We start from the raw sequence: 72,089 nt of genomic DNA on the forward strand, positions 1-72,089 counted from the left end.
GTCCAGGCGGAACGAGCAGTGCAGATAACCAAACAGGGGATGCTCAGAATCCAAGGGGGTTCCCTACAAAGCCGCTTATCACGCTTCCTGTTGGCCAATAGATCCCGACCACACTCGCTCACAGGGGTTCCAGAGCTGCTAATGAAAAGGACGCTCAAAACCAGGTTATCCCTTATACACCCTACTATGAAAGAAATTGTTGAGAGTAGGCGTCAGTCACAATGTGACTACCATGACAGGAATGCGAGGACATGATGTTTTAATGTCAATGACCCTGTTTTTGTCCTTAATTACGCTGCAAGGCCCAAATGGCTTGCAGGCACTGTGATTGCCAAAGAGGGGAATAGAGTTTTGGTGGTTAAACTTATCAATGGACAAATCTGCCACAAACACGTGGATCAAACTAAAAGGAGGTTCAGCAACCCCATAGAAGAAGCAGAGGAAGGACACGACGTAGAGTTTACTCCACCACAGGTGACCGAACACCGGAACCAAGTGGAGGAGAGCCCAGTCACTGTGGGCAGTCCGGACAGGCCTGAGGCATCGCAAACAGCAGACACTCAGGCCAGCGCCCAACAACCGGAGCCCCAACTCAGGCGCTCTACAAGGGAGCGTAAACCACCAGAGAGACTTAACCTGTGATCCAAATAAGACTTTGGGGGGGAGGTAATGTCATGTATTCAACTGTCATTGTATAAGCTGACCTAAGTTGTATACCGTGAGAAAACTGACCACAGGGGGCAAACTTGTGGTAAGACACTCCTAACCTGGTCTTTCCGGTATAAAAGGGGAAGCTCCACCCACTGTCTGTCTCTTGAGGTCTTGGTAATAAAGGTAACTGGTCACAGAGTGATCTTCTCTCAAGTATGAGCCTCGTGTGCATTTATACTGTACAGTAAGGACATATTAAAGACTACCTACTTCCACCTCCGTAATATCACCAATCTCCACCCCTGCCTCAACTCATCTGTCGCTGAAACCCTCAGCTATGCCTTTGTTACCTCTCGACTTGGCTATTGCAATCCTCTCCTAGCTGGCCTCCCATCTTCCACTCTATATAAGCTCAACCAAAACTCTGCTGCCCATATCTTAACTCATACCAAGTCACATTCGCCCATCACTCATTTGCTTGCTGACACTGGTTCCCGGTCAGACAACGCCGCAATTTTAAAATTCTCATCCTTGTTTTCATTTTGCACATCCCCTATTTTAATCGCTCCTCCATTGGTAGCCTTGTTTTCAGCTGTCTCCGCTGTAATCTCTGGTATTCCCTCCCTAAACCTCTCTGTATCTCTACCTCTGTCTCCTGCTTTAAGACCGACCTCTTTGACCAAGCCTTTGGTCATCTGTCTTTATGTCTTATGTGGATCGGTGTCAAATTTTGTTTGATAACGCTTCTGTGATGCACCTTAAGACATTTTACTATGTTAAAGGTGCTATATAAATGCAAGTTGATGTTGTTTATAAGCAAGCAGGAAGCATAGAATAGACTCAGAATAGTACAGCACAGAAGGAGGAAAAGTCATTGAGTTCCATTTTCTTTCCCTGTCATTCGAGTCTGAGTTTTGGATTTCTCAGACCATTTCCATCTCTCTCCCATGTTGGGCATCAAACCTATGTCCATCTACTTGCTGTTTCAGCAGGAGTTTGTCCATTTCATTTTGGATGTAAATTCCATGATATGAGCCTAAATGTTGCGATGGGAGGTTATCATACATGGATGGCATCACAGCCAAGTTTCTGCCCTCACCCAAAGTTCATTGCCAGCAAGTGGTCAAGAGCAGGAACCACGCCTGATTTAACAATCGTCTACATAACAATCTTTTCCATAAGTTATCAAATCAAACCAAACCAGGAAGTCCCCGGATCAGTTCTTTGCCTTTGCTGAGCCAACTGATCTCAGCCAGGCCAAAGTAAAAAATGCTACAATTGTCCTTAATGCCCCTGGGTTGGTGTGGCCGGTGAAGGGGGTGGCGGCGGAGAGAAATCAGGCATGGTTCCTGTTCTTGACCACTTGCTGGCAATGAACTTTGGGTGAGGGCAGGAACAGGCTTGGCTGTGATGCCATCCATATATGATAACCTCCCATCGCAACATTTAGGTTCATATCACGGAATTTATGGCCTAGAAATTCGATTAGGCCCAAAAACAGGCATGGGGATCACGATGCGTGATCGGCCCGCACCCGTTGAAAGGAGTTCAGGCAACATGTAAAATTCATGCTGCCTGCTACTTTGCATGATTGCACCGCACAGCCCAGTTCTGAGCACACTGCTGACTAGTTGTGTGTTAAGCAGGGGGCCGAAGTTCACTATGTTCGCATGAGGCTAGCTTTAATTAAATTTCTTTAATTAAATTTAATTAAAGCTAGCCTGCACCTCTTAAAGGCAGTCTGCAACTCCTAAAGGTGAGCTGCTTTCTGGTGATCAAAAATGTCAAAACTGTTTCAACCCAAACCAAAATGGCTCAACAGGCCAGGGAAAGGACTGCCAGGGTCTTGGATGCAGCACTCGAGGCCTTTGTGCAGAGGGTGAACTGTCAAAGAGAGGTCCTCTACCCACACGGGGCCAGGAGGCCCTCCAGAAACACTGAAAGAAGGATGTGGGTGCAGATCGCCTCGGCGGTTGCTATCAACAGTGTCGCCTCTAGGACATGGCACCAGTGCCCAAAGAAATTTAATGACCTCAGATGTGAGGTCAAGGTCAGTGAATGCATCTTCAAAAGCCGTCTTCTATCAACTACACCACTTGCCTCACACACTGCTCAATGCACAATCCCCCCATCAGCCAACAATCTCTACCAAACACAAGGCACACCTCACTTTCCTATCTTCACCCCATCTTCACACTCTTACCACTGCTGCAAGACTCACATCCACATCTCACAGCTTGAACACACTGTAAGTTATTCAAAAACCATATCACCCAACACTCACTAACACACTTCCTTTTTTCTGGCAGGAAGAGAGCCAGCAGACCTTAACGGGCTGTGGACTGGCTCGGCTTCATCACCTCACCCCTTTGGAGGAGACAGTGCTGGCCATTCTTGGCAAGGGAATGGCCGAGCTCGTTGCCAGCGGCGGGGATGAAAAAATACAAGGTGCCAGCATCCTCATACATAATCCTTATAGAATCATACAATCATAGAATGCTTACAGCACGGAAAAAGGCCATTCGGCCTGTCGAGCCCGTGCTGACTCTCAGCTAGTCCTACTCCCCTGCCCTTTTCCGTAGCTCTGCAAATTTTTTTCCTTCAGGTACTTATCCAACTTCCTTTTGAAAGATAAAATTGAATCTGCCTCCACCACCCTTTCAGGCAGTGCATTTCAGATCATAACCACTTGCTGTGTGAAAAAGTTTTTTCTTACGTCGCCTTTGGTTCTTAACATAAGAACATAAGAATTAGGAACAGGAGTAGGCCATCTAGCCCCTCGAGCCTGCTCCGCCATTCAATAAGATCATGGCTGATCTGGCCGTGGACTCAGCTCCACTTACCCGCCCTCTTCCTCTTCTTCTGCCAATCACCTTAAATCTGTGTCCTCTGCCTCTCGATCCTTCTGCCAATGGGAATAGTTTCTCTCTATCCACTCTGTCCAGATCCCTCATGATTTTGAACACCTCTATCAAATCTCCTTCTAACATCCCACTTCCTCCTCATCCCACAATCTCTTCTGATTTACAATCTGCATATGGTATAAGCATGCACCTCTTGCTTGTCACGCACCCCCCCCCCCCATCCTCATACCCTCACCACAACGCTGCCCAGGTGACTTTCTCATTTCATACACCCAAGAAATGCAGCCAGTGGGTCAACAAGGAGAGGAGAATGAAGAAGACGAAGTAACACTGACACTCGATTTCACACTCCCAGCCAGCCAGCCCAGAGTGCTGCCACCCATGCCAAGGTGACGCAGTCTGAAGCCGAGCCTGCTAGGCCCAGAGCTCCTCGAGCTTGTCCTGCAAGACCATTTGCAGTCTCCCCACTGAAAGTCAGCAGCCTTCCACCAGCCATGCTGCAGCCACTGGGGTGGCACTGCATAGATAGGCAAAGGCACACGCCAGACAGTCACTAAAGGAATGCACAAGGGTGATTAGTTGAGTTTTTTGATGTAATATTGGCTGCAGATATGGATAAAGTTGGATTGGAAAGTTTGCTTTGTGGTGGCTTTTATTTTAGCATTGTGGCCAAGAGCACGCGGTGATGGTCAATAACATAAGGGAAGGTAAGGTGTGGGATAAATGTTGAGTAGAGAATTGGGGTTGTGTTCACTAGTACCACAGACAATTGATTCAATCCCTAGATATCCCAGTAGAAAGGGAATGTTTGGATGGCCTCATTCCTTCCGTTTCATCCTCCACCTCTTCCTCCTGCACTTCTTCCGCCTCCTCCTCTTCTGCTTCTTCCTCCTCTTCTTCCCGGTGAGCAGCTTGTCCTCTTTGCTGCCTCTGCTCCATCTCCATGTCATGCTGTAGCCCAAGGGACACTGCAACAAGAGCTCCCCTAGGACTGGGAGCAAGTGGTGTTCTCAGAGACCTTCCGTTAAGAGCTAAAGCCTTGTAAATGTCCAGCAGCACTCCCTGCGCAATGTAACAACTTTTTAAATGTCTCACACCAAGCCACTGCTCAAATAAACTGTACTGGAACCAGTACAAAAGCAAAAAGCAACTTACCTCAAAGTTGCATGTGGCCCTTTAAGTAGTGCTGGTAGGGGCTCTGTCGTGCAGCTAATCACAAGTTCAGCTGTGCGTACTCTGGGGAGAGCATGAAGTCGAGTGGCGATGTCTAACATAGCAGGCCATGCGCCAAATCAACATTGCACACTGATTGACGTCACAATCTGCCTTATTACCGTTCTTCTGGCGAATGGAGGCAACGGCCGCACTACTGACCTGTCCAAAATGGTGGCCACCACAGCCCGTGCTAAAAGTGTTCAAAAGCGAGGCGGCTGCCATTTTTTTGCAGAAACCGGCCTTAACTGCCGGCACAACGGTGTCAAATTTCATGGCTATAAAATCATAGAATGATACAGCACAGAAGGAGTCCATACGGCCCATTGTGCCTGTGCCGGCTCTTTGGAAGAGCTGTCCAATTAGTCCCACCACATTGGCCTTTCCCCACAGCCCAGCAGATCAAGTATTTATCCAATCCCCATACGTGAAGCATTGTCACTCAGGTGAGGTACGGGAGGATGGTAGCAGGGGATTTGCAAGAATTTTCTCTCATTTTACTCACTGGAGAGAAAACAAGCAACAACTACAGAGCCAGAGCTGTTCCAACAGTCATAGTGTAATGAAATATCTCTATTACAACTCTACGACCTACTGTTTTAATAAAGAGCCTTCATTACTTCCATGAATGCTGGGATAACACAGCTCCATAATTATTTTGTGTCGTTTCCCTTTCAGTTAAGAATAATGCCAAGAATTACCAGCAATAGTACTTAAGTGTGGGAATGCAGGAGATCGTGAGAAGCTTGCTCTGGTGAATTGTTTCTTTTATAATAGACTTCAGTATTCATCTCCAACTAAATATCAAGCCAGAAAGCCTATAATTCCCAGCCTCACGACTGTGAGCAATTTTCATCCGAGAACGCTGTCTCTTTCTCTCCCTTACACACTACCTGTCATAAAAACAAGAGATTACTTAACCTATCACAAGGCTGATATACACTACTTTTGTACACAGATATAGTTTATCAACTCACAATTGCTAACTCATAATACCAATCTCCCAAAGCAACGTTGTGTCATCAGCAGGAATTCTACCACAATACCATTATTTGAGACAGGTGAATACTATTAATAGCAGGGATTCCATGATTCTTCCTTGAGAGACTCCTTCAACTATTTCAGTTGTGCACGTTAACCAAATGCCCCCTGTAAGGGGGATCACACTCCAAAATATATTTTTTCCCAGTGCCCCTTTTTTTTGGGGGGGTGGGGTTTAGGGCACTAAAAAGAGAAATTATATAAGTGCCCCCTGGCTAAAAGGGGGAGAGACTCCTTCAACTATTTTAGTTGTGCACTTTAAACAAATGCCCCCTGCAAGGGGGGTCACACTCCAAAATAATTTTTTTTCCAGTGCCCTTTTTTTGGGGGGGTGAGAGACTCCTTCAGTCACAGTTGTCCTATTACAGCTGCTACCATTGATTATGATCTTTGGTTTCCTCTTTTCCAATTAAAAAGCCAATTCACAACTTCATCCAGGACCCCATGAGTTTTTGCTTCAGCAATAAATCTTCTTTGAGGTACCTCATTAAATGTTTTTCTAAATACAAAATATCCATCACCTACTCCTTACCCGCCAACTGTTACATCCTTCAAGAATGCTAATAGATTTGTTAATCATAGCCTTCCTACCTTAAACTTGCATTAGCCTGGATCCACTGCCTCTTCTCTCAATCGAAGATCATGAATTATTTCTTGTAGAACAGACTTCAGTATTTTTCTTACTCTAGATAAAAGACTATAATGCCCAAGATTATGCTTGCGAAAGATTGTTTATACTGACAACCCTACCCTTTCCTAGTCCCCAAACACAACTCATTTCAAGAAATTAAGCCTTCTTTAATCTATCAAAATTAAGCTTCGGAGATCTTTCAAAAGATTCTACAAGCATGCTGCAGAATGCAGTTGTATTACTATTGTCAATGCAATCATTCAAACAAATCCACCTCGTCTTACAATGAGGATCAAATAAGGTTACATTACAAAATAAATGCTCCTTCCTGGTCACAATTACTGGGTAGATCATCATAACACATGCACTATGTCACAGGATGGGAACATAAGAGCTCACAGGTTGTGATCCACTCCAGAGCAGTTACAGCTTTTACATTGTGCATTTTGCCTTCCATAACTTTTACTGGCAATTACTGATTCCTTAATGCATCCCAGTTTTAAAGTATTTGACAGAGCCAGTGCTGCGCTTGTACTGGTGAGTCACTCATGAAAAATGTACACAAACAGAACAGGCCAATAAATGTTTCATTCTACTCTGTGACTGTTCACTTCATAAAACAGGGCTAAACTAGATATGGGTAGCAGCACACATCATTATTTTAACTCTCTCAGATCTACGGTAACATTTTTAGAATTGCATTAAGGCCAACAGATTTTTGTGCGGGTGAAGTTCAGTAACTATTTTTATTAATTGCCTGTTTGAGTGAAAATATGCATCCTTAGAAATAGTTACGGGTTAGCATATTCATTTAGGCTTTTCAGACAACGCATTTCTAAAAGAGGATAAAGTGGATACAGTTGGTAGTGCAATAATATTAGTAAAATAAAACAACTGTTAGAAACTAATAGGTGGAGCCCACAGTCCCAAAATGGCAGGCCTATATTCCCAATGTTGTTCCAACAGAAAACTCTGCAATGAAATCTCACAAGAAGGCATGTGGTACACCTACGGTTACACTGGCAATGGAAGGATTTTGTTTCTTCCCTTTGGTTCCTCAGCAAGCAGGTTCTATGGCACCAAGTTTCGCCATGATTTGCTCCTGATTTTTAGGAGCAACTGGTGTAGAACGGAGTATTTTAGAAATCGGAATTCTCGCCATTTAGTTTGCTCCAGTTCTAGTCAGTTAGAGCAGTTTCACGTTGGAACAGAATGTTATTTTCAAAAGGGGGCGTGTCCAGCCACTTACGCCTGTTTTCAAAGTTTCGGCAGTGAAAATTTACTCCAAACTAACTTAGAATGGAGTAAGTGAAGATTTTTGTACGCTCCAAAAAACCTTGTCTACGCTTTAGAAAAATCAGGCGTAGGTTACAAATCAGGCGTAGGGAATGGGGGGGGGGGGGTTTAAAGGGAAGTTTACAAACATTAAACACTTCAGTTTTACAAATAAAGAGCCATCATCAATAATAAATGATAAATACATCAATAAATCAACCAATAAATCAATCAAAAAAAATTAATAAGAAATCATTTTTAAAAAATCAATAAATAAAACATTTTCTACTTACCGACTGCAGCACCGGGAGCCCTCCAACAGCGTGCTGGGATGCCATCCCCCCCCCCCCCCGCCCCCTCACAATATGTCTCTGTCAGTGTCTCTATCTCTCTGTCTGTCTGCTTGTGTGTGTCTCTCATTCTCTGTCTGTCAGTGTCTGTGTTTCTGACAGCGAGGGGAGGGGGACGAGGGGGGTAGAGGGAGAGAGGGGGGGAGCAGAGGGAGGGAAGTGGGAGAGATGGGGGAGAAGGTGGAGAAGGGGGAGGGGGGAGGAGGAGAAGGGGAAGGGGGAGGAGGAGAATGGGGAAGGGGGGGAGGAGGAGAAGGGGGAAGGGGAGAGGAGGAGAAGGGGGAAGGGGGAGAGGAGAACGGGGGTAGGAGGAAAAGGGGGGAAGGAGAGAGGGGAAAGGAGAATGGGGGGAAAGGAGATGCGGGGGGGAAAGGAGATGGGGGGGGGAAAAGGAGAAGGGGGAGGGAGGCTGAACGGGCCGGGCTCAGCCGGGCCCTAGACTTCGGGCAGGGCCCAAGACTTCGGGCAGGGCCCGTCCCCAGCACCAGATTTACAGGTAGGTGGCGTTGGGTCGGGTCAGGGGGAGCGCGGGTCGGGGTCGGGGGGGTGGTGGGAGGGAGGTCAGTTCGGTTCGGGTTGGGGGGAGGGAGGGAGAGGGAGGTCAGGTCGGGGGGAGGGAGGTCAGGTCGGGTCCAGTTGGGGGGGGGGGGGGGAAGCGGGAGTCGGGTCGGTGTCGGGTCGGGTCCGGGGGCGGGAAGCGGGAGTCGAGTCGGGTCCGGAGGAAGCAGGAGCTGGCCGTGGGAGGAGCCTTATTCACGCAGCCCCAATGAGGCCATTCGGCCAGGGCTCGGGGCTGCGTGCTTCGGCCCCTCCCACACAGTTTTGGGCGCCTGGAGCTACTGCACATGCGTGCCCACTGTAGCGCGCATGTGCAGAGGTCCCGGCACTGTTTTCAGCGCAGGGACCTGGCTCCGCCCCCTACAGCTCATGCTGCGCTGCGCCGAGCTGCAAACGACCTGCAGGGAGCCGGAGAATCTGGAGGTTTTTTTTAGGCGCACTGTGTGGCGCGAAAAACGGGCGTCCAGGTCGGGACTGCGCCGTTCTAGGCGCGGCTCGAAACTTGGGCCCTATGTCTCCACTTGGTCGCCTGGGAGATGGTGAATGGACGTGATCTGCTTCCCCTCAGAGAACGGGAATAAAGAATAATCCGAAAGCGAGTCTCATATAAACTTACTGCCTGCAAGTTTAGGAATTGCATCAGGACTGTCCTGAGAAACATTGGTAATCTGGGAATTAAGTATTGCAGAAAAATACTTCAAATGGAAAAGAAGAAAATAATAGATGAGGAAGGGTAAGGTAGAAACATTAAATATATATATTGGAGTATGGTAAGAAAGAGAAAAAGACCACCGTATGTCTCAAAGCGTTTTACAGCCAATGAAGTACTTTTGAAGTGTTGTAGTCACTACTGCAATGTGGAAACGCGGCAGCCAATTTGCTCCCACAAACAGCAATGTGATAATGACCAAATAATCTGTTTTTTAGTTATGTTGAGTGAAGGATAAATATTGGCTAGGATACTGGGGATAACTCCCCTGCTCTTCTGTGAATTAGTGCCATGGGAACTTTTACGTCCACTTGAAAGTGCAGATTTAACGTCTCATCCGAAAGACAGCACCTCCGACAGTGCAGCACTCCCTCAGCACAGCACTGGAGCGACAGTATAGATTTTTTTTGTACTTAAGTTCCTGGAGTGGGACTTGAACTCACAACCATTCTGACGCAGAAGCGAGAGTGTTGCCCAGGGAGCCACAGCTGACACTGATAATGGTAATATTATTGCTGGGATGTCCTGAATATCCAGTAAGATTAATAAATACCTGTTTCTTCATCATGGTTTTATACAGCAACAGCTTCAGGACAGCAAGCTATCAGTTTACTAGTTTCTTCTTTACAGTTACAAACATGTTATTTCTCTTTCATTCTGATGTATTCATTAATTTTCTAAACACATAAACTCCTTCTAAAAAAAAAATCTTCCCTGGTACTTTGGGTTTTATTCTTCTGGACATACAAAGATCTCCTGCTCTTCTTCATTTTACATTTGTGAATTAATGTTAATCCTCTATTGTCAATGCCTTGAAATCCATTACTGAGATGGCCTGGCAGTGCTAATGGCTTTATTCAATGATTCATAGGATTAACTATAAGCCTTATACAGCAGGAAATGAAAAGAAATAGGACTAGATGGATAGCTACACACAATAATGTTTAGCAAATATTAAAGCTCCAATATTATTTTCCAGGCATTTGAAAAAATGATGTTTTAAATTATATTTTGCTCTGCTGATCACTAAAATATCTCAATGTGGATAGCCAATCTCTTCATTTATTATTGTATGTTTAAATCATTAGTATTCTCAATTATAAATATGATATTTTTGTTACTATCTTTTTAAAATGTTCCCCGTCCCCTTCCCTCCTCTCACCTCCAAATGCCTTTAACCCCCTCATGAGGGAATGGTTCCAACTATTTGGTGCAAGTGGCCATTATTTTATGTGAGCCTTGACAGTGAGTGCTGGCAACTATTTGACTATGGAGGACATCACACCTGAGCCTCATCCTGTTTCAGCACAGAAAGAGACCTCTCATCCCATCATGTGTGTGACTACTTTTCTCCACATGAGCCACCTCAGCTAATCCCTGCTCGCTTCCTATACCCGTTAATATTCTTTTTCAAGCAACCACCTAATTCTCACATAAAAGTAGTCTTGAAATGTTTATACAGAATCATAGAATGGTTACAGCACGGAAGAAGGCCATTCGGCCTGTCAAGCCTGTGCCGACTATTTTTACTTGGGCCCTTCCCTTTAATTTAAAGGAGGAGCCCCACCTATGCGGCAGCGCTACACGGCCGAGTGTGTAGTACAGCGCCCCGTTTCCGACACCTCCGCCCCACTACTGCCCCAGAAAGGAAGTGGAGCACGTTATTTTGTGCTCCACTTCTTTTCGGGGGCGGTAACCCCAATTTCGAGAGAGAGAGAGAGGCGAGACTTCTACGCCTGCCGCAAAGTGAGCTTTGCCGCCCCCCGGTACCCAATTTTTCCCCCTTTGTCTTGACAACAATGCCTAAGTCTAATTGTGTCAATCTGGAGTTGGAGCCCCACCTGACTCTTAGAGATGGTGTCCTAGAAATTCGTTGATGGAACTGAATATTAGGCGCTGCGTATAACGGGCGGCTCACCCGATACTGCCCGTTTTGCGCCACCGTCTGAAATGGATTTCTAGCCCAAGTTTCAAAAGGACAATCAGGAGTCGGAACCCTGGTGAATTGTCACTACTCTAAATCCTGGCAGTGTGGCCAACTGTAATAGCTCTACTGTTACCCCAGCAGAATCAGCACAACTCAGTATATACCGGAGAAAGTCGGACAAAACTGGAGTTCTTTGCATTATAACAGAGAATGTCAAAAGGTGATCTGATAAAGGTGTTTAAAATTCGAATTGGTTTTGATAAGGTAAATAGGGAAAACTATTTCCTTTGGTCAATGAGTCAGTCGCCAGAGGGCATGAATTTAAAATAATCACAAAAGGAATGAAGGAAGGGATTGGAAGATTTTTTTTTTTAACCTACATTACAATAGTGGTAAAGTGGTGTCCTGGGATCTTTTACATCTGCCTGACGGGCAGATAAGGCTGCCCATTTCCCATACCTCGGGAGCCTCTTATCAACAAGAGCAGACATTTGACAACAAGATTCAACACCAACTCCAGTGCGCCAGTGCAGCCTTTGGACGCCTGAGGAAAAGAGTGTTTGAAGATCAGGCCTTCAAAACTGCCACCAAGCTCATGGTCTACAGGGCTGTAGTAATACCCACCCCCCTGTATGGCTTAGTGACATGAACCATGTACAGTAGACACCTCAAGTCACTGGAGAAATACCACCAACGATGCCTCCGCAAGATCCTATAAATCCTCTGGGAGGACAGGCACACCAACATTAGCATCCTCGACCAGGCCAACAGCCCCAGCATTGAAGCACTGACCACACTTGAACAGGCCACATCGTTCACATGCCAGACACGAGATTCCCAAAACAAGCGCTCTATTCGGATCTCCTTCATGGCAAACGAGTCAAAGGAAACGTATTACGGTTACCCTCAAAGTCTCCCTGAAAAAGTGCAACATCCCCACTGACATCTGGGAGTCTCTGGCCAAAGACCGCGCTAAGTGGAGGAAGTGCATCCGGGAGGGCGCTGAGCACCTCGCGTCTCATCGCCAAGAGCAAACAGAAATCAAGCGCAGGCAGCGGAAAGAGCATGCGGCAAACCTGTCCCACCCACCCCTTCCCTCAATGACTATCTGTCCCACCTGTGACAGGGACTGTGGCTCTCTTATTGCACTCTTCAGCCACCTAAGGACTCATTTTAAGAGTGGAAACAAGTCTTCCTCGATTCCGAGGGATTGCCTATGATGATGATGATGAGAGGGAGATAAGGCCTTGAACAACTAATCTGAAAAATGGCATTTCTGGTCTGTATGTCTCTGAAATAGAATGAGTAATAACATTGAAAAGCTGCGAAGTTATGACAGTGACTACATTTCAAAAAGTATTTATTTGGCTGCAAAGCGCTTTGGGACGTCCAGTGGTTGTGATAGGCGCTATATAAATGCAAGTCTTTCTTTCTATTGAACTTCTATAGAACCTTGGTTAGACCACACTTAGAGCATTGAGCATAGGTCTGGTCTCCATATTACAAAATGGATATAAAAGCACTGGAGTAGGTGCAAAAAGCATTTGCAAGAATGATACCAGAATTAAGAAGTTATAACTATCAGGAAAGACTCAACTGACTGGTCTTTTCTCTAGGAAAGATAAGGCTGAGGGGTGGCCTAATAGAGATCTTTAAAATTATGAAGGGGTTCAATAGGGTAAATGTAGAGAAGATGTTTCCATTTGTGGAGGAGTTCAAAACTAGGGGCCATAAATATTAGAAAGTCACTTATAAATCCGGTAAGGAATTCAGGGGAAATTTTATTACCCAAAGAGTGGTTAGAATGCGCTTTATCAGGGAGTAATTGAGGCGAATAGCATAGATGCATTTAAGGGAAAGCTAGAAGACACATGAGGGGGAAAGGAATAGAAGGATATGCCGATAGGGTGAGATGAAGTAAGGTGGGAGGAGGCCCGTGTGGAGAATAAACACTAGTTCGAATGGCCTGTTTCTGTAAATACTATGTAATGTAAAACAGAGACTTATATCTCACATCTGGCGACATGAGGGTAAACTTTTTAACACAGCGAGTGGTTAGAATCTGGAATGCAGTTCCTGAAAGAGTAGTGGAGGCAGATTCAATCGTGGGCTTTGAAAAGGGAATTGAATAAGTACCTGAAGGAAAAAAAATTGCAGGGCTATGGGGAAAGGGCGGGAGAGTGGAACTATCTGAAGTGCTCTTGCAGTGAGCCAAATGGCCTCCTTCTGCACTGTAACCATTCTATCAATCTATGATGCCACGTGAAACTTGGCTTTGCAGTAGTTCTCTTGTCTCCAAGTCTGAATTGTCACTGGTTCCAACACAACTTCAGAAATTTGAGTACATATCTAGGCTGACACTTCAGTGCAATACTGACAGAGTGCTACTTACTGGATCTCTTCAGCACCCTCTCCACGACATCTTTCTTAAAGCAGGACGCCCGCAACTGGACATAAAATTCTAACATGTAGATAACCAATGCTTTGTATGGGCCTAGCATTCGCTCTTTGTTTTTGTAAGCTATGGCAACTGCCTGCCTCTCGTTCGCGGCTACATTCATGCCAGGGTGTCCCTGGAGATGGAGCACATTTTGTCCACCGGTACGCTCGCGGCCTTTCATGAGAGGTGGGCACTGGAGGGACTGGAGTGCATCATCACCTCCGGGAACAACATTTTAATTTGATTGGCAATGTTCCCAGTTATTTCTAAATTTATGGGTTCTAGTGCCCTTACCAAAAGGGGGCATTTGATTTAAAGTTTCGTTTAAAATAATTGTAGGGCATGGCTATACATAGAAAGTTCAAGATCTCATATTTATCAACATGTCCTCCCACATCCCTGCTTTGTCACATAGATTGTAATATTTTTTGTCTTCAACTGTTTCTTTGATTCTCTCTCACATGTTGTGATTGATTCGGTTTTAATAGCCACACGTGGCAATACATTCAACTTTCAGGTATCCTCTCAATTCTTTCAACCTCTCCTCTTGTACATTCAGTACTAATCCTAAATTTATGCCACATTGTCACTGACTCACTGGCCGGCAGAAACGGGTGGGATTGGATCAGGTAGGATGTATAAATGTTAAATAATCTGAAACCTAGCCCCAACACGCCCACGTCTGGTATTAACGGAGGTGGGATGGGGGTGGGGGGCCAGCTACCAACCCGCTCACAGCAGCCCGGTTGGTCATTTAAATATTATAATGAGGCTCCTTGCCTCAGAATTAACCACCATTTTAAATTTAAAAGCAAAATATTACGGATGCTGGAATCTGGAATAAAAACAGAAAATGCATCTGTCGATGACCCGAAACGTTAACTCTGCTTCTCCCTCCACAGATGCTGCCTGACCCGCTGAGATTGCCTGCATTTTCTGTTTCTATTTTAAATATAATCCTGGCCAGCCGGGTTTCCCGGGCCTCTGGAAACCCGGCGACTAAAGGGAGGCGAGGGCTGCTGGATCCAGGAAGTAAGTACATTTCCACCTACCTGCTGTATCCAGTTTACCTGCTCCACCTACCTCTCGTGATTGGACTCGCCCCCCGACCCCTGACCCTTCCGATCTCCCCCCCCACCCCCCGAGGCCTCCAATCCCTGCTCCCTCCTCTGCGCTTCGCTCCCCGGCTGTAGGCAAAGGCCTACCCGCCTGACAGCCAGCCAGCCTCTCAATCTAGCTGGATGCGGCTGGGAAATGGAGACGGAAAATGGTTAATCAGATCCTGCTGTTAAATTCAGCAGGATCTGAGGGAAACTCGTTCTTCTGGGTTTCCTGACCTCAAAACAACACCCATGACACCCCTCCTCCCACCCAACCCAGCCGCCCCATGCTCCCTCCTCATCACTGAACTAATAGCAGGGCCTCTGTTCCACTATTTATCCTCTCAAATCCTTTCAGCTTTTTCATTAGATTTCTCCCTTAGCCTATTCTGTTTATATGCTGGAATCTCTGGTGCCATCCTGTTTGAACCTTTTCCATGGCTCCAATATCCTTTCCATATTGTGATGTTCAAAACTGCATGGGCTAGAACCTCCACTTTGAGCTTATCGCCTCAAAATGAACATTATTCCCGGCGTGGGCGGTAAAAAAGGGTTTTCAGATCGCCGGCTTCTCACCCATTCTCAAAACACCTAGTTTACATTTCTGAAAATGGGCGTTACCGCGAGCGATATGAAATGGCAGTAGCGTTAAATTATTTTGACCTTCTGCCGTAAAGTGTGGCCCTCCTTAGCAACGGCATGGCAACGCTCGATTCCCATGATTCAGGAGGTCAAGGGTCACCATGACATGTGCAGAAGAGGAGACAGAGAGAGGGAGCTCCGAGGGAATGAAGGTGATACGTCCTTACTACACAGTATAAATGCGCACGAGGCCCATGCTTGAGAGAAGGTCAGTCTGTGACCTGTCCTTTATTCCTTAGCACTCAAGTGATGAAGGTGGGTGGAGCTTCCCCTTTTATACCTGAAGGTCCAGATTAGGAGTGTCTCCCACCTAGTGGTCAATGTTCTCACGGTGTACAACTTAGGTCAATTTATACATGGGTTACAATGCTGGTTGAATACATGACAGAAGGCATGTCTGGGTGTGATGTGGCTGCTTCACAGAGCTTCACAGCAAGTAGGCAAACAAAAATTAGCTGTTACCAGCTACATATTTGACCGAATTTGCCCTATAATGGAGGGAGAGGAGGAGGCATCACAGCACGTTGTGGAGACGGATGTTGGAGAGAGCAGTAAGGCAGGAGAGGAGCACATTGGAGGCCGCAAAAGAGCCAGGAGGTTCTCGGACGAGGCAAATGCCTCCCTCCTGCAGGAGGTCGAGGTACACTGGGGTGATTTGACACAGGGAGGTCGTGGGAAGCCCACCCCAAAGGCCTACCAGAGGATATGGACCAAGATAGCAGAGGTGGTCTCGTCGGCGACCAACGAGGTGCGTGAGGGCAACCAATGCAGCAAATGATGGAACGACCTTGTGGGATCCGCAAGAGTAAGTATTTACATTGATTTACATGTACTTATGTATTTATATAATTTGATTTGTAACAGTCATGAGTGACTATCAGCAGATATGAGGTCTTGCACTTTTACTGGGAATGTTTTACTCAAAGCCTGCGGTCACGGTGTACGTTTTTAGGTAAAGAATGATAATAATCATAATAATCAGGATTACATCTGTTGGTTATGTGTTGTATCAGTGTCTGTGACAGTAGTTAGCATTGATATCACATAATGATCTTATGCCATATCATCCTGTCACCTTTTACAGAAGAAGCTATCGACAATGAGGTCCGTGCAGAGGCGAACGGATGGAGGTCCCCAGCAACATTACTGAGATGGAGGAGCGAGTGCTCACATTCATGGGGAAGCACCCCCGAACAGCCATGGACGCATCTGCAGACCCTGAAGTGATGCCACATGGGTAAAGCTTACACCATTGCGTGATGTAAAGTCAATAGATGCCACACCAACTCATATCCGAAAAATCATATGTGATAGATAATTTCTCAAAGTCTCATAGAAATAATGCTGGCCTAATGAAAATCATTGCAATGCACAATGTCTTGATGGTCATGAAATGTGATGTCTGCGATGATTTTTGAGAGCGGTGGTGCCTTTGTCGTGCATATGCTGTGTGTAGCGCAGGACTCACCTTGTCACCCTAGCACCCCCTTCTCCTCTAACAACCTCATTTGTGTCTTGCAGCTCAGCCAACAGCACGGCCCCGGGCAAGGCCACAGAGGCCAGAAGGTGGGGGCAGGGGGCAGGAGTCAGCGGACGATCCGACTACATCTGGTGCTGAGGAGCTCCGATTGTCACCCGTCAATCCACTGGGTCTGTTCTCGACGGATGAGAGCGCGGAGTTCAAAGAACCTGCATCACCACGCTCCAGAAGCCATTCCACCCCAAGGCCATCTAGTGGTCCTCCAGTCGTTCCCACCTCCACTCTGGAGGTACCAGCCCCAAGCACCTCTCCACAGGGCACCTCATTTGTCCCCAGGATGGCGACGACCCCGCGGAGGCCTCGTGGACGCGGCAGGTCTGTTCCACAAGCACGACATGACAGCGGAGATATGGTACAGTTGTCCAGCAGGACTGTAGATGTTGGTGACCAGCTCATCGAAGCATTGGGGGCATATCCCGGCAACTGGCCACCATGACCGAGTTCATTCCGCGCATGGCAGAGTCCCTGGATGCGATGGCCAGGAACACTGCTGCCACAGGCCTCCCAGTGGTCCCCGAGCGCGGCACTCCACCCCAAGGTTCCGCACCACCACTGTGAATGACAGATGAGAGCAAGGAATAAGATCCTCCTTCTGCATCAGAGAATGTTTCCCCCTCAGCAACCCCCACTCCCGTACCCATGCAACCACTGCATCTGCCTGTATCCCCCGCAATGAGGCGCCACCTGAGGAGCTCCTTGGCCAGGCGCCATAGAGTGAGGAGGGGAAGGGGTAGAGGTGGGGAGAAGAAGGAGAGGGTGGAAAGAAAGTGAGGTGCATGTGTGCAGGTGATGGCTCTGTTATATCTCCATCTGAGTGTCTGCAATTTGTTGCAATGTATGGGGCCTGGGGACCACGCTCCTACTTTGCCTTTGTATTCTGTGTTGCTGGACATGTTGAACATGATAGAAACATAGAAACATAGAAAATAGATGCAGGAATAGGCCATTCAGCCCTTCGAGCCTGCATCATCATTCAATAAGATCATGGCTGATCATTCACCTCAGTACCCCGTTCCTGCTTTCTCTCCATACCCCTTGATCCCTTTAGCCATAAGGGCCATATCTAACTCCCTCTTGCATATATCTAATGAACTGGCATCAACAACTCTCTGCGGTAGAGAGTTCCACAGGTTCACAACTCTCTGAGTGAAGAAGTTTCTCCTCATCTCTGTCCTAAATGGCTTACCCCTTATCCTTAGACTGTGACCCCTGGTTCTGGACTTCCCCAACATCGGGAACATTCTTCCTGCATCTAACCTGTCCAGTCCCGTCAGAATTTTATATGTTTCTATGAGATCCCCTCTCATTCTTCTAAACTCCAGTGAATACAGGCCCAGTCGATCCAGTCTCTCCTCATATTATGTCAATGGTGGAAAAAGTGGGGTGTGGGCAGGGTTGGGTGTTATTGGCTGTGATAGTTATGATTTCAGACCAATGTTGGTATTAAACTTTTGTTATTGAACATAACCTTGTTGCGCATTGTTTCAGATAGCTGGACCATTACACACTGGTGATTCCTGACCATGAAAGGGTACAACTTAACATCAATCAACATAAATTTTAACTGACACCAAGGTGATGGGCACCATTGATGTCTGAGCTGTACACACACAGTGTGTCAGTGTTGTCACTCAATCAGCGCTCTTTCAGGCAAATCTTTCCGATATCAGCTCCTCACATAAGAGTGGGATTTAACAAATGCCAGCCACACTGTTGGCATTCGTCCCAGTTAGTTCCACTTTTTGTGGGCATTTTTTTGAGCGAGCAATATTCTAGGCGATATGTGTGCGAGGTGGTGAAATTGATGATGGACGATCTCCATGGCTGTTAATTTGTTACGACAACAAACATGGGCGGGCGTTAATATTGACTCTCGGCATTCATTCCCTGCGGAAAGTAACGCTGGCCGATATTATGGTTGTTGAATTCGTCCATTCTGCTGATACCACCCAAAAAACGTGGGCGGGCGGTAATATTTGTTCTCAGCATTAAGCCCATTGGGAAAATAACACTCGGCAATAAGTCTCCTAAAAAAGCCCGCTAATTTCCATTTTATGCCAAAATGGGCGCTATCTGGGCGTTACACCTCATTTCAGCGGTAAAATGGGCGTTAAGTGGGCGTTAAGCATGCAAAAAAAGTGGAGGTTCTAGCCCCATAAGTTCTCCGATCATGACCTAACCAATATCTTGTGCACATACATCATTAGTGACTGCTTTAATGTTCAATGCCTCTTTATGCAAGACCTAGAATACCATTTGCCCTTTTTATGACATTACTACCTCCAAGTTCTGTGCATCTGTCCCCGGTTCTCCTATTTCCTCCACTTGATTGAGAATGCGACCATTTATATTTCAATTTTGTTCTTTTTTTCCAAAATAGACTACTTCATATTTATCCATATTGATCTGCATTTGCTGAACCTATGTCCTACTGCAAGCTTCCTCACATTGTGCCATATCCTTTGGTATCATCATCAAATTTTAATATTTCTAAGCTCATATCCAAATCATTTACAAGAAAGATCTCATTACAGATCCCTGGGGCACACCAGTAGCTACATCTTGCCAATCCAAGAAACAGCCATTTTCTCTACTTTTTGTCGTTTAGCTCTCCCAATATCCATGCTTCCACTTTACTTTCAATATCGTGGGCATTAATCTTGACAACACGTCTGTGGTACTTTAACAAACACTTTTAGAAAGTCCAAAAATACCGCATTCCATTTATCTATATACTCATTAATACCTTGAAGATTAAATTAGTCAATTATGACCTACCATTTACAAATCTATGTTAACTTAATGCATCCACTACTAAATGCATGCACATTGGGGTTCTTTACGTCAATAGGATGCCTCGGGAATTTTAATCAGGACCTGAGCTGCAATAAACCTAATTTATTATAAGAAAATAGTCAGAAACAAATGAGGTAATATCGCTATGTGTGGCATTAGTACACATACACTTAACATGCTTATATTGAATTGATTTGTCCCAATTTTAACTTTGTTGTTCATCCATTAAAAACTGGCCAATCACAACTGACAAAATCATCCATTCAGACTTCTCAAGTGGTTAAATTTGCATTGAATTATTTTTTTCATTTAGCTATGGGGTGGATAAAATGTTTTAAAAATAGAGCAATGAAGGTTTGGGAAAGCAGATTTTACAGATTGGGATATGGAAGATGCGATTAACACTATGGTCAACTTTAACCCTACTTACCTGGCGGAAACCAGGCCAGTGTGCAGTTTAAAACGAGCAGGTTACTTACCCGCTCAGATCCAGAACATTTCCAATTTTAACCCGCATGCTTTTGCAGGTAGATGAGGCGCCTGCCTAAAGCAAGTGAGAAACTCTTGAATTTATGTAAATCGTTGTCCTATTGTGTCAATAGGAAGGTGAGATGGTTTTAACCTGAGCAGGTGGAGCAGTAGCAGCTATCTGCTAGGCAGAGGAGGCCCTGTCAGATAAGGCTGAACCTTTCCTTTGATGGGCCAGGAGGAGTCGGAGTGCTCCCCCGGGCCCCACAAGGAAAATAGTGGCCTCCTTTGCACTGGACTCCCCACCACCCACCAGCCACCCCCACCCCACCTCTTTTCTCCCACGAGAGCTTCCCAAACAACCCCCCAACCCACTCACTTACCTGGAAACAGACAGGCTGTCCAGGGCCTCCCAATCTCCGGGCAGGAAGAGGTCTGACAGCATTTAAATGAGGCCCGCGAGTTAAAATAGCCCAGGCCTGAAATTTAGGCCAGCCAGCACATTTCACACTCACCCCACCTCTCACCCACCTGAAATCCGCAGCAACTTAAAAACGACCACGCCATTTTAGAAAAAGTGTTGAATTTTTGTACTGAGGTAGGAGAAAGCCAACCTACCAACTTACACTGCACCCAAAAGTGTGGGAGGAGATCAGTAACTGGGTCCACTTGGGGTCAATCACTGCAAGGATCTTGGGTGAGAACAACAACAACTCGCCTTTAATAGAAAAACATCGGCCAGCGCCTCATAGAAGTCTAACCAGACAAAAATGAACGCCGAGCCTGTTCCTACTGAGTCAAACTCAAGAAGGGAAAACAGCAGCCAACCCATTTGCAAATTATTTCTTTATGATCCCATAGGATTAATTTGTTCCAATGCAAACTATTGAGTAGCATTTAATATAAATTGAATTAATCAATATAACCTTTAACGAATCATTATTCTGCACTGGAACAATGCCAGTGGATCGCTCCATATGTGATTCAGTGAGGTCCCGCGCTTCTGTGAAGAAAGACAATTCACACTGACAACCATGCTGGATTTATTTAATTTGAGATAGTGGGCCGACAGTTGTGGTCTCTCCAGGTGCGTACGATGTGTGCGCACACCCAAAGAGGTCTCGGCGCGCGATGCACAAGCACCAAGAACCGGCTTTTGCGATCTGTCAAAATGAGCTGACAGATTGCACGCATCCTCGCAGGAAGGGCATTCGTGGGACAGAGATTTGGACTATTTGTCTAACACTTGCCCAGCATATAGCCTACTTTGACCAGCGTAAGAGTTTTAAAACATCAAAAAATTAAACGTTATTACTTATTGTTATATTAAAAACCCTGTCTATGAAGGTAAGTTTATTTTTAACACTATTGAAACATTTTTTTTTAATTTCAAAAAAATGTAATTTTCTCTAAAACATTTAGGGGCCGAAATTGCCCCTTTCCTTAAGGCCTGTTAACACCAGAAAGTGGCGGCCACACTGTGGAGCGCAATGGCCGCCGATGTTTGAGTAATGGCCGCCATTATCAAAGTTCCGTTCCTGCGGTATCCCGGCTGTGACCTTCTCCCCCCCCACCCCAATCGCTCCGCTGCTGCCGATCCGTCTTCAGTACGTCATCACAGTGTGCACCGCCGACGTTCATCCCCGATGGCGAAATTCCGCCGAGAAAATCTTCCTCCTGCCGGGCAGTGCCAAAAGATGCTTTTCTCAGGCGGTCCAGTGAGGCTGTGGCCTTCTAAAATGGCAGTGCGGCTCCCATTAAAGGGCAGAATGCACTGCCGTTGTTGTCATTTTTTTTTGTTGGGCCGACAATTATGCCCTCGGGTTCAGCCGGGCTGCCAATAGGCAGCCTGGCACCCCTCTTGGCAAACCCTCCCTGGTGGCCCAGTGGACCGAACTTTAGAAATCATTCAGGCTCTCCCCTTTAAGTGAAGGCGAGAGCCATGGTCACGCGGCACCATGATGATGTCATCAGCCCTACGCTGATGACTGACAGTGGCGAATACTACACCCCCGCCTCAACTTCCGCCCCTCTAGCGTGTTCACCGCCGCACTACCGCCCCATTATGAGCGACTTCCGGTCTGCCAAAAAAAAGCCAAAGAGCGGAATTTCGCTCAAGAGACCACCACATCTACCGCGGCGGTGAAAATAACAGAAACGGGTTGGGAGCGCCCCGTTTCCAGTGGTGGGCAATTTCGGCCCCTTAATTTAATGCAATTTTTATTCATTTTTAAAAAGTGGAGTGTTTTTTTAAGTTATGTTGGTGTTTTATTTGTTTTTAGGGGTATTCTCATTGATGGCAATTTGAGATCGGGGCTCCCATCACTATTAATGAAAATACTGCATTAAGATTGGTGGCCCAGGCCCACGTGATTCCAGGATACGCATACGATCCTGGAAGACATGTGCCCGTACGCTGGGCTGCGAAACTAGGCCTCCGAGCGCAATCCTACGTTCCTTCTGGACCATCAGGTATTTTCATTAAAATAATTTCGGTCAGAGGTGTTCACCCACAGGAAGCCTCCATCCGCACTTTCCCCCCCAGTATATTCGGTGGCATAAGAATAGGCACTGCAGGCTTGCTCTATGACATACAACTGGTTGGCCTTTTGCTATCTCAAACCAGTACTATAGGTGAGGAACAGCTTCATTATTGTCTTGCTTAGGTCTATTAAATCAATTTGATGTAGGTTTTAGCATATAAAATTCAACTTTACATATGGGGCTGTTTTTATCTTTCTTTAAAAATGCCAAACCATAGTACTTTAGGCCTGGGTGGTTTCACACTTTGGAACATGTTGGTGCGCATGGGTATGGAGGGATAAAGCATTCCTCTCTGCTGGCACCCTGCTATTTTGTCTCTGGGGCTGAAGTCACAGCAGTGATCCTTTTTTAAGTTAAAAATAGAAAGTGGTCACAAGCTGACAGCCTGATAATCCATTTCTTGTCAGGGAAGCTTCTGATTGTTAATATGGTAGTGAGAGCTATACACTCTTATAGTGGTGGTGAGCCTGTCCAGTTTGGTGGGGGCTGGTGGGATGGTATATCACAGTACAGCTGTAGTATCTTTGTATGATCTTTAGTGGAAAAGGTCACTGGCAGCCTTAGGGTAGCAGTGCCTAATTTTGTTTCCATTCAACACAACAAATCATATCACTTCATACCCACAATTATTAGTTTTGAAAAGTAATAGTGCAGTTTTACTTTTGCAGAGAAGCATGGGTAAGAACTGCTGCTATTTTGAGATTGGTTGCAAGGTTTTAATATTTAGGTACTGGTGCTTTGATTGAATTTGCAAAGTAATACTTGCTCAAAGAGCACTTCAAATCCAGGCCGTCAGCTTAACCTTTTCTAAAGACCGTGGACGTCGATTCAATCCTTGTTTACAGGATTTTAATCGTTACATGCTTTAACCAGTAGCGAAAAAGGTCACAATTAGCCCATGGGAAATGAATTGGGAATTTCTGCCTTAGAAGTAAAAAATGAGCATTTCTTGTGAAGGACATATTTATGTCTGGAATGAAATATTGCAAAGGGGTTAATTGTAAATGGCAAGTCAAATGGTTACCAGATGAATGGGATCTGGGCATGTTTTTTCATTAGAAACAGTGGTACTTGGTTAAAGGAGCACTATATTTATTCAAATAACGATTCCAAGCTTTTTTTCAACATTTGGGAAGAGAGAAAAGCCAAAAGAGCTGAGCATTGTTTCTGTAACAAGGGCATCAGGCACAAAGTGCATCGTAAGGGGTAGATTTTTGACAGGCTTGCGACCAGTTTTTCACCTGGGCGAAACGCAAAAACTACTTTTTTTGGCGCTAAACAAGTCGCACAACATTTTGCGCCCGGGCAGAAATTTCAGCAGTGGTTTTGCGGCGCCACCCGATATTTTCACCGGTTGGATGATGTCAATCGGCGTGCAACGCTGCGCTAATGCACCAGGCGGAAAATTCAGCAATATCGCCCGATTTAACGTCCGCCTGGGAACCCGCCAGCAAAAACCAGTCGGACCCAGAGCACATCTAGCACTAACGGCACCATCTTTAAAACGGAGCAGAAGTCCATTGCTTAAAAGGATTGGGAGACGAAGGCAGCTTTTTACACAGTGAAGTTTTATGTGAGTTTATAGTTTGTTTTAAAGGATATATAAGGACATTTTTAAAAATAGGGACTATAATATGTCAGCTATTATTCCTGACTGCTGTATTTAGACAGCGTCGAGCTGCAAGAAAGCTTATTGTTGAGCATTTTGAGCGTAATCACAGAGGTCGCAGACGTATGGGGAGGAGGACTTACCCCCCCGCGAGTTTACAGGGAACTGCGCTCATACCTGCAACTCTCTGAGGCACAGTGCGTCAGAAGGCTACACTTCTGAAAAGAGATCGTCACAGAGATATGCCAGCTCCTACAGGCAGACCTACAGCCTACCAGTGGCAACAGGACTGCACTGCCCGTCGAGGTGAAGGTGATTGCGGCACTTGCCTGCTGTGCCTCTGGCTCCTTTCAGGCACCAGCAGGGAACCTATGTTCCATCTAGTAGCACTCTACACAATTGCCAGGTGACTACATGCACTGTACACATGCAGGATGGACTTCATAAACTTCCCAATGACCAAGGAGGCCCAGAATGAGAGGGCTGTAGATTTTGGACGAATTGCTGGCTCCCCCAAGATTCAGGGTGCCATTGACTGTATGCACATCGCCCTGTGAGCACCTTTACTCTCAATCCAGAGGTTCACCGAAACCGAAAGGGATTCCACTGCATGAACGTACAGATTGTCTGTGACCATACTCAGCGCATCATGGCAGTCAATGCCCAATATCCAGGGAGCATCCATAATGCTTTCATCTTGCGTGAGAGCACTGTCTCATACCTGTTTGAGCGTCAACCACAAGGCTAGAGCTGGATACTGGGGGACAAAGGTTATGGCTTCGCCACATGGCTCATGACCCTCCCCTCTGGAACCCTCAGACAGAAGCCGAACATCGCTATAATGACAGCCATATAGCCACACGCAACATCGTCGAACAGACAATTGGAGTGCTCAAGCAGCGCTTCCGATGCCTGGACCACTTTTGAGGCTGCCTGCATTACTCCCCTCAGCAGATCTATGAGTTCATTGTGGTGTGCTGCATGCTACACAACTTAGCCATCATGAGGGGACAGGAATTGCCACTGGGGACTGCAGGACCACCTCAGGAGAGAGGGGAGGAGGGGGGGTGATGAGGACGAGGAGCCTGGTGAGAAACCCATGCCACCACCCCCACCACCACCACCTCGTGGAGTTTTTACCACTGCAAAAGCCTTACGTCAGCCTGGCCTTACGTCAGCCGTTGCCTGGCCACTCTTCCCATTATGTTCACTATTTCCACTCTTATTCTGCAAATGAAACATTACACAGGAACGGTTAACGTGAACAAAAGAATGTAATAAACATTGTAAACTTGTTGAACATAATTTTGAAACTTAAATAAAATTTGAACTTTAACAGAATTTGTAAACTTTTAAAACTTTTATAAAATAACAACAACAAAACAGCAACAAAACGACAACCCCTGCACCGAACGTCTTTTATCTCCAGCTCCTCCTCCCCCTCACCCCAAACCCCTTCCCTCGAGTCATGACGCTACTCAAGTTGGCACCAAGAGATCGTGCAGCAAGGCGGCCAGAGTCCTGCTGTATTGGGGGGGGAGAGAGACAATGGAAACGCCATTTTTGGATCCACTAGAGAAGCTCGGGGTATGGACGGCCCGGCTTCTGAGTGGCGAGCCTCGACGTTGCCACTCACAGGTGATGTGGGTCTGGGTGTGACACTGGGGACTGCAGTGTCACAGATGGAGACCATCAACTACACGTGGGTATTGACAGCCTCGCAGGTTTCGCGGCTCGCACGGACAATCTGCGACCCGACCTCCGTGATGGTCACAGATAGTGTCGCGATGCTTGCAGGAATCCTGCCCAATACCTCTCGGAGCTGTCAGGTGAGCTGGACGTTCTCCCTGGACAGTCCCACCATGTCCAGGTGTGTGTCTGCCTGTCTGTCAGGCTTTGCCGACTCACCCTCCAGAGAGACGGCATATGGAATTCGAACCCGGGAGTGTGTTGCTGCCTGCCACTAGTATTCGGGGCCTCGGATGGCTGAAAGCCTGGGAACGTTTCATCCTCGGGTGAGGTGTTGTCCGGAGGAAAAAGAGGTGTCGAGCGCATCGGTCGCCCGCACCAACCCCCCCCCGCCCCCCCCACCCCACGTTCCTGTCCCCCCTGCACAGTAGGCTGCTCCGTACACTCCACCCACTCCGCTCCTTCAAGTTCCTCATCCTCATCCTCGTCCTCACCCTTGCCCTCTTCCTCCCTCCCCACATGACGGCGTGAGGTGGAGGTTTCCATTGAAGGATTTGGCGCATGCTTCTCCTCATCTGGAAATTGAAAGCAACAGACAAGTGGTTAGCAGCAGGAGAGGGGGCAGGGTGATATGAGTACGGTCACATAGCACAGGCTCATTTGAAGAACCACCACTGCTGCATTATATGTAGTCCATAGACACTGCATCACATTGCCACAACACTAGTCCATAGATACTAATCACATTGCCCCAATGCTAGTCCACAGACACTGCATCACATTGCCCCAACGCTAGTCCACAGATACTGCATCACATTGCCCCAATGCTAGTCCACAGACACTAAATCACATTGCCCCAACCCTAGTCCACAGACACTAAATCACATTGCCCCAACACTAGTCCATAGACACTGCATCACATTGCCCCAACACTAGTCCACAGACACTGCATCACATTGCCCCAACGCTAGTCCATAGACACTGCATCACATTGCCCCAACACTAGTCCACAGACACTAAATCACATTGCCCCAACGCTAGTCCATAGACACTGCATCACATTGCCCCAATGCTAGTCCACAGACACTGCATCACATTGCCCCAACACTAGTCCACAGACACTGCATCACATTGCCCCAACACTAGTCCATAGATACTAATCACATTGCCCCAACACTAGTCCATAGATACTAATCACATTGCCCCAATGCTAGTCCACAGACACTGCATCACATTGCCCCAACACTAGTCCATAGATACTAAACACATTGCCCCAATACTAGTCCACAGACACTGCATCACATTGCCCCAACGCTAGTCCACAGACACTGCATCACATTGCCCCAATGCTAGTCCACAGACACTGCATCACATTGCCCCAACACTAGTCTATAGACACTGCATCACATTGCCCCAACACTAGTCCACAGACACTGCATCACATTGCCCCAACGCTAGTCCATAGACACTGCATCACATTGCCCCAACACTAGTCCACAGACACTGCATCACATTGCCCCAACACTAGTCCATAGATACTAATCACATTGCCCCAACACTAGTCCACAGACACTGCATCACATTGCCCCAACACTAGTCCACAGACACTGCATCACATTGCCCCAACACTAGTCCACAGACACTGCATCACATTGCCCCAATGCTAGTCCACAGACACTGCATCACATTGCCCCAACACTAGTCCACAGACACTGCATCACATTGCCCCAATGCTAGTCCACAGACACTGCATCACATTGCCCCAACACTAGTCCACAGACACTGCATCACATTGCCCCAACGCTAGTCCATAGATACTAATCACATTGCCCCAACGCTAGTCAATAGATACTAATCACATTGCCCCAACACTAGTCCATAGATACTAATCACATTGCCCCAACACTAGTCCATAGATACTAATCACATTGCCCCAACGCTAGTCCATAGATACTAATCACATTGCCCCAACACTAGTCCATAGATACTAATCACATTGCCCCAACACTAGTCCATAGATACTAATCACATTGCCCCAACACTAGTCCATAGATACTAATCACATTGCCCCAACACTATTCCATAGATACTAATCACATTGCCCCAACACTAGTCCATAGATACTAATCACATTGCCCCAACACTAGTCCATAGATACTAATCACATTGCCCCAACACTAGTCCATAGATACTAATCACATTGCCCCAACACTAGTCCATAGATACTAATCACATTGCCCCAACACTAGTCCATAGACACTGCATCACATTGCCCCAACACTAGTCCATAGATACTAATCACATTGCCCCAACGCTAGTCCACAGACACTGCATCACATTGCCCCAACACTAGTCCACAGACACTGCATCACATTGCCCCAACGCTAGTCCATAGACACTGCATCACATTGCCCCAATGCTAGTCCACAGACACTAAATCACATTGCCCCAACCCTAGTCCATAAACACTGCATCACATTGCCCCAACTCTAGTACATAGATACTAATCACATTGCCCCAACCCTAGTCTACAGACACTAAATCACATTGCCCCAACCCTAGTCCACAGACACTACATCACATTGCCCCAACCCTAGTACATAGACACTACATCACATTGCCCCAACCCAGCCTGGGGATTGTGCAGGACTTACCCTTACTATTGAGCAGGGGGGGGTCAGCAGCCCCCCACGGGCAGTTGCCCTCCCTGATGCACCAATCAGACCAGCCACTCTCTCCTCGATGTCTGTCAGAGGCATAAGAACATAAACATAAGAACATAAGAATTAGGAGCAGGAGTAGGCCATCTAGCCCCTCGAGCCTACTCCACCATTCAACAAGATCATGGCTGATCTGGCCGTGGACTCAGCTCCACTTACCCGCCCGCTCCCCATAACCCTTAATTCCCTTATTGGTTAAAAATCTATCTATCTGTGATTTGAATACATTCAATGAGCTAGCCTCAACTGCTTCCTTGGGCAGAGAATTCCACAGATTTACAACCCTCTGGGAGGAGAAATTCCTTCTCAACTCGGTTTTAAATTGGCTCCCTCGTATTTTGAGGCTGTGCCACCTAGTTCTAGTCTCCCCAACCAGTGGAAACAACCTCTCTGCCTCTATCTTGTCTATCCCTTTCATTATTTTAAATGTTTCTATAAGATCACCCCTCATCCTTCTGAACTCCAACGAGTAAAGACCCAGTCTACTCAATCTATCATCATAAGGTAACCCCCTCATCTCCGGAATCAGCCTAGTGAATCGTCTCTGTACTCCCTCCAAAGCTAGTATATCCTTCCTTAAGTAAGGTGACCAAAACTGCACGCAGTACTCCAGGTGCGGCCTCACCAATACCCTATACAGTTGCAGCAGGACCTCCCTGCTTTTGTACTCCATCCCTCTCGCAATGAAGGCCAACATTCCATTCGCCTTCCTGATTACCTGCTGCACCTGCAAACTAACTTTTTGGGATTCATGCACAAGGACCCCCAGGTCCCTCTGCACTGCAGCATGTTGTAATTTCTCCCCATTCAAATAATATTCCCTTTTACTGTTTTTTTTCCAAGGTGGATGACCTCACATTTTCCGACATTGTATTCCATCTGCAAAACCTTAGCCCATTCACTTAACCTATCTAAATCTCTTTGCAGCCTCTCTGTGTCCTCTACACAACCCGCTTTCCCACTAATCTTTGTGTCATCAACAAATTTTGTTACACGACACTCTGTCCCCTCTTCCAGATCATCTATGTATATTGTAAACAGTTGTGGTCCCAGCACCGATCCCTGTGGCACATCACTAACCACCAATTTCCAATCCAAAAAGGACCCATTTATCCCGACTCTCTGCTTTCTGCCAGCCAGCCAATTCTCTATCCATGCTAATACATTTCCTCTGACTCCGCGTACCTTTATCTTCTGCAGTAACCTTTTGTGTGACACCTTACCGAATGCCTTTGGGAAATCTAAATACACCACATCCATCGGTACACCTCTATCCACCATGCTCCTTATATCCTCAAAGAATTCCAGTAAATTAGTTAAACATGATTTCCCCTTCATGAATCCATGTTGCGTCTGCTTGATTGCTATTCCTATCTAGATGTCCCGCTATTTCTTCCTTAATGATAGCTTCAAGCATTTTCCCCACTACAGATGTTAAACTAACCAGCCTATAGTTACCTGCCTTTTGTCTGCCCCCTTTTTTAAACAGAGGCGTTACATTAGCTGCTTTCCAATCCGCTGGTACCTCCCCAGAGTCCAGAGAATTTTGGTAGATTATAACGAATGCATCTGCTATAACTTCCGCCATCTCTTTTAATACCCTGGGATGCATTTCATCAGGACCTGGGGACTTGTCTACCTTGAGATCCATTAGCCTGTCCAGCACTACCCCCCTAGTGATAGTGATTGTCTCAAGGTCCTCCCTTCCCACATTCCCGTGACCAGCAATTTTTGGCATGGTTTTTGTGTCTTCCACTGTGAAGACCGAAGCAAAATAATTGTTTAAGGTCTCAGTCATTTCCACATTTCCCACATCATTAAATCCCCCTTTTCATCTTCTAAGGGACCAACATTTACTTTAGTCACTCTCTTCCGTTTTATAAAAGCTTTTACTATCTGTTTTTATGTTTTGCGCAAGTTTACTTTCGTAATCTATCTTTCCTTTCTTTATTGCTTACTTAGTCATTCTTTGCTGTCGTTTAAAATTTTCCCAATCTTCTAGTTTCTCATTAACCTTGGCCACCTTATACGCATTGGTTTTTAATTTGATACTCTCCTTTATTTCCTTGGTTATCCACAGCTGGTTATCCCTTCTCTTACCGCCCTTCTTTTTCACTGGAATATATTTTTGTTGAGCACTGTGAAAGAGCTCCTTAAAAGTCCTCCACTGTTCCTCAATTGTGCCACCGTTTAGTCTGTGTTTCCAGTCTACTTTAGTCAACTCTGCCCTCATCCCACTGTAGTCCCCTTTGTTTAAGCATAGTATGCTCGTTTGAGACACTACTTCCTCACCCTCAATCTGTATTACAAATTCAACCATACTGTGATCACTCATTCCGAGAGGATCTTTTACGAGGAGATCATTTATTATTCCTGTCTCATTACACAGGACCAGATCTAAGATAGCTTGCTCCCTTGTAGGTTCTGTAACATACTGTTCGAAGAAACAATCCCGTATGCATTCTATGAATTCCTCCTCAAGGCTACCCCGTGCGATTTGATTTGATCAATCGATATGTAGGTTAAAATCCCCCATGATTACTGCCGTTCCTTTTTCACATGCCTCCATTATTCCCTTGATTATTGCCCGCCCCACCGTGAAGTTATTATTTGGGGGCCTATAAACTACGCCCACCAGTGACTTTTTCCCCTTACTATCTCTAATTTCCACCCACAATGATTCAACATTTTGTTCATTAGAGCCAATATCGTCTCTCACAACTGCCCTGATATCATCTTTTATTAACAGAGCTATCTCCTTTCCCTTCCTGTCTATCTTTCCGAATTGTCAGATACCCCTGTATGTTTAATTCCCAGTCTTGGCCCCCATGCAATCACGTTTCTGTAATGGCCACCAAAACATACCCATTTGTAATGATTTGTGCCATCAACTCATTTACTTTATTTCAAATGCTGCGTGCATTTAGATAGAGTGTTTTAATACTAGTTTTTAAACCATGATTTTTAGTTTTGACCCCTCCTGCAGCCCCTTTATATTCATACATATTGTCCCTTCCTATCACCTTGTGGTTTACACTTACCCCAGTGCTACTCTGCTCTGTTGCCTCCTGCCTTTTGAATTCTTTCTTGGGATCCTGTTCATCTGAGCTCTCACCCATTCTAACTAGCTCAGAGCCCTCTCCTGGGTTCCGAATACTCCTTGCATTGAGGCACCGAGCTTTCATGCTTGCCTTTTTATTACACTCTGACCCTTTAGAATTTTGCTGTACAGTGGCCCTTTTTGTTTTTTGCCTTGGGTTTCTCTGCCCTCCACTTTTACTCATCTCCTTTCTGTCTTTTGCTTTTGTCTCCATTTTGTTTGCCTCTGTCTCCCTGCATTGGTTCCCATCCCCCTGCCATATTAGGTTAACTCCTCCCCAACAGCACTAGCAAACACTCCCCCAAGGACATTGGTTCCGGTCCTGCCCAGGTGCAGACCGTCCGGTTGTACTGGTCCCACCTCCCCAAGAACCGGTTCCAATGCCCCAGGAATTTGAATCTCTCCCTGCTGCACCACTGCTCAAGCCACGTATTCATCTGAGCTATCCTGCGATTCCTACTCTGACTAGCACGTGGCACTGGTAGCAATCCCGAGATTACTACCTTTGAGGTCCTACGTTTTAATTTAGCTCCTAGCTCCTTAAATTCGTCTCGTAAGATCTCATCCCTTTTTTTACCTATATCATTGGTACCAATGTGCACCACGACAACTGGCTGTTCACCCTCCCTTTTCTGAATGTCCTGCACCCACTCCGAGACATCCTTGACCCTTGCACCAGGGAGGCAACATACCATCCTGGAGTCTCGGTTGCGGCCGCAGAAACGCCTATCTATTCCCCTTACCATTGAATCCCTTATCATTATCGCTCTCCCACTCTTTTTCCTGCCCTCCTGTGCAACAGAGCCAGCCACGGTGCCATGAACTTGGCTGCTGCTGCCCTCCCCTGATGAGTCATCCCCATCAACAGTACTCAAAGCGGTGTATCTGTTTTGCAGGGGGATGACCGCAGGGGACCCCTGCACTACCTTCCTTGCACTGCTCTTCCTGCTGGTCTTCCATTCCCTATCTGGCTGTGGACCCTTCACCTGCGGTAAGACCAACTCGCTACACATGCTACTCACGTCATTCTCAGCATCGTGGATGCTCCAGAGTAAATCCACCCTCAGCTCCAATTCCGCAACGCGGACCGTCAGGAGCTGGAGGCGGATACACTTCCCGCACCGGAAGTGTCCCTGAGATCCCACATGGTACAGGAGGAGCATATCACGTGACCGAGCTCTCCTGCCATGACTTAACCCTTAGATACACTTAAATTGGCAACAACAATGCTAAAGTTTACTCACTGTTATAGAAGGGAAAAAAGAAAAACTACTCACCAATCACCAGCCAATCACTTACCCCCTTGGCTGTGACGTCACCTTTCTGTTTCTTTCTACTTCTTTTTTGCCTTCTCCCTGTAACTGCACAAGCCACGCCTCTCCAAGCACCTCCTCGACGCTGCTCCCGACTGCCGCCGCGTTGGGCCTTTTATAGGCCTCTCGCCGACCCCGGACTCACGCCTCTCCACGCACCTCCGACGCTGCTCCCGACTGCCGCCGCGTTGGGCCTTTTATAGGCCTCTCGCCAACCCCGGACTCATGCCTCTCCACGCACCTCCGACGCTGTTTCGGTGCGGACCGTTACCTGTCCGCCGCTGCTCCCGGCGGTTATGGGACATCTTTCCCTGTAAAGATGACAATGGGATCGTTACCAGAGGGCCCTTCTGCTCTTGTGGCACACACAGATAACCACTAAAGCACTTAAACCATACTGTGCACATTTAATACAGTACTCTGTTCAATGGCCCTGGAAGTTGCACTTGGTCATGAGGATGACGTTGAAATGCAGAAACAAAAGCAAAATACTATGGATGTTGGAATCTGGAATAAAAACAGAAGATGCTGGAAATCTCAACAGGTCAGGCAGCATCTGTGGAGAAGAAGTGCAGAAACATCTTTTAAGATCTCAGAAAAAAATCTTAATTATGTGTGAAGATCATTCATGGCAAAGAAATTGCAACACTAAGCCTACCTATACCAATAGCATGAGAACAAATAGTATATCAGATTTATAATTTAAGTAATGAAGGAGTGCATCAATAAAAATATTACTTACTCTAACGATCCTGCAATGGTCGTTAAACCTCTTGCGGCACTGTGTGGGGGTCCTTCGGATGGCCTCCTCAGCTATGCTGATCCACATTTTTTGAAAAACCGCTGGGAGGGGTCTACTTGCACCCCTCCTGTTTAATTCCACCCATCTCCTTTCCACAGCAAGGACAAGGGCCTCGTTTGCCTCACTGCTGAACTTTCTGGTTCTCTGCCTGCTCCCATCTCCTTCCATCGTGAATGAAATCCAAAATTGTCTGATTCAGCCCTGGGTGCACTGCGCTCCAGCGCACAAATGCTGTTGTGCAACGCCGGATTTATCGCTATCGCAAACGATCTTCGCCATTTTCCAAATTTTGCGAGCTCTGGTGGTAACGGTAACCCAGTGGTAAAAAAAAAATTTTGCGACAATTATCGCCCGAAAATGGACGAAATCGCTAAAACTCGAAATTCTAGCCCAATATGTTTTAATGGCATGTATCATATCACATCATGCATTTGTATGAAAGAGTTATCCAAAACATTTTCTCAAGGATTCTGCCCCATAAAATTAGAAAAGCAAGGACTGTTTTATTCAGTATTATGATCAACTTAAAACCAATTCTGGTTATCGGGGTTGGTCTCCTCAGAGTAGAGAAAATTGAGAGGAGATTTGATAGAGGTGTTCAAAATCATGAGGGGCCTGGACAAAGTAGATAGAGAGAAACCGTTCCCATTGGCAGAAGAGTCGAGGACCAGACAACACAGATTTAAGGTGATTGGCAAAAGAACCAAAGGCGACATTAAAACATTTTTTACACAGCGAGTGGTTAGGATCTGGAATGCACTGCCTGAAAGTGTGGAGGAGGCAGACTCAATCACTGCTTTCAAAAGGGAATTGGATCAGTACCTGAAAGAAAAAATTTTGCAGGGCTACGGGGAAAGGGCAGGGGAGTGGGACGAGCTGAAGCGCTCTTGCAGAGAGACGGCACGGGCTCGATGGCCAAATGGTCTTCTTTCGTGCTGTAACCATTCTATTCTATGATTGGGAAAGTTTTTAATTCACTTCTGTCAGCTGACAGCCGACACTGATTATTGCCACCAGTAGAGCATTGAAATTCGTCTCGGGCGGTGGGGGAATAACGGGTTGTATCGGGTCAGCTGCCCGTTACAAGCAGCACCTGATATTTAGTTGCACTGACTGTAAAGGAGCTGATTATCAGACACTGCATATAACGGGCGGCAATCCGATACCAACCGAGACAAATTTCTAGGCCTATGAATCCAACATGGAACTAACTGTCAATCATTGAAATTGTTTTTTCTGTGTCATCGGAGTGAAAAGTGCATCTGATTTCCTCTCTTCAACAATCCAGTCTTTCCGTAGATTATCTCTTAACTTCTCACCCACAGATCCATCTGTTATACAGAAGGAGCTTACGGCTCTTTCAGCTTCTTAAGGCCGCAGGTCTGGTTTAGATTGATGCAAAGTTACTTATATCTGTTGCTGATGCTCTTACAGAGCTGTTAGGTCATATAATCAATTTATCTTTTGACCAAAGTACAGAGTAGAAATGTGTTTAAATTAATGCTCTCCATAAAGGTGGACTGAGCACTGCTGTCTACAATTATCACACAATTTCATTTGCAAAGTAACATCGAGCTCCACAATTACCTGTAATGTAACAGGCTCCTGGGCACTAATCAATCTGAAATTCAATCTTTCCACTCTACATCTACTGCCCTTTCCGAATTCGCTAATCACATCTACTCAGTTGCCAATTCCAAGAAACCTGGCGTGATTTCTCAGAGCTTTTGAAGACGTTCAGTACTATTTGCCACAATGCGTGGTGGTATTGTTATTATTTCGTATGGCGGATGTAGATGTAGAACAACAACTATCATTTTACACTGAAGTGGTTAAGCCGGTTAATTGCATCAGGTCAGGGCAGTGTTTTGCTGTGACGCCTCCTTCCTATTTGTGAAGCTGGCATTGAGTTGTTCTTTGTTTCATGGTCTGTTCCGGGTGGCCACAGTCACACACTGGAGTGTTTTTAATTCTCCATTTGCGCATCACGTATCGATTCTGCCGTGGTTTGTGCGGATAGGGGTTAATGTTGCCCATAAGCTTCGCGGAAGATCGAAGCCAGGGATCGTCGGGTCTTTCACGAGGTGTTTGTTTGTGACTTCTTGTGAACTCCATCCAGCTTTCCAAGCAGCATCAGGGTTGAAGTCATATAGCCGAAGATTAAGTACATGGGTCCAAAGGGTTTGTGCAACTTCAAGCGGTGATGAGGAACATTGTTGAGATCCTAGTGGATGGGAAGACGTTCGTTTTCCACAATTCGCTGGACTTCCCGGAGGGTTGCGGCATCACGGCGAATGAATGGGGGAGCGATGGCAGTCAGGGTGTTTGGGGCAACTTGAGGGTTCCAGTGAGGCATCGCATTGCAGTGTTCAATTGAACATCAACAATTTGAGTGTGGCTACTTCTGATCCATTAACAATTCGAGTGTGGCTACCGGGCACAGTACTCGGCTACAGAGTATACAAGGACCATCACTGATGTCCATAGCATCGGTGCTGATGCGGGTATGAGAATCTATTGGATTTTGGTCTATTCTCTACTACAGTGACTATACAGTTTATATCCTACCCAACCCTAGAAAATGCTGACTTCAATTATTGAATCTAGCTTGGTTCAATTGCCCGAGGGGCCACTCCAATAATACTTAGAATTAAATCCTCTTTTGCAAATATCATTTTAAAAATGGTAATTAGTTGGGAAGATAAAGGGTCAAAGTTAAATCAGAAGTGGTAAGCGTGACATATTCCAACTGCAACAGTATTGATAATAAATGGCACTCAGGTGGTTGTAGTCAAATAGTCCTGGCTTCTGTGTTACAGGAAGAACATTTGCCTGTCAAATAACATAATAACAAAGTCAGTTCAAGCTGCAGGAATGAAATTATGATGATGCTTTTTTTTCCATCAGACGTAAAATGTTTTTAACATTTACTTTGACAGCTACTTGATGCTGGCTGTCTCCTGTCAACACAATCAGTTTCTTGTAAAAGGATAAATTGTGCACATCTTTTACGTGGCAAAACCTAGCTGGTGAAATATTACCAATATGTCCTGAGCTGCTTTTCTACCTGATTTTACAACCAATTTGCTGCTAAAGTAGCTTGTCTTACCACACAACAAGCTCAGGGGAGATGGATCTGCTTTTATTCGAGTCCTGTCGATGCCTGGGGCCGAACCAGCTCACCCTGTTAGCTGAGGAAGAATGGGAAGAGGTGAGCAGTCAGGTGGGACAGAGGATCTGACATTCAAATAAAATAGTAATACTGTGTCAAAGACTGGGGGTCTGCTCAGTAGCTCTCGCACTATTGCGTTGGATTGCTCCGCAAGCTCTTGTTTAAATTGTAACCATGGAGCACAATTCCGATTCAACCACTCATTGGTGAGACCGTGTTTGGAATCCTGTCTACAGTCTTGGGCATCCTACCTTCAAATGGACATTAGGAAAACTTACAGAACTGAACTCGATTTCATGAGAGAAATAAAGATTGGCAGGAGGCATGATTCATTGACTCATAGAAACTTTTGGCACAGGAGGCCATTCAGACCATCGTGCCTGTGCTGGCTCTTTGAAAGAACAGTCGCGCTTAGTCCCAACATCCCCACTTTTTGTCCGTAACCCTGTAAGCTTCTCATCCTCAAGTACCTGTCCAACCTCTGTTTTAAAATTATTTATGGAATCAGCTCCCACCACCTATACCGATCCCGACAAATCTCTGAGTGAGAAAATCTCGCCTCATCTCCGCTCTAGATCTTTTCCCAATGATTTCAAATCTCTGACCTCTAGTTATGGCCCCACTCGCCAGAGGGGTGTTATTCTTCACCCTATTTACTCTATTAAAACCTCTCATCATCTTGAAAACCTATATCAGGTCACCTCTTACTGTGTTCCAAGGATTCCAAGCTTTGGTTTTATAAAAAAAAACACGGGCCAAATTTCTGGCTCGGAATGGGGTTGAGTGCTACAGCCATAAGTACAGATAGAGATAATTAAATCGCGTGTCGAACAGGTTGTTTTTTAAGCTGTTGGGACAGCTCAAAATCAAGCCAGGCTGCTGGCCTAGGGTTATCATGTAGGGTCAATTTAGATAGTTGCACTGCAGTTAGCTTGCTTTACTTTGTGCATGGGGTGCGGAGAAATTTTGCAGAATCATCCTGCATTGGGTATGTTTAAAATAGAATGAATTATACAGAGCCTTTGATGACTTAGTTCGATAGACCAAATGGCCATTTCTCATTACATAATTTCTTTTGCTTTTACTCTTAGGTCATCACTACCTGATTAATATTTTGTTTAAGCATTATGTTTGTTGGCACATTTCCCTGAACCATATATGAGTCTGTGTAACAATCAAATGTCCTGCATTTCCTTTGTTTCTTTAACACATGGTTTCAATGGTAACAGTTTTACCTCAGTGCCAGAAGGTCATAGGTTCAAGCCCCACTCCAAAGACTTGGGTGCATAATCCAGGTTGGCACTTCAGTGCAGTGATGAGGGAGTGCTGCATTGTTGGAGGTGCTGTCTTTCAAATGAGAAGTTAAACCATCTGTTCTCTCGGGTGGATGTAAAAGATCCCATGCCACTTTTTGAAGAAGAGCAGGTAAACTTTCATGTTATCCTGGTCAACACCTCCAACAATCTGGCACTCCCTCATCACTGTAATGAACTATCAGGCCTCAAGTCTCTGGAGTGAAGCTTGGTCCTATGACATTCTGATAAGGAGGTAAAAGTGTTACCATTGAGCCATGATCAACATGCCAATCCTCACTAAAACAAATGATCTGGACACTTAGCTCATTGCTGTATGTGGAAACTTGCTGTATGCAAATTAGCTGCCGCATTATCCTACATTACAACAGTGACGACACTGCAAACCCTTCGGAACATCCTGATATTATGACAGGTGCTATATAAATGCAAATTGTTTCATGCTTGTCGTTATCCAGTGTTCACTATCAATAGTGGACTTGTTTGGAAAGGTCGTCTGGATAATTTCTAGGTCATTAAGTTACTTAACTTCTATAATTGTAACTTAAAATTGATTGAGAGGCTGAATTTATATATCTCTATATTTAAAGTAGAAAATATCACACAAGCACATTGAAGATAAGTGTACAGAATTACTGCCAAAATCTAACAACAAATGAGAGAAAAATCTGTCCCAGGTTGGGATAATAGCAAGCATTAAATCAAAAAGGGACATGAAATAATATGCAAGGTTGACCTAAGGGGAAATATTTGCTATTCATGAGTACTGACCTCAGTAAACATCTCCTTTCAATCTAGAGTGGATGCTCTGCACAATAATATCACGCTAAATAAATCCCAGCTCAAAGTATTTTGGACCAATTGATATGTCAATTACACAAAATGTAACGTTAAAAATTAATTTCAGTTTTGTTTTGTTAAAACAATGTCAAAAGATCATTATGCACAGCCAGATCTGTGGATCTGTACTAACATTGTCTGGCTTAATCATGAGATGATAATTTTTTTAATTATTCGATCCGGGATGTGACCGTCACTGGAAAGGCCAGCATTTATTGCCCATCCCTAATTGCCCTTGAGAAGGTGGTGGTGAGCCACCTTCTTGAACCGCTTCAGTCCTTGTGGTTAAGGTACTCCCACAGTGCTGTTAGGGAGGGAGTTCCAGGATTTTGATCCAGCGACGATGAAGGAATGGTGATATATTTCCAAGTCAGGATGGTGTGTAACTTGGAGGGGAACTTGGAGGTGATGGTACTCCCATGCACTGGCTGCCCTTGGCCTTCTCAGTGGTAGAGGTTGTGGATTTGGGAGGTGCTGCTGAAGAAGCCTTGGCAAGTTGCTGCAATACATCTTGTAGATGGTACACACTGTAGTCACAGTGGTGGAGGGAGTGAATGTTTAAGGTGGTGGATTGGGTGCCAATCAAGAGGGCTGCTTTGTCCTGGAGGGTGTTGAGCTTCTTGAGTGTTGTTGCACTCATCTAAGCACATGTAGAGTATTCCATCACACTCCTGATTTGTGCCTTGTAGATGGTGGAAAGACTTTGGGGAGTCAGGACGTGAGACACTCGCTGCTGAATACCCAGCCTCTGACCTGCTCTTATTGCCACAGTATTTGTATGTCTGGTCTAGTTAAGTATCTGGTCAATGGTGATCCCCAGGATGTTGATGGTGGGGGATTCGGCGATGGTAATGCCTTTGAATATCAAGGGGAGGTGGTTAGATTCTCGCTTGTTGGAGATGGTCATTGCTTTATGTGGCACGAATATAACTTGCCACTTATCAGCCGAAGACTGAATTTCATCCAGGTCTTGCTGCATGTCAGCATGGTCTGCTTCATTTTCTGAGGAGTTGCGAATGGAACTGAACACTGTGCAATCATCAGTGAAAATACACATTTTTGACTTTATAGAAACATAGAAACATAGAAAATAGGTGCAGGAATAGGCCATTCGGCCCTTCGAGCCTGCACCACCATTCAATATGATCATGGCTGATCATGAAACTTCAGTACCTCATTCCTGCTTTCTCTCCATACCCCTTGATCCCTTTAGCCATAAGGGCCACATCTAACTCCCTTTTCAATATATCTAATGAACTGGCCTCAATAATTTTCTGTGGTAGAGAATTACACAGGTTCACAATTCTCTGAGTGAAGAAGTTTCTCTGCATCTCAGTCCTAAATGGCTTACCCCTTCTCCTTAGACTGTGACCCCTGGTTCTGGACTTCCAAAACATCGGGAACATTCTTCCTGTATCTAACCTGTCCAATCCCGTCAGAATGTTATATGTTTCTATGAGATCCCCTCTCATTCTTCTAAATTTCAGTGAATATATGCCTAGTCGATCCAGTCTTTCTTCATATGTCAGTCCTGCCATCCCGGGTATCAGTCTGGTGAACCTTCGCTGCACTCTCTCAATAGCAAGAATGTCCTTCCTCAGGTTAGGAGACCAAAACTGCACACAATATTCAAGGTGTGGCCTCACCAGGGCCCTGTACAACTACTGCAAGAACTCCCTGCTCTTAAACTCAAATCCTCACGCTATGAAGGCCAACATGCCATTTGCCTTCTTCACCGCCTGCTGTACCTGCATGCCAACTTTCAATGACTGATGTACAATGACACCCAGGTCTCGTTGCACCTCCCCTTTTCCTAATCTGTCACCATTCAGATAATATTCTGCTTCCCTGTTTTTGCCACCAAAGTCAATAACCTCATATTTATCCACATTATACTGCATTTGCCCACTCACCTAACCTGTCCATGTCACCCTGCAGCCTCTTAGCATCGTCCTCACAGCTCTCACCACCACCCAGTTTAGTGTCACCTGCAAACTTGGAGATATTACATTCAATTCCTTCGTCCAAATCATTAATGTATATTGTAAATAGCTGGGGTCCCAGCACTGAACCTTGCGGTAACCCACTAGTCACTGCCTGCCATTCTGAAAAGGATCCGTTTAATCCTACTCTTTGCTTCCTGTCTGCCAACCAGTTCTCTATCCACGTCAGTACATTACCCCCAATACCATGTTCTTTGATTTTGCACACCAATCTCCTGTGTGGGACCTTGTCAAAAGCCTTTTGAAAGTCCAAAAACACCACATCCCTTGTCCACTCTACTAGTCACATCCTCAAAAAATTCTAAATGATTTGTCAAGCATGATTTCCCTTTCATAAATCCATGACTTGGACTGATCCTGTCACTGCTTTCCAAATGCGCTGCTATTACGTCTTTAATAATTGATTCCATTACCGATGTCAGGCTAACCGGTCTATATTTCCCTGTTTTCTTTCTCCCTCCTTTTTTAAAAAGTGGAGTTACATTAGCTACCCTCCAATCCATAGGAACTGATCCAGAGTCTATAGAATGTTGGAAAATGATCATCAATGCGTCCACTATTTCTAGGGCCACTTCCTTAAGTACTCTGGGATGCAGACTATCAGGCCCTGGGAATTTATCGGCCTTCAATCCCATCAATTTCTCTAACACAATTTTCTGACTAATAAGTATTTCCTTCAGTTCCTGCTTCTCACTAGACCCTCGGTCCCCTAGTTTGATTGAGGGAAGGTCATTGATGAAGCAGCTGAAGATGGTTGGGCCTGGAACACCGCCCTAAGGAACTCCTGCAGCAATGTCCTAGGGCTGGGATGATTGACCCCCAACAACCACAACCATCTTTCTTTGTGCTAGGTATGACTCCAGCCAGTGGAGAGTTTTCCCCCCGATTCCCATTGATTTCAATTTTACTTGATGCCACACTTGGTCAACTGCTGCCTTGATATCAAGGGCAGTCACTCTCACCTCACTTCTAGAATTCAGCTCTTTTGTCCATGTTTGGGCCAAGGCTGTAATGAGGTCTGGAGACGAGTGGTCGTAGCGGAACCCAAACTGAGCATCGGAGAGCAGGTTATTGGTGAGTAAGTGCCCCTTGACAGCACTGTCAATGACACCTTCCATGCTGATTGAGAGTAGACTGATAGGGTGGTAATTGGTCGGAATAGATTTGTCCTGCTTTTTGTGGACAGGACATACCTGGGCAGTTTTCCACATTATCGGGTAGATGCCAGTGTTGTAGCTATACTGGAACAACTTGGCTAGAGACGCGGCTAGTTCTGCCGCACAAGTCTTCAGCGCAACAGCCAGGATGTTGTGGGGCCCATAGCCTTTACTGTATCCAGTGCGCTCAGCCATTTCTTGATATCACGTGGAGTGAATCGAATGGGTTGAGGACTAGCTTCTGTGATGGTGGGGACCTCAGGACGAGGCTGATATGTATCATCTACTCGATACTTTTGGCTGAAGATGGTTGCAAACGCTTTAGCCTTGTCTTTTGCACTTGTGTGCTGGGCTCCATCACCATTGAGGATGGGAATATTCATGGAGCCTCCTCCTACCGTTAATTGTTTAATTGTCCACCACCATTCACGACTGGATGTGACATGACAAAGCTTTGATCTGATCCGCTGATTGTGGGATTGCTTAGCTCTGTTTATTGCATGCTGCTTCCGCTGCTTAGCATGCATGTAGTCCTGTGTTGCAGCTTCCCCAGGTTGGTACCTTTAGGTACGTCTGGTGCTGCTCCTGGAATGCTTTTCTGCACTCCTCATTGAATCAGGGTTGGTCCACTGGCTTGCTGGTTATGGTAGAGAGAGGGATATGCCGGGCCATGAGGTAACAGATTGTGGTGGAAGTGAGGAAGGTATAGGGACCCAGGAGGTAGTGATCGAGGAGCCACGGCCCTTGCTCTTGTCCAACAGGTTTGAGGCTCTTACTCCCTGTGTGGACGAGAGCAGGGACGATGAGCAAACTGACCACAGCACCATGGTACAGTGGGCCATTCAAGTGGGTGAAGTAAAAAGAAATGTTGCAATAGTAGGGGACAGTATCATTAGAGGGATAGATAAGGTTCTCTGCAGCTGAGAGCGTAAGTCCCAAAGGATGTGTTGCCTGCCCGGTGCCAGGGTTAAGGACATCTCCTCATGGCTGGAGAGGAACTTGGAGTGGGAGGGAGAAAATCCAGTTGTCGTGGTCTACGTGGGTACCAACAACATAGGTAGGACAAACAAGGAAGTTCTGCTGAGAGATTATGAGCAGCTAGGGACCAAATTAAAAAGCAGAACCACAAAGGGTAATAATCTCTGGATTAATACCTGAGCCATGAGCAAATTTGTATAGGGTAAATAAGATCAGAGAGTTGAACACGTGGCTCAAAGACTGGTGTGGGAGAAATGGGTTTTGGTTGGTGGGACACTGGCACCAGTACTGGGGTAAGAGGGAGCTGTTCCGTTTGGACGGGCTCCACTTAGACCGTGCTGGGACTAGGGTCCTGGCGAATCAAATAACTAGGGCTTTAAACTAATTAGTGGGGAGGAGGATTCAGGTGAGTGGAAATTTAATAAGTCAAAGAATAAGGAGAAGGCAATAGAGCAGGGTAGCACTGGGGGAAATGAAAACCAGAGCATGCCAGAAAGGGCAGAATATATAAACATAAAAATGTATCAGAAAGTGGGGTCAAAGCAGGAAAAAATGATAAAAAAAACAAATTTAAAAGCTATTTATCTGAATGCATGCAGCATTCGTAACAAAATAGATGAGTTGGTAGCACAAATAGATACAAATGGGTATGATCTGATAGCCATTACAAAGACGTGGTTGCAAGGTAACCACGGCTGGGAACTAAATATTCAGGGGTATTTGACAATTCGGAAGGACAGACAGAAAGGAAAAGTAGATGGGGTAGCACTGTTAATAAAGGATGAGATCTGTACGTTAGTGAAAAACGATATTGGCTCAGAAGATCAAGATATGGAATCAGTTTGTGTGGAGATAAGGAATAATAAGGGGAAAAAGTCACTGGTGGGCATAGTCTATAGGCCCCCTAACAGTAGCTACGGAGTATAAATCAGGATAATCATGGACGATTTTAACCTTCATATTGATTGGACAAAGCAAATTGGTCAGAATAGCCTTGAGGAAGAGTTCATAGAGTGTATCCGGAATAATTTCGTTGAAGAGTATGTTGCGGAACCAACCAGGGAGTAGGCTATCTTGGATCTGGTACTGGGAAATGAGACAGGATTAATAAATGATCTCCTAGTAAAGGATCCTCTCGGAATGAATGACCATAGCATGGTTGAATTTCAAATTCAGTTGGAGGGTGAGAAAGTTGGATCTCAAAGCAGTGTCCTAAGCTTAAATAAAGGAGACTACAAAGGTATGAAGGCAAAGTTGGCTAAAGTGGACTGGGAAAATAGATTAAAGAGTGGGATGGTTGATGAGCAGTGGCAGACATTTAAGGAAATATTTCATAACTTTCAACAAAAATATATTCCAAAGAGAAGGAAAGATTGTATAGAAACATAGAAACAGAGAAACATAGAAATTTACAGCGCAGAAAGAGGCTATTTTGGCCCATCGTGTCCACGCCGGCCGACAAAGAGCCGCATGGCCCTTGGTCAGCAGCGCTGAAGGTTACATATAAACCTATAAACAATGACAGAAAGGCAAAGAGCATCCAGCCCAACAGTCCGCCTCACACAACTGAAACATTCTACACTCCACCCCAAACGGAGCCAGATGATCTCCTGGGAGAGGCAAAAACCAGATAAAAACCCAGGCCAATTTAGGAAGAAGAAAAATCTGGGAAAATTCCTCTCCGACCCATCAAGGCGATCGAAACAAGTCCAGGAGATCACCCTGGCTGTATTCAATTCCCTGCAGTACTTACCATTAATACTGCGTAGGCCAACAAAAGGTCATCCAGTCTAATCCCAATTACCAGGTCTAGGTCCATAACCCTGCAAGTTACGGCACTTTAAGTGCCCATCCAATCATCTCTTAAAAGTGGTGAGGGTTTCTGCATTCACCACTCTTCCAGGCAGCGAGTTCCAGATCCCCACAACCCTCTGCGTAAAGAAACCCCTCGCTCAAATCCCCTCTAAACCTTCCACCACCCACCTTAAAAGTATACCCCCTTATAATAGACCCCTCCACCAATGGAAGTAGGCCCTTACTATCCACTATGTCCAGGCCCCTCAATATTTTGCACACCTCAATGAGGTCTCCTCTCAACCTCTTCTGTTCCAATGAGAACAAACCCAGCCTATCCAATCTATCCTCAAACTAAGATTCTCCATTCCAGGCAGCATCCTAGTAAATCTCCTCTGCACCCTCTCCAATGCAATCACGTCCTTCCTATAATATGGCGACCAGAACTGCACGCAGTACTCCAGCTGTGACCTAACCAAAGTATTATACCATTTAAGCATAACCTCCCTGCTCTTATATTCTATGCCTCAGCCATTAAAGGGAAACATTCCGTATGCCTTCTTAACCACCTTATCAACCGGGCCTGCTACTTTCAGGGATCTGTGGACAAGCACTCCAAGGTCCTTTTGTTCATCTACACTATTAAGTGGCCTCTGCTTAATGTGTATAACCTTTCCTTATTAGCCCTCCCAAAGTGCATCACCTCACACCTCTCTGAATTAAATTCCATTTGCCATTGCTCTGCCCACCTGACCAGTAGATTGATATCCTCCTGCAGCCCAGGACTTTCCTCTTCATTATCAACCACACAGCCAATTTTAGTGTCATCTGCAAACTTCTTAATCATACTCCCTATATTCAAATCTAAATCGTTGATATATACCACAAAAAGCAAGGAACCCAGCACTGAGCCCTGCTGAACTCCACTGGAAACATTCTTCTAGTCACAAAAACATCCATCAACCATTACCCTTTGCTTCCTACCTCCTAGCCAATTTTGGATCTAACTTGCCACTTTGCCCTGGATCCCATGTGGAACCTTATCAAAAGCTTTGCTAAAGTCAATATACACTACATCATACGCACTACCCTCATCGACCCTTTTGGTTACCTCCTCAAAAATTCAATCAGGTTAGTCAAACACGATCTTCCCTTAACAAATTCATGCGGCTGTCCCTAATTAATCCTTGCCTTTCCAAATGTAGATTTATTCTGTCTTTCAGGATTTTTTCAAATAATTTTCCCACCACTGAGGTTAGGCTGACAGGTCTGTAATTACTCGGCCTATCCCTTTCTCCCTTCTTAAACTAGGGTACTACATTAGCAGTCCTCCAATCCTCCGGTACCATGCCCAAATCCAAAGAGGACTGGAAAATGATGGTCAAGATCATCTGTGGCTAGCAAAGGAAATAAAAGATGGTATCAAATTGAAAACAAGAATATACCAAGTGGCCAAGACTAGTGGGAGGCCAGAGGATTGGGAAACTTTTAAAAGCCAGCAAAGAATGACTAAAAAAGTAATAAAGAGGGGGAAGATAGATTATGAAAGTAAACTAGCACAAAATATAAAAACAGAAAGTAAGAGTTTCTGCAGTACATAAAAAGGAAAAGAGTGGCTAAAGTAAATGTTGGTCCCTTAGAAGATGAGACTGGGGAATTAATAATAGGGTACAGGAAAATGGCAGAGACTTTGAACAAATATATTGTATCGGTCTTCATGGGAGAAGACACGAAAAACAACTCAATAATGGATAATCAGGGGGCTATAGGGAGAGAGGAACTAAAACAATCACAATCGCTAAAGAAGTAGTACTCAGTAACATAATGGACTAAAGGTGAACAAGTCCTCTGGACCTGATGGCTTGCATCCTGGGGTCGTAAAAGAAGTGGCTACACAGATAGTGGATGCATTGGTTGTAATCTACCAAAATTCCCTGGATTCTGGGGAGGTCCCAGCGGATTGGAAAACCACAAATGTAACACCCCTATTTAAAAAAGGAGGCAGATAGAAAGCAGGAAACTATAGACCAGTTAGCCTAACAACTGTCGTTGGTAAAATGCTGGAGTCCATTATTAAGGAAGCAGCAGCAGAACATTTGGAAAAGCATAATTCAGTCAAGCAGAGACAGCATGGTTTTATGAAAGGGAAATCATGTTTGACAAATTTGCTGGAGTTCTTTGAGGACTAGACAAACAGGGTGGATAAGGGGGAACCAGTGGATGTGGTGTATTTGGATTTCCAGAAGGCATTCATTAAAGTGCCACATAAAAGGTTACTGCACAAGATAAAAGTTCACGGGGTTGGGGGTAATATATTAGCATGGATAGAGGATTGGCTAACTAACAGAAAACAGAAAGTCGGTATAAACGGGTCATTTTCCGGTTGGCAAACAGTAACTAGTGGAATGCCGCAGGAATCGGTGCGGGACCACAACTATTTACAATCTATATTAATGACTTGGATGAAGGGACCGAGTATAACATAGCCAAGTTTGCTGATGATACAAAGATGAGAGGAAAAGCAATGTATGAGGAGGACACACACAATCTGCAAAAGGACATAGACAGGCTAAATGAGTGGGCAAAAATTTGGCAGATGGAGTATAATGTGGGAAAATGTGAGGTTATCCACTTTGGCAGAAAAAATTGAAAAGCAAATTACTATTTAATTGGAGAAAAATTGCAAAGTGCTGCAGTACAGAGGGATCTGGGGGTACGTGTGCATGGAACACAAAAAGCAAGTAATCAGGAAGGCAAATGGAACATCGGCCTTTATTGCAAGGGAGATGAAGTATAAAAGCAGAGAAGTCCTGCTACAACTGTACAGGGTATTGGTGAGGCCACACCTAGACTACTGCAATCAATTCTGGTCTCTGTATTCAAGGAAGGATATACTTGCATTGGAGGCAATTCAGAGAAGGTTCACTAGGTTGATTCCGGAGATGAGGGGGTCGACTTATGAAGAAAGGTTAAGATTGAGCCTGTACTCATTGGAGTTCAGAACAATGAGAGGTGACCTTATTGAAACATATAAGATAATGAGTGGTCTCGACAAGGTGGATGCAGAGGGGATGTTTCCACTTGAACTAAGGGGCATAGTCTCAGAATAAGTGGACATCCATTTAAAATTGAGATGAGAAGGAATTTCTTCTCTCAAAGGGTTGTAAACCTGTGGAATTCTCTCTCCCAGAGAGTTGTGGAGGCTGGATTACTGAATATATTTAAGGCGGAGGTAGACAGATTTTTGAGCAATAAGGGAATAAAGGGTTATGGGGAGCGGGCAGGGAAGTGGAGCTGAGTCCATGATCAGATCAGCCATGATTTTATTAAATGGCGGAGCAGGCTCGAGGAGTCAAATGTCGTATTCCTGCTTCTATTTCATATGGTCTTATGTTCTTATGTAATACAATTCTGCTGCTGCTGAATGCCCAGTTTTGAGCTGATAGATCTGTTCTGAATCTATCCCATTTAGCATGGTGTTAGTGCCACACAACACAATGGAGGGTGTCCTCAGTGTCTTCTAGTGTGAAGACGGGACTTCGTCTCCACATTGACTATGCGGTGATAACTGTTACCAATGCCGTCATAGACATCATCATCATCATAGGCAGTCCCTCGGAACCGAGGAAGACTTGCTTCCACTCTTAGCCTGACATCAGAAGTGGGGAAAATGTTGGAATCAATTATTAAAGATGAAATAACAGCGCATTTGGAAAGCAGGGACAGGATCGGTCCAAGTCAACATGGATTTATGAAAGGGAAATCATGCTTGACAAATCTTCTGGAATTCTTTGCGGATGTAACTAGTAGATTGGACAAGGGAGAACCAGTGGATGTGGTGTATTTAGGCTTTCAAAAGGCTTTTGATAAGGTCCCACACATTGGTGTGCAAAAGTAAAGCACATGGTATTGGGGGTAATGTACTGACGTGGATAGAGAACTGGTTGGCAGACAGGAAGCAGAGAGTCAGAATGGCAGGCAGTGACTAGTTGGATGCCGCAGGGCTCAGTGCTGGGACCTTAGTTATTTACAATATACATTAACGATTTAGATGAAGGAATTGAGTGTAATATCTCCAAGTTTGCAGATGACACTAAACTGGGTGGTGGTATGAGCTGTGAGGAGGACGCTAAGAGGCTGCAGGGTGACTTGGACAGGTTAGGTCAGTGGGCAAATGCATGGCAGATGCAGTATAATGTGGATAAATGTGAGGTTATCCACTTTGAGGGCAAAAACACGAAGGCAGAATATTATCTGAATGGCGGCAGATTAGGAAAAGGGGAGGTGCAACGAGACCTGAGTGTCATGGTACATCAGTCATTGAAAGTTGGCATGCAGGTACAGCAGGCGGTGAAGAAGGCAAATGGTATGTTGGCCATTTGAGGAGAGATTGGATCGACTGGGCCTTTATTCACTGGAGTTTAGAAGGATGAGAGAGGATCTCATAGATATATATAAAATTCTGACGGGACTGGACAGGTTAGATGCAGGAAGATTGTTCCTGATGTTGGGGAAGTCCAGAACCAGGGGACGTAGTCTAAGGATAACTGCTAAGCCATTTAGGACTGAGATGAGGAGAAACTTCTTCACTCAGAGAGTTGTTAACCTGTGGAATTCTCTACCGCAGAGAGTTGTTGATGCCAGTTCATTGGATATATTCAAGAGGGAGTTGGATATGGCCCTTACGGCTAAAGGGATGGAGAGAAAGCAGGAAAGGGATATTGAGGTGAATGATCAGCCATGATCTTATTGAAAGGTGGTGCAGGCTCGAAGGGCCAAAAGGCCTACTCCTGCACCTATTTTCTATGTTTCTATGTTTCTTAGGTGGCTGTACAGTCCAATACGAGAACCACAGCCTCTGTCACAGGTGGGACAAATAGTCGTTGAGGGAAGGGGTGGGTGGGACTGGTTTGCCGCACACTCTTTCCGCTGCCTGCGCTTGATTTCTGCATGCTCTCAACGACAAGACATGAGGTGCTCAGCACCCTCCCGGATGCAGTTCCTCCACTTAGGGCAGTCTTTGGCCAGGGACTCCCAGGTGTCAGTGGGGATGTTGCACTTTATCAGGCAGGCTTTGAGGGTGTCCTTGTAACGTTTCCTCTGCCCTCCTTTGGCTCGTTTTCCATGAAGGAGTTCCGAGTAGAGCGCTTGCTTTGGGAGTCTCGTGTCTGGCATGCGAACAATGTGGCCTGCCCAGCGGAGCTGATCAAGTGTGGTTAGTGCTTCAATGCTGGGGATGTGGGCCTGGACGAGGACGGTAACGTTGGTGCGTCTGTCCTCCCAGGGGATTTGTAGGCTCTTGCGGAGACATCGTTGGTGGTATTTCTCCAGCGACTGAGGTGTAACATAGAAACATAGAAAATAGGTGCAGGAGCAGGCCATGCCGCCCCTCGAGTCTGCACCACCATTCAATAAGATCATGGCTGATCATTCACCTCAGTACCCCTTTCCTGCTTTCTCTCCATACCCCTTGATCGCTTTAGCCGTAAGGGCCATATCTAACTCCCTCTTAAATATATCCAATGAACAGGCATCAACAACTCTCTGCGGTAGGGAATTCCACAGGTTCACAACTCTCTGAGTGAAGAAGTTTCTCCTCATCTCAGTCCTAAATGGCCTACCCCTTATCCTAAGAGTGTGTCACCTGGTTCTGGCCTTCCCCAACATCAGGAACATTCTTCCCGCATCTAACCTGTCCAGTCCTGTCAGAATCTTATACGTTTCTATGAGATCCCCTCTCATCCTTCTAAACTCCAGTGAATAAAGGCCCAGTTGATCCAGTCTCTCCTCATATGTCAGTCCAGCCATCCCTGGAATCAGTCTGGTGAACCTTCGCTTCACTCCCTCTATAGCAAGAACTAAATATATTCAAAAGGGAGTTAGATGAAGTCCTTACTACTCGGGGGATCAAGGGGTATGGCGAGAAAGCAGGAAGGGGGTACTGAAGTTTCATGTTCAGCCATGAACTCATTGAATGGTGGTGCAGGCTAGAAGGGCTGAATGGCCTGCTCCTGCACCTATTTTCTATGTTTCTATGTTTCTATGTCCTTCCTCAGATTAGGAGACCAAAACTGAACACAATATTCCAGGTGAGGCATCGCCAAGGCCCTGTACAACTGCAGTAAGACCTCCCTGCTCCTATACTCAAATCCCCTAGCTATGAAGGCCAATATACCATTTGCCTTCTTTACCGCCTGCTGTACCTGCATGCCAACTTTCAATGACTGATGAACAATGACACCCAGGTCTCGTTGCACCTCACCCTTTCCTGCCGCCATTCAGATAATATTCTGCCTTCGTGTTTTTGACCCCAAAGTGGATAACTTCACATTTATCCACATTATAGTGCATCTGCCATGCATTTGCCAACTCACCTAACCTGTCCAATTCACCCTGCAGCCTTTTAGCATCCTCCTCACAGCTCACACCGCCCCCCAGTTTAGTGCTGTCTGCAAACGTGGAGATATTATCCTCAATTCCTTCATCTAAATCATTAATGTAGATTGTAAAGAGCTGGGGTACTCCACTAGTCACTGCCTGCCATTCTGAAAAGGACCCGTTTATCCCGACTCTCTGCTTCCTGTCTGCCAACCAGTTCTCTATCCATGTCAGTACATTACCCCCAATACCATTTGCTTTACTTTTGCACAGCAATCTCTTGTGTGGGACCTTGTGAAAAGCCTTTTGAAAGTCCAAATACACCACATCCACTGGTTCTCCCTTGTCAACTTTGCTAGTTACATCCTCAAAAAATTCCAGAAGATTTGTCAAGCTTGATTTCCCTTTCATAAATCCATGCTGACTTGGACCGATCCTGTCACTGCTTTCCAAATGCGCTGCTACTTCATCTTTAATAATTGATTCCAACATTTTCCCCAATTACTGATGTCAGGCTAACCGGTCTATAATTACCCGTTTTCTCTCTCCCTCCTTTTTTAAACAGTGGTGTTATATTAGCTACCCTCCAGTCCATAGGAACTGATCCACAGTCGACAGACTGTTGGAAAATGATCACCAATGCATCCACTATTTCTATGGCCACTTCCTTAAGTACTCTGGGATGCAGACTATCAGGCCCCGGGGATTTATCGGCTTTCAATCCCATCAATTTCCCGAACACAATTTCCCGCTTTATAAGGATTTCCTTCAGTTCCTCCTTCTCACTAGACCCTCGGTCCCCTAGTATTTCCGGAAGGTTATTTGTGTCTTCCTTCGTGAAAACAGAAGCAAAGTATTTGTTTAACTGGTCCGCCATTTCTTTGTTCCCCATTATAAATTCACCTGAATCTGACAGCAAGGGACCTACTTTTGTTTTCACTAATCTTTTTCTCTTCACATATCTATAGAAGCTTTTGCAGTCAGTTTTTATGTTCCCAGCAAGCTTCCTCTCATACTCTATTTTCCCCCTCCTAATTAAACCCTTTGTCCTCCTCTGCTGTATTACAAAATTCTCCCAGTCCTCAGGTTTACTGCCTTTTCTGGCCAATTTATATGCCTCTTTCTTGGATTTAACACTATCCTTAATTTCCCTTGTTAGCCACGGTTGAGCCACCTTCCCCGTTTTATTTTTACTCCAGACAGGGATGTACAATTGTTGAAGTTCATCCATGTGATCTTTAAATGTTTGCCATTGCCTATCCACTGTCTACTGTACATTGTTTCTGAGCCATACAGGAGGGCGGGTATTACTAAAGCCCTGTAGACCATGAGCTTGGTGGCAGTTTTGAGGGCCTGGTCTTCAAACATTCTTTTTCTCAGGTGGCCGAAGGCTGCACTGGCGCACTGGAGGCGGTGTTGGATCTCGTCGTCAATGCCTGCTCTTGTTGATGGGAGGCTCCCAAGATAAGGGAAGTGGTCCTCGTTGTCCAGAGCCACGCCGTGGATCTTGATGACTGGGGGTCAGTGCTTTGTGGCGAGGACAGGCTGGTGGAGAACCTTTGTCTTACTGATGTTTAGCATAAGGCTCGTACTTTCGAATGCCTCAGTAAATACATCGACTATGTCCTAGATTTCAGCCTCGGTATGTGCGCAGGCGTTCCACGTACTGTAGCTCAACGACAGCTGCACCTGAGACAGGTAGATTGGTAAGGGCAAGTAGATTTTTCCCTCGCGTTGGTTCTCTCACCACCTGTCGCAGGCCTCTAGCAGCTATGTCCTTCAGGACTTGGCCAGCTCGGTCAGTAATGGTGCTACCGAGCCACTCTTTGTGATGGACTTTGAAGTCCCCCACCCAGAGTACATTCTCTGCCCTTGCTACTCTCAGTGTTCAACATGGAGGAGTATTGCTTCCTCAGCTAATGGAGGGCGGTAATCAGCAGGAGGTTTCCTTGCCCATGCTTGACCTGAAGCCATGAGACTTCATCAGGTCCGCAGTCAATGTTGAGGACTCAAAATACCACTCGCTCCCAACTATATACTGTTATGTATGTAACTATGTAATAATTGCCACCAGAGGGCACAACCTTTGGAGTCCTAATGGTCACCTGCACACACGTGCAGGGCCAGTATAAAAGGTTGGCTGCCATGTTGTTTAGGCACTCTGGAGTTGTAATAAAGAAGACTAAGGTCACACTCAGTTTAGCTCACAGTACTCAGCCTCGTGGAGTTCTTATATACACAATTACCACTGTGCCGCCATCTTGGATGGGTCTGTCCTGTCAATGGGACAAGACATACCCAGGGATGGTGATGGAGGACTCTGGGACATTGGCTGAAAGGTATGATTCTGTGAGTATGACTATGTCAAGCTGTAGCTTGACTAGTCTGTGGGACAGCTCTCCCAATTTTGACACAAGTCCCCAGATGTTAGTGAGGAGGACTTTTCAGGGTCTACTGGGCTGGGTGTATCATTGTCATGTCCGTAGCCAGCACCGTGGTTGATGCTGGGTGTTCAGTCCAGTTTTATTCTTTTTATTGTTTTTCGTAGCAGTTTATTACAATTGAGTGGCATGCTAGGCCATTTCAGAGGGCAGTTAAAACTAAACCACATTGCTGTGGGTCTGGAGTCACATTTAAGCCAGACCAGGTAAGGACGGCAGATTTCCTTCCCTAAAGGACATTATTGAACCAGATGGGTTTTTACGACAAAAGATTAATATTTCTTCACTGAATGTTTGTGATTAGTAGCATCTGAAACAAACTTACGAGAATTATGAGACCTCACACAGTGCATGCTACAAAATTTTGCAGTGCCAAAGACCTCTTGCACTGATTCCTTTCATTGAACTGAACTGAGATATAAATCTTAGCACAATAACACATTACTAATCCTTTACAATTACACCATTTAGTCATTACATTGTTGGGAATTTGCAGTCAGCATCGAGGCGAAGGCGCTCGCTGCTGGCTCCAAAGTACACTTCGCACAAAGATCTCGCAATCCCTGTGTCAACAACTTCGGGTTTTCCAACCTTCAATTCAATTGACTGTAGTGGGTATCCCATTGTTTGAAATGCTGCGACATCAATAGGCTTTCTAAGCAGCCAATCAAAAGGTAGAATTCTTACAGACAGCGAACAAAGAAATGAGCAATCCCTTACAATGCTGGACTTTCGGTTGTCTGTTGCCTCAGTTAGCAGCAAGCGGGGGCATTAATGCGAGCGTTAGAGCTTAGCAACCAGGTGCACAGCTTTTAGTGCCCCGAAGAAAAATTAATTCGATGCTCACCGGGGGCACAAACCATTAGCACCCTGGCTACTGACGATCACGCCGATCATGACATAATCCTGGTGCGATGCGCACTCTTGCGCCTCGGTTGCTAAATTTGATGCGTAGGCCTCATTGAGCGCCCGCCAATGACAATGTCTAGAAAAACAGTCGGGACAGGCTTGCAGAGTTGTTAACTGGTGGCTACTTAAAGAGATGATCAAGTGTGGTCAGTCCTTCAATGCTGTAGATGTTGGCCTGGTCGAGGACGCTAATGTTGGTGAGTCTGTCCTCCCAGCATTGAAGCACTAACCACACTTGATCAGCTCCGCTGGGCAGGCCACACTGTTCGCATGCCAGACACGAGACTCCCAAAGCAAGCGCTCTACTCAGAACTCCTTCACAAAAACGAGCCAAAGGTGGGCAGAGGAAATGTTACAGGGACACCCTCAAAGCCTCCCTGAAAAAGTGCAACATCCCCACTGACACCCGGGAGTCCCTGGCCAAAGATGGCCCTAAGTGGAGAAAGTGGAGGGCTCTGAGCATGTTGAGTCTCATCGCCGAGAGCACGCAGAAATCAAGCGCAGGCAGCGGAAAGAGTGTGCGGCAAACCAGTCCCACCCACCCTTTCCCTCAACGACTATCTGTCCCAACTGTGACAGGGACTGTGGTTCTCTTATTGGACTGTACAGCCACCTAAGGACTCATTTTAAGAGTGGAAGCGAGTCTTCCTTGATTCCGAGGGACTGTCTATGATGATGAAAGGGATGAGGAAACGCTTCCCTCGGAAGTCACAGTCAGTGCAACGTTTACACACAGCACATTGCGTGAGCCTCCAGATTTGCAGTGGCAGACAGACATAACAGTACAGGTTGAAAACAACTGATTTTGAAAACTTTAATGGGTGCATTACTATGCCGTGCCTTTAAGACTTGGTTTTTCCCGGAATCTGATTCGGAGTTCTGCGCATGCACAATGAGTCCACAAAATGAACCAACGAAACTTTTGTTATCGCCACCCCCCCCAACTCTGATGTGCAACAGCTGATTTATCGCTCCTGTAAGCTCTTTGGCCGATTCTGATGAATTTCTGGGCGGGAGGTGCAAACCTTTTCAAGGCGTTAAAAGCACCGCTCTGCCTGGATTAACGCCACAACAGACACACGGCCGAATTTCTCCCTTTTTTAAATAGTTTAAGAGAGCAAAGGAAAGATTGCGGCTCTCATATGGGGAAAAGGCAAATCTGAAATAAAGATGGACAAACTTTAAAAAAAAGTTAAAATATTTTATTTGAAAAGTTTCTTTAAAAATTTTATTTTTATTAAAATGAACAAATTTCACACTGCACAAAATTTAAATTAATTTTCAGGCCCTTAACATTTGTTTAGCAGTAATAATGATGTCAAAATCTCCGTTACACCTAATCCCTTTGGGTCTAACTTTTCGTGGGGAATTTAACAGCATACTTACTGCGGAAGAGTCGAAGTTTTAAGCAGTTCAATGATTTGCCTGATTACACAGATTGCCGGTTCTGTGGAGGGGTTGGAGGCACAGTGCAGCCTGTTTCGGAGCTGTGAATGACTGACTGCAACGTCGGGATTTCCGCATGCGCCATTATAATGAGCTGAAATACGTTCAGGGTCCGGGATCAATAATCAGGCGGAAAAGAGCGAGGAAACTCGGATGTAGCATAATGTCATGTGTAAGACACTTGTTCCTGAGTTTCCTCGATCTTTTATACTGGGTATTTGTTCTACATCCCAATTATGCCCATTTCTGGGTACAGATACACAGGATATTCCATCCTCTCGTTCTGTGGAGCTCACAGCTCATTGACTATTTACTTAACATTCTTGCCGTAAGCATACTGGATGTTACTGTCAAAAAAAGTTTGATTGTATTTGGAATTCAGATTATCTTTCTTCGGTATCCTTCTTTAGTTATTTCTGTTTGTTTTATCGATAGATGTATTTATTCATTTGTGGAAAGAAGAATGAAGACTGCTCGATGTTGACTCAGTAATAGTCATTGATCTACCCTTTCAGAGTTTGCCATAAAATTGCTCAATTTATGGGCATTCATGGCCTAGCAAGTTAACAGGGGTCACCTTATGAATAGGACATTGGACCAAAAATAGAAAATTATTTATTATGAAAAAAATGCAAAATTCCCAAATATACAAGTTTATTAATGAAAATGGGTCAGAGTTGATGATGAGACAGATTACAGGAATAAAGGCTTGACGTGAGCTCTATTCAGGGAGTACTTACATTGTTTGATGCATGTTGGATCAATTTATTTTACTTAATGCAACACCGGGTGTAACATTATTTCACAAAATCTCAATTCTGAGTGAGAAGTTGTTGCTCAAGAGCTCCACACATAGTCAATGCAATCATTAATCAAGGATAAATCTAATTTAAACACATTTATACCTAATTATTTAATGAATGATGTCTGGCATAGGTTCTCAACATGACGAATACTGCTGTTAGCACCCAAGAAAGCATACACATTAATCACTTTATGAATTCTTTTCCTAATTAATCAGTCAATGTTTTTCTCTTAATGACATGATCTATAGTGTGAAGATTTTCATTGCTATGCGCAGCCCTGTCCTACAAAGTGCCAAAGTTGCTCAGATGACAAGAAAAAGAGTAGCAGTTGCTATGGTAATGTGATTCACCTCTCATATCATTCCGGAAGCCATGAGTTTCACCCGTACATCTCGCTGAAGTTTTAATTAATAAGAACTCTGTGCTCATTAAAAAGAACATCTTACCCATAAGACAATGTCACATAAAATGCCAAAGTACATAAAAATAATGATGGATGGAAAGAAAATGTTACCTTTATACAAAAACTTGTGATAATGAATACTTACATTTATCAGATTTTTTAATATTATTAGGACACAGACCAAGTCTAAGTGTTGTATCAGTGCAGTGAGGATTATGTTGAAATTAAATGTCATATCATCTTAAGGAAGAACATTTTGCTGCCTGTCTCAGGGGGAGCTGATGGTTACATAATCTACATTTTTATCAGTGTGTCAGCCAAGCCTGAGAAGCCTGAGCCAGTCTTAATCTAATTCCTGAAGGTTCAAGGGACGGTCACCATAGACAAATTCAATGTTGGGCCTAATTCAATGATGTCACCGTGCTAGTGATTCCATTTCTGATAGTATTTTAGAATAGATGGGGTCGAAATTGCCCACTGCCGGAAACGGGGTGCACCTACCGTGTTTCAGTTGTTTTTACCGGCACGGTTGATGCATTGGCCTCTTGAGCGAAATTCTGCTCTTTGGCGCTTTTTTTCCAGCGGCCCAGAAGTCGGTCATAATGGGGGCGGAAGTGCGGCAGTGAGCGGAAGTTCGTACACTAGAGGGGCGGAAGGTGGGTGGGGGGGCGTGAGGATTGTCCTCCGCTGTCACTCAGCAGCGTAGCGCTGATGACATCATCGCGCTGGCGCATCACCACATCTTTCCTCTTCATTTAAAGGGGAGGGCTGCTGCCATTATTTAAGTTAGATCCACTGGGTCACCAGGGAGGGTTTCGGCCAGACCAGCAGCCTGGCACCCAAGAGGGGGTGTCAGGTTGCCTGTTGGCGGCCTGGCCGAACCTGGGGGCATAATTGTCGGCCCGACATGGCAGTTGGCCATTTTTTTCTTCTTCTGTTTCATGACCCTCCACGCTAGCTCCTATACTAAAAGGTTGGGCAACTTCCTTCTCAACATCGTGCAGTGATTTGTTTTATGTCACCATGATGGGAGTGTCAGATGTGCATCAGCCATGGCTGAGTGGGTAGCACCCTTCCCTCTGAGTCAGGAGGTTGTCGGTTCAAGCCCCATCCAGAGACTTGAGCACAAAAATCTAGGTTGACACTCCAGTGCAGTGCTGAGGGAGTGCTGCACTGTCGGGGGTGCTGTTTTGTGGCTGAGATGTTAAACCGGCCCTGTCTGCTCTCTCAGGTGGCACTAGTTCAAAGAATAGAACCAGAGTTATCCCCGCTGTCCTGACCAATACGCATCCCCTAATTAACATCACTAAAACAGATTATCTGGTCATTATCACATCGCTGTTTGTGGGAGCTTGTTGCGCACAAATTGGCTGTCGCGTTTCCCACATTACAACAGTGACTACATTTCAAAAGTATTTCATTGGCTGTAAAGTGCTTTGGGACATCCTGAGGTGAAAGACACAATTCGTTCTTTTTTTTCCTTTATGAGCCTCAGCACCTCCACATCAGTGCAGATATGCATTCTGCTGGTGAAGAAGCTTTTCCTTAAATGAAAGTAAAAATTACTTTGGCACTAAAGGCTCTAGTTGGAAGCAACTGAGCAAGAACAGGTGTCTCAAAATATTGACACTGATTGCTGCTAACAGCAGAGAAAGACCTGGAAAAGTAATAATGAGTGCAAGAGACTTCCCATAGACCAATGCTTCATGTTCACAAAAACTTCCCCAAAGGGGCAAAGTCCAAGTGGCAATATTGTGTGAGACAGAATTCCACAGTCACTGACATTTCATGCATACATTTTGTAGTGGTACAAATTGTTGAGGTACAGCCACAACTGCAGCAGCACTTGTGTTCCATATGAACCCTGAGATCTGCTTTAAGTAATTGTCGTTCTCATGATGCTGCTCTGGTCATCATCTTGTAAAGCACTGACAATCCCCTGCTTAGACTGACAGGCCACCACATCTGCATCTCCCCACTGTCCTAACATGAAACAGGCAATCTTATCAATTTCACTGGTCTTAACGGCTCAGCATCTATTTATCTGCAGTCTCCCAACATGTTCCATCTATGAGCAGATAAAGGCTTTGCAGAATACTGAGGCCCTGACTGTGATAAATAGGTCATTGTCCACAGAATGTCTCACTCCACCCACACCACTTTTTCCTCTTACCCATGCTCTATAGATGGTTGGGGTTCATGGTGGGGTCCAGCTCCACAAGCACTGGCGACCTTGAGGCCTTGGGCAGACATGGCCAATCTTCACATTTGATCTTGGTCAGCAAGTGTTGGCATGGTATTTAACTGGAGAGACCATCACAATTGAGTCTGATCCTATCCTCAGCCAAAGACCATGAGCCCAGAGCTCCGGGGAAGTCTTTTGGGGCGGATCTGAAGCTGACAAAGCAACTTGTTCCCAAGGGCACACCTCTGTTCCAGATTATGAGGTTAAGGGAACATCCACACTTAGCGGGAAACTGCTCCAGTTAAAGTGCAACTGGGGCACCCTTGGGGGAGAAAATTAGCAGCAGGGCCCGGCCACAGAGTAAGTGGGCCAGCCCAAAGACTTTAAGATCAATTGCACCGGGGAAGGTTTGGAAGACTCCGATGTCCTAATAACACTGAATTCCAAGCATGCACAGACATCTTTGGTGGCCAGCATCGCGAAGGGCAAAATTGCAGGAATTACGCCACATGAGATAATTCCTGCATTTGAATGTGACTAGCCACTTTGAATGAGCATGTTATACATCTACTCTAAATGAGTTGGAAATGTTCTAAAAAGGGGTGGGGATCTAGCATAATTGGGTCACACCCCAAATCCCTCCTCTTCCCAAGAATACAGTGTTTGAAACCAAAGACTTCAAGGAAATTCGAGGCTGTAGTGTTCACATGCGTGTACTTGTACAAGGGAACACTGACCAAGAATCAGGAGCTGCAACCGTGACCAGTTTTCACCTCGCTGGGTCAAAGAAGCTGAGACCCTTATACATCTGTTGCCACCACCCTGTCTGAGACGGGCTGACTGAGTAGAGCCCAATAATTGAATTGGATACCTCTTTGATCTGTACAGATCATCACAAAACTATATGATGGATTTGCTCACTGAACCAACAGTAGGGAGAGAGGCAGAGCGAAATCTGGATGGAAAATGGGAGGGGAGGGGGACAAAAATGACCAATTCCGCAGGGCTGAGCCCAACGTCATGTTAACCTCAGGCCTCCCGGGCATCTGCCTTAAACAGGCTTTATTCCCCTTGCATATGCTAATGAGTGGCCCAACACCTATTTAAGGGCCCCTCAGCAACATCAGCCAGCGTTAAGTGGAACAGGCACGAGATCGACTCCACTCAGCTTTTGGCAGGATCGCTGTGTTCCAAGAAGTGGCCGGCATCAAAAAATAAGTATTTTCTATAGTTTTGCTTACCTACCTGCGGAGCTAGGAGGAGCATTCCTGGGGGCTGCTGTCGGCCCACAATCGACCTTCTACCGTTCTTCTTCCCTCCCTTACCTGAGAGCCGCTGCCAACATGGCAGCATGGCAGCAGGCCCAAATATAATTTCCCACTTTTTCGAGCTGCCTTTAAAGACGTTACAGGCACTGGCAGCTCGCATACATTATGAAAATGAGGTGAAAAACTTCATTTCAGGTTACCCTTTGGGCTTCTGGCTCCTGGCCCGCACTTGTCATTTTGGCTATTCCAACAGGTTGACTATCTTGGGCTGAAAAATGAACGGAAGCCAATTTCTAGTTGAGTATTTCGTAATAGATTTGGTGCAGAGTTTCCGCTCGGTTGCCCTGGTTTCTTCAGTGTTATTCGCCTTGAATCGCCGTAACCCGCACAAAAGATCGCAGAATTTTAAGCGCACATTACGTCCAGCGTAAATCGAGTTTCCTCTATCTTTTCCGCTAATTTTTTTAAAAGAACATGCTCGAAGGAGACCCTGGGCACAAACCTGGCTACACCCCAGGGCTGAATGAATCACCATTGGGAGTTTCCGCTAATTGTGCTTGTTTGCAGGTCTTCGAGTAGGCTCCAAGAATTAAGCTGGTTCTTTTGGATACAAGGACACTAATATGAACTTTTTAAAAATGCTTTTGAATGTAATTTGTTTTAAATTTACTAAGAAATTGAGTACTGTACCCCAATATAACTGGCAAATGATTCTGTATATTTTTAAAGACTTTTTCAGTCATTTAAAATCGGGGTACTCACAGGTGGTAAACTAGACACTCTGATTAAAAGTGCTTATTTTTTGTGATAAACTCATTTTCAGCTGTATTAATCAAACTGCTTCAAGTTAACACTCTTAAGTATATCAAGGAATATTTTTTAAAGCAAATTTTATTTTTTTAATTCCTTTTTAAAACGCTGCCCGATTGTGCTGGTTCATGGCAGATTTTACTTTCGCCGATATGCAAATGATTTTGAGCGGAAACTCGAATAAAATAAACACTTCTCAGAACCAACGCAATTTTGGGTGCAATTTGTGCACGGATCAGCGATTGCGCTCAAGGCGAAAACTCTACCCCACGTAGAACTGGACTTGAGGTTTCTGCTTTGAACTAAAGGTACACTCTTCAGAACAACTAAGATATCACTACCACTAGGAAACTCCTCTCATTATTTCTCAAAATGCTACAATACTTTCTGCCAAACACATCAACAGGCAGTGGAGCTGGCTGTGCTAATTTAGATTGGTTTAAACTGGTTTTAAAATCAATGTGATTTGTACCTTTGATGTGATCATTACTTTTGTCAATGACTCACAACTCGGCAAACTTTGAACAGCAAATAAATCTGACATAAGAACGAAGTAGATAGTAGGTGAGGCAAGAGATAGTCAACAGCACGGCAAGTCACAAAATGGATTACTCAAATTACTTTTTACCACAGAAAATTTAAAAAACATCTTTATAAATGTCACGTAGCTAGTTAATTTGATTGAATTTGAACAGTCATTATTTCAATATTGAACAAGTCAGTATATTAAATTGAAGAGTTTTATTAGTTTTATTATCTTTGTGTATGGCGGAACCACATTGTGACATGACATCATGCTCAGAGTTAAACAGACAATATTCACTGTGGTATAAATACAGAAAATGCTGGAAATACTCAACAGGTGAGGCAGCACCTGCGGAGAGAGAAACAAAGTTAACGGGGCAGAATTTACCGTAAAAATAACGGTGTGGGTATGCGCAAACCGGACAGCAACTTCAGGCGAGCGTATAGGCGCAGTTAAACACGAAAATGTAGAGGTTGCTGACGAGATGCACCGCTCCTCCGTTAACTGCGCGAAAGCAGCATCTTGCCGTGCCTCGCCATTCAAATGAATTGAACAGCTTGAAGTTCCTGTACTTGCATAGTAGATATGGACTAACCTCAGCACAGAAAGTTAGAGCTTGTCCATATCAGTCTAAGTACACTTTTTAATGTCATGATAAGTCTTAATTACTGCCAAACAACCTCTCTGGCACTGAAAATTAACCTTTACAAGTCTGAAGTCTCATTCCTTCAGATTTTAATTGTTGTTGGAGATTTTTTTTGTTTTTATTTATTTCTCTTTTTTCTCTCTCTCTTAATCCAATCTTTCTTTCCCTCTCTTTCCTTTGCTTTCTGCATATTGGATTCATTATTCGAACTTACACTTCCTTCAGACTATGCGCTGTTAATTGAACAATACTTCAATCTGATTGGTTAAGGAGACATACAGTTGTTCACCCTGTTCACACAGATCCCAGACGCCATGTACAGGGTGCCACGCTGTTTCTATCTCCTATTTACACATTGTAACAGTGACTACACTCCAAAAGTACTTCATTGGCTGTAAAGTGCTTTGAGACATCCGGTGGTCGTGAAAGGCGCTATATAAATACAAGTACTTCTTTTTTTTTTACAGCAACACCCAGGGCAAAAGGTCATAGAAATTCAATGGATTAAGGGCAAGTCTAATTAATGGCAGGTTCTGTTTCCTCACCAGGTACGGTAAATTCTGGCCCAACTTTTCAGGTTTTAACACCATCCTTAATTTCCCTTGTTAGCCACAGTTGAGCCACATTCCCCGTTTTATCTTTACTCCAGACAGGGATGTACAATTGCTGAAGTTCATCCATGTGATCTTTAAATGTTTGCCATTGCTTATCCACCGTCAACCCTTTAAGTGTCCTTTGCCAGTTTATTCTAGCCAATTCACACCTCATACCGTCGAAGTTACCTCTCCTTAAGTTCAGGACCCTAGTTTCCGAATTAACTGTGTCACTCTCCATCTTAATAAAGAATTCTACCATATTATGGTCACTCTTCCCCAAGGGGCCTCGCACAACAAGATTGCTAATTAGTCCCTTCTCATTACACATCACCCAGTCTAGGATGGCCAGTTCTCTTGTTGGTTCCTTGACATTGCAAATCAGAATCAGGTGAATTTATAATGGGGAACAAAGAAATGACAGACGAATTGAACAAATATTTCAGTTCTGTCTCCACGAAGGAAGACACAAATAACCTTCCGAATATACTAGGGGATAGTGGGTCTAGTGAGAACGAGGAATTGAAGAATATCCTTATTAGGCGGGAAATTGTGTTAGGGAAATTGATGGGATTGAAGGCCGATAAATCCCCGGGTGCTGATAGTCTGGCATCCCAGAGTATTTAAGGAAGTGGCCCTAGAAATAGTGGATGCATTGGTGATCATTTTCCAACAGTCTATTGATTCTGGATCAATTCCTATGGATTGGAGGTAGCTAATGTAACACCACTTTTAAAAAAGGAGGGAGAGAGAAAACAGGTAATTATAGACCGGTTAGCCTGACATCAGTAGTGGGGAAAATGTTGGAATCAATCATTAAGGATGAAATAACAGTGCATTTGGAAAGCAGTGATAGGATCGTCCAAGTCAGCGTGGATTTATGAAAGGGAAATCATGCTTGACGATTCTTCTGGAATTTTTTGAGGATGTAACTAGCAGATTGGACAAGGGAGAACCAGTGGATGTGGTGTATTTGGACTTTCAAAAGGCTTTTGACAAGGTCCCGCACAAGAGATTGGTGTGCAAAATCAAAACACATGGTATTGGGGGTAATATACTGATGTGGATAGAGAACTGGTTGGCAGACAGGAAGCAGAGAGTCAGGATAAACGGGTCCTTTTCAGAATGGCAGGCAGTGACTAGTGGAGTGCCGCAGGGCTCAGTGCTGGGACCCCAGATCTTTACAATATACATTAATGAAGGAATTGAGTGTAATATCTCCAAGTTTGCAGATGACACTAAACTGGGTGGTGGTGTGCGCTGTGAAGAGGAAGCTAAGAGGCTGCAGGGTGACTTGGACAGGTTAGGTGAGTGGGCAAATGCATGGCAGATGCAGTATAATGTGGATAAATGTGAGGTTATCCATTTTGGGGGCAAAAACACGAAGGCAGAATATTATCTGAATGGTGGCAGATTAGGAAAAAGGGAGGTGCAACGAGACGTGGGTGTCATGGTTCATCAGTCATTGAAAGTTGGCATGCAGGTACAGCAGGCGGTGAAGAAGGCAAATGGTATGTTGGCCTTCATAGCTAGGGGATTTGAGCAGGGAGTTCTAACTGCAGTTGTACAGGGCCTTGGTGAGGCCTCACCTGGAATATTGTGTTCAGTTTTGGTCTCCTAATCTGAGGAAGGACATTCTTGCTATAGAGGGAGTGCAGCAAAGGTTCACCAGACTGATTCCAGGGATGGCAGGACTGACATATGAGGAGAGACTGGATCAACTGGGCCTTTATTCACTGGACTTTAGAAGGATGAGAGGGGATCTCATAGAAACGTATAAGATTCTGACGGGTCTGGACAGGTTAGATGCGGGAAGAATGTTCCCGATGTTGGGGAAGTCCAGAACCAGGGTACATAGTCTTAGGATAAGGGGTAGGCCATTTAGGACTGAGATGAGGAGAAACTTCTTCACTCAGAGAGTTGTTAACCTGTGGAATTCCCTAGCACAGAGAGTTGTTGATGCCAGTTCATTGGATATATTCAAGAGGGAGTTAGATATGGTCCTTACGGCTAAAGAGATCAAGGGGTATGGAGAGAAAGCAGGAAAGGGTTACTGAGGGAATGATCAGCTATGATCTTATTGAATGGCGGTGCAGGCTCGAAGGCCGAATGGCCTACTCCTGCACCTATTTTCTATGTTTCTATGAAACGTTAACTCTGTTTCTCTTTCCACAGATGCTGCCTGGGTGGCTGAGTATTTTCAGCATTTTCTGTTTTTATTTCAGATTTCCAGCATTCGCAGTATTTTGCTTTTGCTTCACCGTGGTATGTTTGCTGTCTGTTTGGTGTGAATGTGACAAGATACATGCTCGGACTGGAACCCAAGACAGCCTCGGGGGGTGCTTTCAGTTCATGAGTAAATGTGCAGTTAGCACTTCATAAATTGTAATGAAAGCAGAGCTGTCAACATTTTTCAATTTTATATTGTATTGACTATGCTGTTCAGATATCCTAATTCCTCCCTTCTGAATGTACTCTTGTGGTGTGTTCACTCCAACTGTAGCACCAGTGTGAAATGGTTAAGCTTCACACCAGCAGTGCAGCCTGAATCCAGAATCCGAGCCTGTCCAAAAGCAAAGCAAAGTGAGGCTCCCTGGAGGAGGCAGCCTTGACATTCAATTTATACTCCAAGTTTAGCATCAGTGTTAATTGACCCACCAGCAATACATATGACTCTTATTAGATAGATTGCACATGCAGATGACAATATTTAAAGAGGAAACTATAAATTGAAGTATGCCATGATACATCATTGATTAGTCAAGCACCTTCTGTCAGCACATGTTCTGAATATGTAACTCTGTACAGAACTGTGGTTGTGAAACTGTTTCGCTGCCTATATGGAAGTGAGCAAGGGTGTTTCACATGCTTGCGTTGTCAGTAGCCATATTGTTCTCGGTGTCTCTTCTGCTCTGGCTTCTGTCAAAGTTCAATGTAATAAAAATGGGTTTCCACAGTAATGGTGCTCAGAGCCAGTGCAGGAAAACTCGAACTGGTTCTTCAACATAAGTGGGGTACCAGGTAAAACGGCAGGTTGTGAATTGTTGTTAATCTTATTTCAGAAAACTGAGATCAATCTTAGGTCTGAAGATCTTCTTGAATACAAGAGAGTGTTCACACTCCACAAGTTTAGCATTGGTTCAAAGCCGAAACTGCTTCACAGCAGCACTAAAGTTGGAGGGTAAGTTGGGTGCGAAGATCAGAATTGATTGCCACCTTTGTTCTGGTGTCAGCTCAGGTCAGACCCAAATGCTGGATTCAAGCTGCATTTATACTGTGACTGCAGCATTGTTGCAAAGCCACACCAGTTTACATAGAATGTACCATAAGAGTACATTCATAATCATGCAAAGAAACCCAAGCTCTGTAAAATATACAATAAATAAATGGGTTTGCCCACAGTGTTGCTCATGATACATCAGAAGGTAAGTTGGAAAGTACCATTAGCTACTCCCCACTGTTTGTCAGCTCTGGCTCATTTGGCAGGAAACTCTCATCCCAGAGTCAGAAGGTTGTGAGTTCAAATCCCACTCCAGAGACTTGAGCACAAGAATCTAGCCTGACACTTCAGTGCATGACACTGCTGCACTGTCGAAGGTGCCGTCTTTCGAATGAGGTGGTAAACTAGGGCCACGTCCACCCTCTCAGCTGGACGTAAAAGATCCCATGGCACTATTTCAAAGAAGAGTAGGAGAGTTATCCCCAGTGTCCTGGCCAATATTTATCCCTCAACCAACATCAATAAAACAGATGATCTGGTCATTATTGCATTGCTGTTTGTGGGAGCTTGCTGTGCACAAATTGGCTGCCATATTTCCTACATTACAACAGTGACTACACTTCAAAAAAGTACTTCACTGGCTGTAAAGTGCTTTGGGACCTTGTGAAAGACATTATATAAATGTAAGTCTTTCTTTTTCTTTTTTCATTTTCCTGTTGTATCTGGGGCTTTGTGGCGTGTTGCTGCTATTTCTACCCGCCCTCTGGCTTCTCATTTATCCCAGTGATGTGTTTTATTATTATTTTTATGATTCACTTCCTCTGGTTAATATGTAAGTAACAGTTTTTGGTGAATGAGAACTTAATTTAGCTGAGTTGACAAAACTCCTTTGTCACCGATTGGTGAGTAACTTTTAAAACATTTTCCTTTCCAGCAGTGACTCCGGAGTACTGAAGTGTCAACTTCCTGAACCTGCTATTCCTGTAACAGTCACTTTCAAAATGGGATTTAAACTGAGAAAGGAGGTGAAAGTTTCTCGACAAGGGAGTCCAGGAAAATCTATGTCAAGTACGGAGGAGATTAAATGAGGATACATTACTGGTATGTTGTTGTAATTTTATAATCTGCAGCTCAGCTAGAGCTCCATTAACAGCTTTGAGTTAAGTTAACAATTTAGAAAAGAAATACTTCCCCTACCTCCTCCAAAAAGAAAAATCCCAAATGCTGAGGGTGGGGGCATTTTACTAAATTATGGGTAAATTAATAGACTGAAGAGCTCAAGCAAAAGTGTTCTGCACGTCTACTGAATTTGGGAAACTAAAAGCTGAAGGACAAGATCAATATGTTGGAGCATTTGCATTTACTCAGTTTTTATAAAGCCTACAAATGTATATTTATTGAGTCAAAAGCTGATGTGGCTGTGCGCAAACACTAACTAGCACTGACTGCTAGGGATCAGACAGCTATGCGCTCTGGAATCACTCACACTCAACAGTCGAGCCCAATGATCAGACATGTTCAACCAGTAGGAAACAGGGATCACATGTGTTCAACCTATAGAATGAAAGGATTGCATAGACACAACACAAGAATGATTCAAGGACACACTCAAAACTTCCTTGATAAAGTACAACATCCCCATCAATACCTGGGAGTCCCTGGCCAAAGTGGAGGAAGAACATCCAGGAGGGCACTGAGCACCTCGAGTCTCGTCACGAGAGCATGCAGAAATTAAGCGCAGGCAGCGGAAAGAGCATGCGGAAAACCAGTCCCACCCACCCTTTCCTTCAACGACTGTCTGTCCCACCTGTGACAGAGACTGTAATTCCTGTATTGGACTGTTCAGTCATCTGAGAACTCACTTTTAGAGTGGAAGCAAATCTTCCTTGATTTCGAGGGACTGCCTATGATGATGACCAGTAAGCCCAAGGATCACACGCACTCAACCAGCAGAACTGGCATACATTCAAGCAGTGGAGCCTAGGTAGCAGACACCTATTCACCGGTAGAACACAGCAATCAGAGATGCTCAACCCCCAGAGATCAAACAAACCTCCAGTGGACCACCAGGACATTGGATGGATGCTTCACCACTGAATCTGTAGAAATTGGAATTTCTCATCCCGCCCCACAACTACTGGATTGTTTGGTATCAAATGTTTTCCACTGAATTATCATAAAAGGAACATTTGAACAAGAAAGAGGAAAACCTGTAAAGTGTCAATTTTGGGGTTATTTCAAGTTACAAATTTGGTTTGGTATTTCTGAATCGGACTTAACTGGCATGACTATGCCACTTTGCCTGTACATAATTAAATTCTTGTTTACAAAAATATTACCAAAAAAACTGTTCTTTTATCATAACCATTGCACAAAATATGAGTATCTATTATACCTTCATACTATCCGAATGCATAGCCGGAAACCACCTCAAGTGAAAAGGTATTGCTCCCTGAGATCAACCAGCCAAACAACCCAGTACTAACCTCTGGAATTTGCTCTTGTGGCCAGAAACCTTGCTGTTCATACTTGTGACTAAGCTTTATATCTAAATCACACTGAAGTACTATTAAAACCAGTTCTGACAAAGGGTCATCGACATGAAATGTTAACTCTGTTTCTCTCTCCACAGATGCTGCCTGACCTGCTGAGTATTTCCAACATTTTCTGCTGTTATTTCGTATTCCAGCATCCACAGTATTGTGTTTTGTATTATTAAAACCAACCTCAAAAAGTGAATAAGTATCTGGTTGTTTTGAATAAGTGACAAATTAATTGCACTTTTTTATGTAAAAGTCATCATCATCCATAGGCAGTGGCTCAGAATCGAGGAAGACTTGCTTCCACTCTAAAAATTAGTTCTTAGGTGGCTGAACAGTCCAATATGAGAACCATAGGTCCCTGTCACAGGTGGGGAAGATAGTCGTTGTGGGAAAAGGTGGGTGAGACTGGTTTTCCGCACGCTCTTTCCGCTGCCTGTGCTTGATTTCTGCATGTTCTCAGCGATGAGACGCGAGGTGCTCAGCGCCCTCCCAGATGCACTTCCTCCACTTAGGGCGGTCTTTGGCCAGGGACTCCTAGTTGTCAGTGGGGATGTTGCATTTTATCAGGGAGGCTTTGAGGGTGTCCTTGTAACATTTCCTCTGCCCACCTTTGGCTCGTTTGCTCTGAAGGAGTTCAGAGCAGAGCGCTTGCTTTGGGAGTCTCATGTCTGGCATGCGAACAATGTGGCCTGCCCAGCAGAGCTGATCAAGTGTGGTTAGTGCTTCAATGCTGGGGATGTTGGCCTAGTCGAGGACGCTAACGTTGGTGCGTCTGTCCTCCCAGGGGATATGCAGGATCTTGCGGAGACATCATTGGTGGTATTTCTCCAGCGACTTGAAGTGTCAACTGTACATGGTCCATGTCTCTGAGCCATACAGGAGGGCGGGTATTACTACAGCCCTGTAGACCATGAGCTTGGTGGCAGATTTGAGGGCCTGGTCTTCAAACATTCTTTTTCTCAGGCGGCCGAAGGCTGCACTGGTGCACACTAGAGACAGTGTAAAAGTACAGTAGTTAAAGATGGAGCAATCCATGGAGAAAACATGTCAGAAGCTAAGCAAGCAAAGATAATAATAGAACTTCGAACCTAGAATAGCAAATGAAAGCCAATGGCGCTCCAAACTTGGAGTGGCAGAATGGTCATTCATGTCTATCTAACCCAAAAACATTTACAGGAAAATAAACATTATAACAGTAACATTCCTGCCACTAAACAAAATAATGCACTCATTAGTAAAAATAATATGATTGTGGATAATTTGAGTTGCTACTGTAAAATGGAATCAGTATGTAATTGTTACTTTATTGGGTGTGTTTAAATGTATTCCAGGAATAAACCAGAATTCTTATGATTTTTAAAAATTTCACTCTTTACCTCACCGATCGGTGGAACCTGAAATACGTTTGTGATGTTGACAACCCAAAAATAAAAGCTGGCTGATTCACAGCCATTAATTTACTGTGCCCTGCTTAAATTATTTTTCTCTGGCCTTCTTTTCGATCATGCTCAACAAAATTTTCCACAACCCGGAGGAAGTAATTTTATAATTGAGTCACCTCTTGTCAGTCTGTGAAGAGCTATTTGGTGGATTTACCAATAGCATGGTGTGATGACTAATAATTGCACCGTGACCCCATTCACTTTTAGCTGGCACAGCAGTAATGGTTAGATTTGTACATACTATGTGGAGTTATATATTAACTCCATGGAGGAGCTCTAAAAGCTCTCTCCCAGGGCACTGACCTGAGGAGCCTTACATAAAAAGCACTTCAGAATTTCCTGAAGAGCTTTTAGTGTGATCTTTCCCTTGTTAAGGAGAAGCGATCTTAATTTGTGATTGATGGTCTGTTCTTCCCTTTTCAATAATGTATTTCCATATATATAGCTTCTGCAAGCTGACTTTAAACATATATTAAAATCTAATCCAAACATATGGTTAATTCCCTTTGATACATGAATTGAGCATGTATTAGATCAATATACAAATTCCCTTTAATAAATCTTACTAGTATTATGCCACCTTCCCTTTTCCTGTAAAGTGTTTCAATTAATGTGGTGACTTCAATCTTGCCAGGTAAAGTGAATGAAAGAGAGCAATTGTGCGCTGAATATCTTCAGCAGAATTTTTCTACAAATTGCTTACTTCCTTTTAAAAACAGAATAATTTCAAATAAGTAAATCAGACCAAAACATAAGGATAAAATGATGATTTTAATGAACAGCTTATTAACTAGAGTAATCATTTATAGTGAAGGACATGGTATTCAATAAGGTTGTGTTACCGGAAGATTTTTATTTTCCACGCTTGTTATTTATTTTCTCTCCTTCCTTAGATGCTCCAGGCTACATACCAGTCCCGACCAAGGGAGCAGCCAGATATCCTGTTCTCAGGCCTCCGTCAATGCTGCTCTTGACCCACTTGCTTATTTATATATTTTTATTATTGAGAAACCTATGTAAAGGGCCAAAGTACATAGTGTGGAACATCACCAAGGTTGAGCAGATTGGAAGAAAAGGCAAGGTAAATCTGGAAATAGTTATGAGGTGAGACTAAACGTTGGTTTAAAAAAATTGAAAGGCAAGACTGAAGGAGGCTAAGGAGCTTCAGTATTGAGGTCCTGGGAACGACTGCTGATGTAGGAGGCAGTGCCATGATCTTGGGCTGTATTTATATT

This window comes from Pristiophorus japonicus, chromosome 12 (genome assembly GCF_044704955.1).
Source record: "Pristiophorus japonicus isolate sPriJap1 chromosome 12, sPriJap1.hap1, whole genome shotgun sequence".
NCBI lineage: Eukaryota > Metazoa > Chordata > Chondrichthyes > Pristiophoridae > Pristiophorus > Pristiophorus japonicus.